Source organism: Salvia splendens, chromosome 14, assembly GCF_004379255.2.
Source record: "Salvia splendens isolate huo1 chromosome 14, SspV2, whole genome shotgun sequence".
In the NCBI taxonomy this organism is placed as follows: Eukaryota; Viridiplantae; Streptophyta; class Magnoliopsida; order Lamiales; family Lamiaceae; genus Salvia; species Salvia splendens.
In genome coordinates this window covers 23884938-23942117 of record NC_056045.1, presented here as the reverse complement: position 1 = coordinate 23942117, position 57180 = coordinate 23884938, and the positions used below count along the sequence as shown (strand labels likewise).

The 57180-nt window shown below is 39.3% G+C and overlaps 4 protein-coding genes, 1 long non-coding RNA gene and 1 pseudogene across 6 annotated transcripts; 2 read left to right on the top strand and 4 right to left on the bottom strand.

Annotated features, from left to right (window-relative positions):
* The first annotated feature begins 13950 nt into the window (after positions 1-13950).
* On the top strand, positions 13951-17657 carry LOC121764380 (annotated as a pseudogene).
* Positions 17658-20133: 2476 nt separating this feature from the next.
* On the bottom strand, positions 20134-21792 carry LOC121765802 (UPF0481 protein At3g47200). The gene has a single exon (XM_042162043.1). It carries the CDS (start codon positions 21602-21604, stop codon positions 20264-20266), a length of 1341 nt encoding a protein of 446 aa, XP_042017977.1. The 5' UTR covers positions 21605-21792; the 3' UTR covers positions 20134-20263.
* Positions 21793-30496: 8704 nt separating this feature from the next.
* LOC121764863 lies at positions 30497-31753 on the bottom strand. The gene is made up of 2 exons (XR_006042644.1): positions 31524-31753; positions 30497-30773 (listed from the first exon to the last, which is right to left on the bottom strand). It is a non-coding gene; the product is annotated as an uncharacterized LOC121764863 (long non-coding RNA).
* A 1871-nt stretch (positions 31754-33624) lies between these two features.
* LOC121765391 lies at positions 33625-35019 on the top strand. Its single transcript, XM_042161529.1, has 5 exons — positions 33625-33954; positions 34035-34116; positions 34226-34298; positions 34369-34539; positions 34628-35019. Exons 1-5 carry the CDS (start codon positions 33702-33704, stop codon positions 34880-34882), a joined length of 834 nt encoding a protein of 277 aa, XP_042017463.1. The 5' UTR covers positions 33625-33701; the 3' UTR covers positions 34883-35019.
* Positions 35020-35075: 56 nt separating this feature from the next.
* Positions 35076-37288, bottom strand: LOC121765390 (AT-hook motif nuclear-localized protein 7-like). Its single transcript, XM_042161528.1, has 5 exons — positions 36650-37288; positions 36234-36301; positions 36025-36156; positions 35663-35824; positions 35076-35577 (listed from the first exon to the last, which is right to left on the bottom strand). The coding sequence occupies exons 1-5, from the start codon at positions 37080-37082 to the stop codon at positions 35257-35259; spliced, it is 1116 nt and encodes a 371-aa protein (XP_042017462.1). The 5' UTR covers positions 37083-37288; the 3' UTR covers positions 35076-35256.
* A 1377-nt stretch (positions 37289-38665) lies between these two features.
* On the bottom strand, positions 38666-41664 carry LOC121765388 (iridoid oxidase-like). 2 transcript variants are annotated; one of them, XM_042161526.1, is made up of 3 exons: positions 41541-41664; positions 40161-41078; positions 38666-39533 (listed from the first exon to the last, which is right to left on the bottom strand). In XM_042161526.1, the coding sequence occupies exons 2-3, from the start codon at positions 41070-41072 to the stop codon at positions 38916-38918; spliced, it is 1530 nt and encodes a 509-aa protein (XP_042017460.1). In that variant the 5' UTR covers positions 41073-41078; positions 41541-41664; the 3' UTR covers positions 38666-38915. The 2 variants fall into 2 exon arrangements, with proteins under 2 accessions (XP_042017460.1, XP_042017461.1); XM_042161527.1 differs by having other exon boundaries at positions 41405-41544.
* Positions 41665-57180: the final 15516 nt, after the last annotated feature.

Sequence of the window (57180 nt, the reverse complement as noted above, 5' to 3'; positions counted from 1 at the left end):
TCATAATTGGGCCAAAGTGGACACCATATTCTTGGTGGCCAAAGTCGTAATTCTCTATTATGATGCACAGACACGTTTCGAATTTCGAGAGGTGGATTATTTATCTCTAATTGTTTTCCTAATATTTTAATATAACGTGAATATGTGGTTTAGTATCATAGGGTGGTCCTACGCAATATTATTACAGTATTAGTTATTTGTTATTAGACCAAAGGTGAGATAATTGGACTAAAAATTTAAGGTTGTTGCATATCCATAATGATGTTGGAGAGAATAATTGTGATTAAGCTGCTGGCAATTACAGCAACGTGATGCCATGCCAAGTACATTGATGCACATGACTAATGGCATCGCCAACAAAAGACAACAATAGAAGCAGTTGGGCATATTTTGCGTTCCAAGATTTGTTGGTAAGTCCACAAGTGAATGCTTTTGGGCGTCTCCCGGAGAGATGCGTTGGTATGTTAGGCGGTGATTTCACCGGTGGGTTAACTTACCGACAATTTTTCAGCTGCTAATATTGTTAGACTTAATTTGCTCAATAAAATGCGCATTTTTTAATTCATTTTTATATAATGCATCTTCAATATTTATATCAAACTCAAATCCATTTTCAAGTATATGTCACATCAAAACAGTAATTCTACTTCATCTATTTATACCAAACTCAAATAAAAAAAATATTTCATATTCACTAATTTTTTATGAGTAAAGGTCAAAAGTGGTCATGAACGTATGACGGTTTTATGATTTTAGTCCAGAACATTATCTTTTGAATTATTTGGCCCTACACAATTGAAAATGGGCTGATTTAGTCCTTTTTGAACAACACCGTTAAAAATTAACAGTCAACTCCTATTTAAATTATTTTGACTAGGTTAGGATTTAGATTAGGATATTTAGTTATTTAGTTTTTTTCTTATTTTTTAAATGTCTAATTCTCTCTCTGGCAGCGCCTCTTTTTTTCATAGTTCAAAGTCTCAATAGGATTTTTTTAAAAAATTTAACTCCTATATGTTTTTCCAATTTTTTTCTGGAAGGCTTGAACATCTAAATCAGAAAGGCAAAAAAAGAAAAAGAAAAAAATATCAGAAAGGCAATGATGATGTGGCGAATTTTTGATGGGAATAAATGCAAGTAATAAATGATCACAACACGGGAAATTACGTGGTTCGATTTACTGAGGTAAATCTACGTCCACGGGAAGAAGAGAGGGCAAATTTGTATTGCTTGGTCTCGCTTACAGATTACAATACTGATTTGCTATAAGATTCAGGATCTAGAGAGCTTAACCCTGGTCTATCTGATCTAAGTTCTATTTATACATTCGAACTAAGATCGTGGTTTGCAGCCCTGGTAGTGGGGTTGATAACTGCTTAATACCACTAAATAGATCGTGGGTGTAATGGAGGTCGTGGAGATCCTGCATGGGCCCACTATCTCCTTGTTCGGTCGAATACTGAGACCGAACTGCTGAACTTTGCCGATCAGCTTTTGCCGATCTGAGAGTTGAGCTCGATTGGTCGGCTTTTACCGAGCTATAGGCTGTGACCGGACTCTTTGGTTGTGCCGAACTGATATCAGCTTTTGCCGATCTGAGAGTTGAGCTCGATTGGTCGACTTTTACCGAGCTATAGGCTATGACCGAACTCTTTGGTTGTGCCGAACTGATACTCTTTCTTGGGTTTTGGGCTGATGGGCCGTCACTGCTATTGGGCTCGCAATTATTGTTTAGTTGTTTAGTCCGTATCCCATCACCACTCCCCCCGAAAAGCGAAGTGAATCACTTCGGCATTTTGGATAAGTGTAAGGGGGAGGCTGACGTCAGGGGACGTGCTCCGCACGTGTCTGCATTAAATGTGACAGCAAATCCGGCCAGAGAATCCGGAAAAAGTGGGATTTGAAACGGTGCGACGAATTTGAAATGCCTTTGCGAATCCGATAAATATTTCCTTTCTTCATCATTGGAAACACTTTTGCGATTATTTCTTCTGTATTCTCTCCCTTTTTCGAAAAATTTTCTTCCGCTTCTTCAAGACTTTTTTCATACTTTCGACCATCAGAGAGTAAGAATCATGTCTTCTTCTTCTGAATCTGTTTCTGAATCAGGTAGCGGTAGGAAGGGGGGTAAGGGGTCTTCTGGCCGGAAGAAGTCCGGGGAGAAGACGGTAGGATATTTTCCGAGCATTTTGAGTAAGGATACTGTGATATCCTTACACGGAAAATATTTTCTACCTGGGGGTTTAGTGGTAATTCCCTACGACCTTCATAGGGCTGATTCGCCGCCGGAGGGTTACGCCACCGTTTACGAAGCCTGCTTGGAATGCGGGCTTCGTTTCCCTCTTCCCCCTGCCTTTGTAGAGCTTCTTGATTTTTTTCAACTCCCTTTAGGTCAAGTGACTCCGAATTCTTGGAGGCACTTATCGGCCTTTGCTGCCGAACTGCGTAGATTAGGAAAGGATCTGTCTCTAAGGGCAATCCTTAATTTCTTTCAGTTTAAGAGGAAGGGATCCTGGTTTTACTTGATCCCTTTACAGCCCTTTAGAGCCTTTTGTAAAACCAAATGGCCGAAATGGCAAAATCGTTTCTTTTTTTACAATAGGACAGCGGCTCCGGGCTTTCCCTGGAGAGGGCCGAAGTCCGTAATTCCTCATCCTCGGTTAGAACCGTTGAACGAGCTCGAGGGCGAGCTCAATAAGATTCCTATGATTAGGAAACAGTACTCGGAATCTGAGCTCGTCAAGGGTGACTTCGTGTTCGATATCTCGTCTTCGGACGAAGAGACTGAGGGTGAGGATTTCTTTTTTATGCTTTACTGCTTTAACGATGAAGACTAACCTTGTTTTCTTGCTTTTTGGCAGTGAACATGCTAAACAAGCTCGGTCGCAAATCCTCCGAATCTAATGAGCCGGAGAGACAGAAAGCCACCGGCTCGGCGTCTGATGCCGAGAAGAATCCGAAAAGGCAGAAGACCTCTTCTTCGGATCCAAAAAAGCCGGAGTCGACTTCGGCAAAGGGGAAGGGGAAGATTCAGAAACCCCCAAGAGCGCCGGAGAAAGACATTGTCTTGGCGGCCCCTTCGGAACATGTCTGTGAGCCTTTTGCATGGCCAACGGACTTTGTAGAGGTGAATTCTCTTCTTGATTTTCTGGCCTTGCTTTTTTCCTATATTTTTTGTGGCCCCTATGTTGACTTTTTCCTTTTTCCATTTTCAGAGGAACAATATGCTCTCCAAGCTCGTCGCCGTTGAACTCTCCAAAGCGTCCAACGATTATGCTGAGATGCAGAGGAAGTTGAATGCTGCTCGTCACCAGGCCGAACAGGCTCGGGCAGACTTTGAGAAGGCAAGGGCCGCTAGGATCTCGGCTCAGGATGAAGCTCAGCGTGCCAAAAACCAGCTCATCATCCAGAGAGAGCAATCTAAACAGAGGGAGGCTGCCGCCGTGGTTGCTCAGGGGGAGGCTCTCCGTGTTTTCGCGGAGAAACTCTTTTTGAGCAATCAATTTTCGGCCTTTATCGGTGATCTGCTGAAATTGATGACCGATAACGCTGAGCAGGGACCCGAAGTCGTCCTGCCGCTGTATGGCCGAGAGATTTCAGCTCGTCTCCAGAGTCTGCCGCTCCTTGAGGAGCTTGCTTCTTCCTCGGTCCTGCTCTCTGCTGAAAGAGTCCGTAACTGCCGCGCTGACCGGGACGAGAACATGGAGGCCATCTTTGCCTCCTTGGGACCTGTTTCACCCGCTTCAATCTTTAACGAAGAGGGTGGGCAGGAAAACGAGGCCGGCAAGGAGACCGAGCAGACGGATCAGCAGGCCGGCGACGGGCATGCCGAGCAGGAGGTGCAGCAGATCGGCGATGGGGGCACCGAGCAGGCTGGAGGGAGTAGGGAGGCCGAGGCTGAAGCCGAAGTAGACAAGGAGAAGGAGGCTGAAACCCACAGAGGAGCCGGAGACGAAACTGGCGGAGTATGATTTCGTCTCCCTTCTCTTAGTTTAGTTTCTTTCTCTCCTTGTAAAATGGCCTTGAAGCCCTCCTTGTGTAAAAAATTTTTCTTGTGAATGAAAAAATTCTTCTTTCTACACTCGTGTCTTCTTTATAGCTTTTCGTAATCTCTTTTACTCCTGTTGTGGTTTACTGCCTGCTCGGTAAACTGAAATGCCGAACTGACATAGCTGCTTTGTATTCTTAACTCTAAGGAGCTGGAGGTACTTCACTGGAAGCGGCTATACTCTTCGGCTTTAAACGAAGCTGAGAAAAAAGCCATAGATGACCAGGTGAAGTATGACGAACTCTTGGCTCGGTTAGTGGAGCTGGAGTCCAACAATAAGGACTTAAAGTCCATAAAGAAAGATCTGGAGGCCGAGCTGAACACTGTCATCGCTGAGAGGACTGCATATGAGGATTTCATCTGCGGGCGCGGGGGAATGACCATATCTGAAGTTCAGAATCAAGTTGATGAACTGTGGGAGGAGCTTCATGTACTCCGGAAGAACAATGCGCTGGAGAGCTCGGCTTGCCAACAAGTTGTGAAGTCATTGCGGCGCTTGGCTTCTCGGTACGACATCATTCTTTCCCGGCGTCCCTCAATCGAGAGATTCCTTAGGCGTTTCCCGCCAACAGATGCTCACACTCCAACTCAAACCTCTAATCCACTTGCTCAAGATTCTACTCCAAACCAACAACGGACTCAGGATGAACCGGAAACGTCAAGACGAGAACGTACTCCAAGTCAGCAACGGACTCCGGAGCAACCGGAAATGTCAAGACGAGAACGCCCTGAAGTTCGTAGAGGAGTTGTGATTATGAGTGAGCAAGATCAGCGGATGCTTCGTGAAGAGACTCTTCGCCGCCGAGGTGCTAGAACTTCCCGGACTCAGGGAAGGGGCGGTAGGTCGATCAGAGCATCTCGTCGACCTACTTATTCTTCAACTGTTCGGAACACCCGAACTCAGCATCATGAGGATTTTTTGGATAGGTGGCTCAACTTTAGCAACCGTGGACAGTAGAATAGTCCTTTGTAATGGTGTAACGCCTTCTCGTAGGGCAGCGAAATTGTATGCCGAACAAGACTTAATAAATGAAATTTTTTCATTTCGCTTCTATCACTGCGTATTTACAGTTCAGCGATTTTTTATTTCATTTATTGTACTCGTCCGCGGTCTTATGAAGAAAACTCTTCTTTGGCCGGACTCGTCCTCAGTCTTATGAAGAAAACTCTTCTTTGACCGGACTCGTCTTCGGTCTTATGAAGAAAACTCTTCTTTGACCGGACTTAGTTTGTGTCCTTATTTGGCGAGTTTTATCGCTTGGATTGGACTTTCCCTTTGTGTCCTAATTTGGCGAGTTTTATCGCTTGGATTGGACTTTCCTTTTGTGTCCTAATTTGGCGAGTTTTATCGCTTGGATTGGACTTTCCCTTTGTGTCCTAATTTGGCGAGTTTTATCGCTTGGATTGGACTTTCCCTGGTTGACCGAAGTGGTTTTCGGCTTATTGCAGTCCGTTTCAGACGAACTGCTTGTTTCTTAAGCTGAATTGTGGTCTTGTATCTTCCTTAGAAGCTTGGACTCACAATTGTCTTTAATACATGATCTAAAAAGGGGATCAGCCTTTAAAGATCAATATACCTCAGTAATATTTATAAGAGACAAAACGCACATAGAGACTAAACGCACATAAAGACAAATAAAAAAGACGAAAAAGATTTTAAACTTTTATAAAACGACCAGCATAAAGGACAAATAGAAACATGAAAGCACATATCCCTAGGACCGAACTAGATACAAGACTGACCGGACCTTGTCTCTTACAAATGGAACTTCTTGAGGTTGGAAATATGCCATGTTCGGGGTACTTGTTCTCCTGACATGTGAGTCAATTTATAAGACCCTTTTCCCAGGACTTCTGACACCCGATACGGACCTTCCCATGTGGGTTCAAGTTTGCCCAGCTTTTCTGCTCGGCTTACTTCATTGTTTCTCAATACGAGATCTCCCACTTGAAACTGCAGCTTTTTCACCCTTTGGTTATAATACCGGGTTACTTGCTCCTTGTACTTGGCTGCTTTTATGCAGGCCAGTTCTCTTCTTTCTTCGGCAAGATCTAGTTCGGCTCTCAGTCCGTCATCATTCAGTTCTGTTGAGAAATTGAGTGTTCGGGGGCTGGGTATGCCGATCTCAACCGGAATTACGGCTTCAGTGCCGTACACTAGACTGTACGGAGTTTCACCGTTGGAGGTTTTTGGTGTAGTTCGGTAAGACCATAGGACTTGAGGAAGATTTTCTACCCATTGTCCTTTGGCTTGTTCTAACCGAGCTTTTAATCCTTTCACCAAAATACGGTTTGTTACTTCCGTTTGTCCGTTTGCTTGTGGGTGAGAGACCGAAGTGAACCGCTGTTGAATATTCAACTCTTGGCACCAATTCTTGAATGTCTTGTCGGTGAACTGAGTCCCATTATCCGAAATGAGGATATGGGGTATGCCAAATCGGCAAACTATGTTCTTCCAAACAAAATCCAATGCCTTCGAGCTCGTTATCGTAGCTAATGGTTCAGCCTCCACCCACTTTGTGAAGTAGTCCACGGCAACGATCAAGAATTTCATTTGCCGAGGAGCTTGTGGTAGTGGTCCTACTATGTCTATGCCCCATTGCATAAAAGGCCAAGGGCTTTGCATAGCACATAGATCGGTCTGCGGCATCCTTGGGATATTTGCATGGATTTGGCACTTCGTACATTTCTTAACGAGCTGTACTGCTTCTTGTACCAAAGTTGGCCAATAATATCCCCATCTCAGAACTTTTTTAGCTAAAGCTCTAGCTCCGATGTGGCTGCCGCACGATCCTTCATGAACTTCTCTAAGGATGTAGTCCGTCTCTTCTGGTCCTACACATCGCAATAACGGTTGAAGGTAGGACTTTCTATATAGGACTCCTTCATGAAGTTCATACCGAAGTGCTCGGCATGTGATTTTCCGAGCTTCTCTCTTATCCTCGGGCAGTTGTCCTTGATCTAGATACTTTGATATTGGCGTCATCCAGTTCGGCGAGCTGGTTACTGAAAGTACCTCAGCATCATCAATGCTTCTGTGCGGTAATTCCTCCACTTTTGAGCTCGGATATGAGGCTAACTTGCTTAAAGTATCTGCTCGGCCATTTTCCGCTCTGGGAATGCGGATTATCCGAAAATAAGAGAAACTTCGGCTAATGCTTTGCGCTTTGTCCAAGTATTTTTTCATCCTTTCATCTCGGGCTTCACTTGTACCCAACATGTGATTCGCTATGACTTGTGAATCACAATGGATTTTGAGAGATTTGATAAATAGACTTTGCGCTAACCGAAGTCCGGCAAGAAGGGCTTCGTATTCGGCTTCGTTATTAGTGGTTGGGAATAAGAACCGAAGTGAATAAGTTACCTCGTGTCCGTCGGGAGCGATAAGTAGAATACCAGCTCCACTTCCCGTCTTATTCGAAGCTCCATCTACGAATCCAATCCAACAGTCCGGCGGCTCTACTTCGGGTTCCTGGGGCTGTGTTGGTTCATCATTGGTAGGGCTTTTCTGTTCGGCAATAATAGGGATTGCTTGATCGAACTTTGCCTCTACCAGAAAATCTGCCAAGGCTTGTCCCTTGATGGCTTTCCGAGGTAGATATTCTATTGAATGTTCTCCCAACTCTATGGCCCACTTGGCAATTCTGCCTGATGCTTCAGGCTTAGTCAAAACTTGCCGAAGTGGAAGATCGGTTAAGACGCATACCTTGTGAGCATAGAAATATGGCCGCAGTCTCCTTGCTGCATTTACTAATGCTAGAGCAATTTTTTCCAGAGGTTGATACCTTGTTTCGGGACCTCTTAATGCTCGGCTTGTAAAGTAGATAGGACGCTGCTTTAGGCCTTCTTCTCGTACAAGTACCGCGCTAATGGTTTGATCTGATGCCGCTAAATATAAGAATATCACTTCGGCATCTGTTGGAGCAGAGAGAATAGGGAGTTCGGCTAAATAACTTTTGAGTTCGTCAAAAGCCTTTTTCTGTTCGGCTCCCCACTCAAACTTTGGTGCCTTCTTCAAAACATTGAAGAACGGCAGTTGCTTTTCGGCTGCTTGGGAAAGGAATCTATTCAGTGCGGCTAGACATCCAGTTAGCCTTTGCACATCATGTATGGACTTCGGCATTGCCATGTTCTGAACAACTTGAACCTTTAGGGGATTTGCCTTGAGTCCGTCCTTTGAAACCCAACAACCCAGAAACTTTCCCGAATCTACCAAAAAGGTACATTTTTGGGGATTGAGTTTGAGGTTGGCTTTTTTGAGCACGTCGAGAGTTGATTTGAGATTGTCTTCGTAATCCGAAGTGCTTCTACTTTTAACAACTATGTCGTCAACATAGACTTCAACCTTTTTTCCGATCAGGTGCCGAAATAGCTTGTCTACCATCCTTTGATATGTGGCTCCGGCATTCTTTAAACCGAATGGCATCTTTTTATAAGCAAAAATGCCGAAGTCAGTAATGAAAGCCGTTTTTGAAGCATCATTCTCATCCATTAAAACTTGGTGGTATCCTTTATACAAATCAAGAAAACAGAAAATTTCGAAGCCTATCAAAGCTTCTACTTTTTTATCTATGTTCGGAAGGGGGTAGCAATCTTTAGGACAGTGCTTATTTAGATCGGTAAAATCTATGCACATCCGCCATCCTTCTTTTTTCTTGATCATCACAGGATTGGCCACCCAAGAAGGATATTTTACTTCGAATAATACATCCGCTTTCAGTAATTGGCGGACTTCGTCATGGATGACTTGATTTCTTTCTGCCGCAAAGAGTCTTTGCTTCTGTTTTATAGGCCGGACTGAGGGATCAATATTTAACCGATGTGTAATTACCTCGGAAGACACTCCGGTCATGTCCAACGGAGACCACGCAAAGACATCTTTGTACTCTTTGAGGAGCTGGATGGTCTTTTCCCGGAGCAGAGGTGTTCCCGCGAAACCGATCTTGACCGTTCTGGATGGATCATCTTCGTATAACTGAACTGTCATCGAGTTCGGCTCCGGTGTGATCCCGGTCATTTCTCCTGCCTCTGACTCCAGCTGCTGTGATTGCTATGCTTGATGGTGCCGATCTGATTGCTCGGCACTTTTAAGCGCAATCTGCAAACATTCTTTTGCTCTCTTTTGATCACCTCGGATGACTGTAATCCCTCCTTTAGTGGGGATCTTGATTGTGAGGTGATAAGTAGAGCAAATGGCCCGAACTGTGTTGAGCCAGTCTCTTCCCAGGATGATGTTATACGGGGACCGAGCTTTTACCACAAAAAACTCGATCATCGTACTGGAGCTAGTAGGCGCTCTTCCCACCGTAATCGGAAGGCTGATAGTACCTTCAGGGCGGGTGTCTTCCTGGGCGAAACTTTTCAGAGGAAGTGGGGCCGGACTGAGCCGAGCTGGATCCACTTCCAGTTTATCAAAACATTCTTTAAAAAGAATGCTAACCGACGCTCCTGTATCCACAAACACTCTGTGGATCAGTTTGTTTGCCACTCCGGCCTGAATGACAATCGCGTCTTGATGAGGAGAAATGGCCGGGACGGGATCTGCATCTGAAAACGTGATTACTTCCTCCTTCTTCAGCCTTTTATGCATAGGCTCCTCTCGATTGACGCCTCTGCGTTCTGCTTTTAGAGACGACTTAGTCTTCCCGGCTGGGAGAGCGTCAATAGTCTGGATTACTCCGTCATATTGCGGCTCGTCATCGTCTTCGGGATCCTGTTGCCTTTTAGGATCCTGAGGAGCGCAGTTCGCACCTCTCTGTTTCTTATTCTTCTTCGGCAGCTTGCTTTGGTATTTTTTTAACGTCCCTGCTTTCACAAGAACATCAATACCTGCTGCCAAATTTCGGCACTCCTCGGTATCGTGACCGTGGTCTTGATGGTAGGAGCAGTACGTATCCTGACTTCGGCGCGTGGCTGATTTCGTCATCCGCTTTGGTTTTTCGAACATATCAGAATGCAGTTCGAAAATTTCCGCTCTCGACTTGTTCAATGGTACGAACTGAGCGGGCGGTTTCTCAAGATCGAGACGTGGTCCCAATCTGCCTTGTACCGGTGCCCTTTGAATTCTTTCAAAAGGAGTTCGGCGAGGAAGCCCCTGATCGCTATGATCGGGCTTCTTTTTGTCTCCTCTGGATGAGCTGTCTAAAGACCGTTTTCGACGGTCTGCCTCATCGGCACGAGAAAACTGGTCCGCAATGTCCCACATCTCTTGAGCTGTTTGCGGACTGCACTCAACGAGCTTTCTGTAGAGAGCTCCGGGCAGAATTCCATTTTGGAATGCCGAAATGACAAGTAGATCATTGAGATCATCTACTTGTAGGCATTCCTTGTGGAATCTCGTCATGAAGTCGCTAATTTTTTCATCGCGACCTTGACGTATAGAAAGCAGCTGAGCCGAAGTGATTCGGGCTTCCGCTTTCTGGAAGAATCTCCTGTGAAAAGCATCCATTAGATCTCTGTAAGATCTAATGCTCCCTTGAGGGAGGCTGTCAAACCACCTTCTTGCGTTCCCGATAAGCAGCTCGGGAAACAGCTTACACATGTGAACCTCATTGAGACCTTGGTTCGCCATATTATACTGATAGCGTCCCAGGAAATCATGAGGATCCACTAACCCGTCATAAGTCATTGACGGAGTTCGGTAATTCTGTGGCAATGGAGTTCTGGTGATATCATCCGAGAATGGAGTCTTCAGCGCTCCATACATAGCGAATCCGACATCTCTCCGGCATGGTGGAGATGGAGTTCTCCTGTGATTTCGGTAACAAGGAGGAGAAGGAACATGTCGGTGGTGAGGATTCTTTCTCCTGGAAGGTGCGACACTATTGCGGTAGTGACTTTCATGTCTGGAGGGGGAGGGAGAATCCGCTGTTTTCTTCTCCGGCTTCTGGCTCTTTTGCAGGAATGTTAGGAACTCATCCTGCTTCTCAGCCAAGAACAACTTGACAGCCTCATTCAAAGCGAGCTGCTGGGGAGGCTCGGTGCGATGACTTTTTGAGTGGTTTGTTCCTTCACCGTGAGAACTGGAGGCAGATTTCTCCCGAGGCTGTTTCCAGACCTATGGACTGGACTAGCTTCCTCACCTTCATCACGGACGGAAGTATGGGTATTATGTGATCTGGTACGCATTTTTTTTTTGGTAGAAAAGGATCAAAAACTCGCTTTTATCACAGTTTTGGTTCTCTGTTTCCCACAGACGGCGCCAGTGATGATGTGGCGAATTTTTGATGGGAATAAATGCAAGTAATAAATGATCACAACACGGGAAATTACGTGGTTCGATTTACTGAGGTAAATCTACGTCCACGGGAAGAAGAGAGGGCAAATTTGTATTGCTTGGTCTCGCTTACAGATTACAATACTGATTTGCTATAAGATTCAGGATCTAGAGAGCTTAACCCTGGTCTATCTGATCTAAGTTCTATTTATACATTCGAACTAAGATCGTGGTTTGCAGCCCTGGTAGTGGGGTTGATAACTGCTTAATACCACTAAATAGATCGTGGGTGTAATGGAGGTCGTGGAGATCCTGCATGGGCCCACTATCTCCTTGTTCGGTCGAATACTGAGACCGAACTGCTGAACTTTGCCGATCAGCTTTTGCCGATCTGAGAGTTGAGCTCGATTGGTCGGCTTTTACCGAGCTATAGGCTGTGACCGGACTCTTTGGTTGTGCCGAACTGATATCAGCTTTTGCCGATCTGAGAGTTGAGCTCGATTGGTCGACTTTTACCGAGCTATAGGCTATGACCGAACTCTTTGGTTGTGCCGAACTGATACTCTTTCTTGGGTTTTGGGCTGATGGGCCGTCACTGCTATTGGGCTCGCAATTATTGTTTAGTTGTTTAGTCCGTATCCCATCAGGCAAGAACTACAAATAAAAAACAAAATAGATTATCTTAGAAACTTCATCGAGACGGAGAAATTGAAGATAGAAGGAGAAATTGGGCTCTATGTCTGGGGGAGATTTAAATTGGGGAGACCAATTCTCCTTTAATTTGGAAATAAGCAACAAAGGAGAGATAGAGATGGAAGGCGGCGACAGCCCCCGCGAGGCCGTACTTTGACCAACCGAAAATCGGAGCTGGCGACGGCGAGAACTGAGATCAGAGTGAGAGGCATGGACGTAAAGGGGGAGTCTAGCGCCTTCCTCTTCTTGGATGAAGTGCGTTGTGTTGTCAGAAATTTGAGTTCACGTCGCGAGGGGCTGGTCGGTGTGGGAGTTGAAGAGGGCGAAATTGCATGGACTCCGGGCAAGTTTTGGGTGTTGTTGTTGGGGTTGTGAGTGACAGGCTTGGTGCCGATGCAAGGGAGGAGGAGCGAGGTGGACCAGGAGGGCATGACAAAGAAGGAAGAATTGGGGGTGATTTGGTGGGTGTGGCAGAGGAGGGACTCGTTGGCGGTCGAGAGTGGCAGGAGGTGGATTTAAGGTGCACCGCCTTTGCTTCCATTAGAGATCAATGAGCGGCGGCGGGAGGGTGGATTTAAGGTGCAAGTAACGACGAGAGTGTTTAGAGAGAGTGAAATTTAATTTATCTTTAAAAGATAAGGAAATAATTAAATATTCTAATTTAAGCTATAATCCAGTCAAAATTCCTAATTTAGTCGTTGACCGTCAATTTTTAATGGTGCTGTTCAAAAAGGACTAAATCAGGCCCATTTTCAATTGTGAAGGACCAAATAATTCAAAAGATAATGTTCTGGACCAAAATCATAAAATCGTCATATGTCCAGGGCCACTTTTGACCTTTACTCATTTTTTATACGTTTTCAATCTTATCTACATATTTATTTAAAGAGTAAAAGCCAAAACTGGTCCTGCACATATGTCCATTTTACGATTTTGATCATAAACTTTATCTTTTGAATTTTTGCATCCTGAACATTTCAAATCGGATCACAATTGGTCTTAGACTAACTGTTACGTTAGTTTTTAACGATCAACGGGTCTAATCCCGATTTTGACCGAATTAGACTATTAATAATAATTTTTTTACTTTCATTAATTATTTTAATAAATATTCATTTATTAAAATGCCGGCTACACAATCAATTAAAATACATTAGTAAAATACATTAGCTTAAGTGGTTGAGGGGTAAGGATACCGCGTCATCCTGGAGGTCACGTGTTCGACCCCTGATGGCGCATCTTGGGGATTAATTTCCCCTGGGGGGTTCTTGAGTCACTGGCCTGGACCCAGGCGCTGGGGGAGGTAGCATGTTCATGGCGTCGCTTGGACCCATGCATCGTCCGCACCCATTGCGGGTGCGTGCCATAAGGCGCGGACGATAGTCGCGCCCTATACTTCGGTCGCGGAGGATAGCGCGGACGATGGCCATCGTCCGCGCCATCGTCCGCCCCATTGCGGCTGTCGCGGACGATGGTCATCGTCCGCGCCATCGTCCGCCCCATTGTGGAGGTCGCGGACGATCGACTCGGACGATGACACGTGGTTTTGATTTTCTATTTAAATCTCGTTTCTCATTCAGTTGTGCATACGAACATATCGACTATCTCTTTACATATTCTCTCTCTACATCCAACCAAAATGAATCTCGGCGACGACACCAATAGTTCTAGTTCGTCTGAATCCGGTGGTTCGCTTGACGAAGCATTAGATGCATCCGTTGAAGAGGCCATGGCGGCATGCTATGCGCAAATGCAGCGCGAGAAGGAGGCGGCGACCGCGGCGGCGGCAGCGGCGGCTGAGCAAGTCCATTGGCCTATTCGACATAGGTCATATGTCCGACGCGACCACCAGGAAGGTCACAGACGTCTGGTTGAAGACTATTTTGCCGATCAACCGCGATGGGGCCCGACTGTTTTCCACCGCCGGTTTAGAATGTCGACGTACCTTTTTCTCAGCATTGTTCGTACATTGTCTTCACGTGATGAATACTTCACGTTTCGGGAGGACGGCATCGGGAAACCTGGCCTTACACCATTGCAAAAGTGCACGACTGCTATTCGTCAGTTGGCATACGGCACCACGGCGAACCTTTTTGACGAGTACCTCCACTGTGGGGAGACTACATGCCGCGAGTGTCTGAAGAGCTTTTGTCGGGGGATAGTAGAGGCCTATGGCGACACATATTTGCGCAAGCCGACAACCACTGATTGCCAGGGTCTGATGCAGATGCACGAGAGGGCGCACGGGTTTCCCGGGATGCTCGGGAGCATCGACTGTATGCACTGGGAGTGGAAGAATTGTCCGACGGCGTGGAGAGGCCAATTCACAAGTGGATACAAGGGCAGCCACCCGACGATGATCCTCGAAGTCGTCGCTGACCATCGGCTCTGGATCTGGCATGCTTACTTCGGCGTAGCCGGGTCGAACAACGACATCAACGTCCTCAACTCGTCCACCCTCTTCACCGACCAATGTAACGGCAACGGCCCGGCCATCGAGTTCACTGCCAACAGACGCCAATACCATATGGGGTACTACTTGGCCGATGGCATCTACCCACGGTGGCCAGTTTTCCTAAAGACGGTCAGCTGCCCAATTGGTGAGAAAAGGGTTTTATTTGCGCAAAAGCAGGAGGCGGCGCGGAAGGATGTCTAGCGGGCATTTGGGGTGCTCCAATCACGGTGGGCAATTGTGAAAGGGCTGGCTCGTTTCTGGTACAAGGAAGTCACGCCAATGTCATATATGCGTGCATAATCATGCACAACATGATAGTCGAGAGTGAAGGCGGAAGCATCACCGACTGGAATGAAGAAGACCGTGCATCTAGCTCTTCCGGCACATTGACCGACACACCCGATAGAGGGTTACAGTTAGGCTTCGAAGAGATTCTATCTAAACAGGCCTCAATGCGCAACCAACAGGAGCATGCACAGCTCATGAGTGACATGATTGAAGAAGTGTGGGCTCGTAACCGCCGTCGCTGAGTTTGCATTTTTTTTAATTCGCATTGTAATGTATTAATTTTTATTAAATGAAATGAAGTTTATGAAATTCGTATTTTAATGTATTATTTTTTTTAAATTCGTATGGATTTTGTAAATATTAAAAAAATGATGACGTGACGCGCCATAGGGCGCGCCTTAGGGCGCCCCACTGCAGGTGGGGAGATAGAAGGATAAAACTGCTGACGTGGCGTGCCATAGGGCGTGCCTTAGGGCGTCCCATTGCTAATGCCCTTAGGCCAGGGGTCCGAGTCACTTCGGGGTAGATGGAGAACCATCATTGATCCTCTTTTAAAAAAAAAAAAATACACGATCAAATTGTTTTCTCTGCAATATGCACATAAGTTACACGCTCTCCAATTCCTCAAGCAAACTAGAAAACGAGACGTGAAAGTTTGGGAGACTTTTTGTCAAATCTTGCAACAAGCCACAGGTATAACTCATTCCCAACACCAAGTTCTCATCTCTCCCATTCTAGCACACCAATTTGCATAATCTGTAGATCACGAATCGAATTCAAAAGTGGCCCAAACTCAACTAATAACTGGATTCAATCAAATAGATCGAAGCAACCCGAATCAAGAATCAAACATAAATAAATGAAGATCGTATCTTTGATGGAGTGTAACGGGGCTGTTCTTCACGGTGGAAGTCAGCGGCGAATTGGGATCTTGTTTTCGTTTTTGTTGGAGAGAGATCGACGAGAGTTATTTTTTTGGGGGGGGGGGGGAGGGAGCTCTAATTTCTGTTCAATTCTGTGTTTTGATTTTGAGAGGGCCGACGGATTTCCTTGTTGAGTTCAAATTGGGCGTCTTCTGTTTTAAGAAGAAAGAAGAGAGAATTTGGGGGAGAAAGGTAGCCGGTTTTTTTTGAATGGGGTATTTCTTTCCTCATCTTCCTTCCTCTCATGTTTTAATAAATGAATATTTATTAAAATAATTAAGGAAATAATCAGGGAGTAAAAAAATCATAGTACTAATTAACAGTCTAATTTGGTCAAAATCAGGATTAGATCTGTTGACCGTTAAAAACTAATGAAACAGTTAATCCATGATCAATTGTATTCCGATTTGAAATGTTCAAGATGCAAAAATTCAAAAGATAAAGTTTAGAATCAAAATTATAATATAAGCATATGTTTAGGATCAATTTTGTCCTTTACTCTTATTTAAATTATACATTAACCTCACAACACTTTAATAATATATTAATAAATTTAATGATTTATATATTCAATAAAATATTACACTGACTTTCAAATTAAAATAAATTAAACGTACTACGATAATATTTGAACATAAATTAAAAGAGATGTTTAAAGATATAAAGATTACATAAAAATATACTCTACCAATTATCTAAAACTTAGTAGTATAAAATAAATTTTAATTAAATAATAAAAAAAGAATTAAATAACAAAATATCGAAACTTAAAAATTCACGATTATCGTTATTAATTGAAGTAAGGATTTCAAATTTCACATGGGCATATTTATGGAAATTTGTAACTAATTATAGTACTTAATTATAAAATTATTTCATTTGACATACTTGAACATTTACAAAAATATTATGGACATATTTGTTTGTGCATTAATTAAAATTATTAGCCCAGTAGTTTATTTACTTATGAAGCCCATCTACATACCCAATTAAAAAAAACATAATTTAACAGCGACTTCTCCCACTTTTATCTTCTTCTTCTTCTTCAAATATTCTGCAATTTTGGGCTTTCTTCCTCCCAAGCTATGTTTGTCGCCAAAATTGAACAGGGTATACATTTATTTTGCTCAATTCGAAAATTCATATTATAAATGGACCACTCACCCCCTAAAAGGCTTTATAAGAGGAGGGTTATCCACACTTATATAAAGGAGCTAGGACCATCATCAAGTCGATGTGAGACAAAAATTAAGAGTTTTAACACGCCCCCTCACGTGTGGGCCGGAATGACACATCGGACTTCCATCATGGTAGGTAAGAGAAGAGGTAAAGAAATAAAATCCATCATCGACTTGGGTCCGCTCTGAATCTCTGATACCATATTAGAAATGGGCCACTCACGTGATGGAAGTCCGATGTGTCATTCCGGCCCACACGTGAGGGGGCGTGTTAAAAATTCTTAATATCTTGTCCTACATCGACTTGGTGATGATCCTAGCTCATCTATAAAAGTATGGATAACCCCCCTCTTATAAAGTATTTTAAGGGGTGAGTGACTCATTTCTAATAATTCACAAACAGAGAGGGATATAAATACAATTTTTAAAAGGGATATTGGTCTCTAAAACATGAACTTTGCCTAAAATTTGGTATTTCCCATAAACTTTGAAATTGGTCTATAATATCACAAACTTTGCATTTTGTTTGGTATTTCCCAAACCCACTCAAATAATATATTTCCATCAAAATCTTATTTTACGTAGGCAACCGTGATACGTTTTATGATATTTTAAACCACTTTTAAGTTCAAATATGTAGGATAAAAAGTCACGTTGAAAACCACGTTGATATAATTGAGTGAAGTATGATAAAAAAAAGCCTCGTAAGCTAGTCAAATATAGGAATAGACATGCCGTGAGAAATACCAAATAAAGTGCACAGTTTTTGATATTATATATTAATTTTAAAGTTTATGGTACCAAATTTTAGGCAAAGTTCATGGTTTTAGAGACCAATTTCCCTTATACAAACTGAAAAAAAAAGTAATTTTGCTATTGCTACAATGCAACACCGTATAAGGGTCATCACTGTACATAAACGTAAAAAAAACAAAATGAGATGGGTATTGCAATATGGTTGGGAGGTATATTTAACTAAAATAAATGTAATTTGACAAAGGTTAAATAAAAAAAGAAGAATTCTAGAGTATTGATTATAGTATAATCATCAGGAGTGAAAGAAATCAATACTAAAATTCAGACTATATAATGAAAATAAAACATTTTTATTTTGTGGTATATACAAGTGTTAGGATATACATTGGTACAGAAATTGATGGGAATGATGATTTGGCTTTGGATGGATTTAGGTCTTATATTAAATTTTCCATGAATTTGGAAAAAAATTGAATTTGTGAAAATTCACTACTATAATACATAAGTTCATATTTAATTTTTGCAACTAAAATTCACTTGCAGTATAAAATCAACATATCTCGCCACATCAATTACAAAAGTAATATACTAAGCAAGAGATCAGAAATCAAATAAAAGAATCAATCAATTAACGTACACCTATTTCTTTTCTAGAAAATATTTTGCCCATTCATTTCCCTCTTTTATTTATTTGTAATTGGCTTGCCTTCCTCGACAACTCCTGAGCCGGTAACATTCATAGTCTTCACTTTGAATCTCTCATTCTTCAACTCCTCCCCCTCCAAATCCAAACCTCTCTCTTTCATCACTAAATCCCCTTCTCTCTCTCTACCTAATTTTCTCGCAATATTTTCCAACTTATGTGAAGCAGGTTTCCCGCGGAAATGGTGCCACGCTTCTCTAAACATTTGTTCAAATGGGACATTTTCTTCGACCTTGGAAACAAATTCCCTGACCATTTCATGCCCTTCCACGTCCATTTCCTTCAAGAAATCTTCCCAAGCCGACCATTTCTCTTCTTCTGATTCGTACCAGTTTTCTTGCGGTCTGTCAAGAAATTGGTAGCAGTAACTGTTTTCATCTGCGATTGATGGTTGCTGATCGAACGGTTGTGGGCTCATGTAGCCAACTCTCTCCATGTCTGCTGTTTTCAACAAAAAGTAATGTTTTTTTTATTTGATGGAGAATATTATTGGTTGTGTTTGTGTGTATGTTTTGATGTCTGAATATGGATTTGGATTGGGATCTTCAGATATATATATATATGTGGATATTGGTTGACTAATCAAAGTTGGTGACTCATTTACTAATTCAAATTAAGGTTAGTCTGACTTATCTTAATTGACTCCTATATACCAGAGTTCTGATTAGTCAAACTACTTATCCTCGATCCAAGTTTTACTAATTTAGAAGACATTTGCCTTTTGACACCCCAATATGCGACTGATTCATATTCGATTCAATACATATTGGTGGCGTTAGGTTTATTAGACAAGTCATAGTAGTAAGATATAATATAACATACGCTAAAATATAAAAGCTAAAATATAAAAGTTGTTAAGAATGAAATTAAACATAAGAGTAAAGGTGAGATGAATAATCATGAGATATAATGTAATCTTCGAGATGAACCAAGATACATTATTATGTACCAAAATTTTAGAAAAAAATTAATCAGATAAGAGATAATATTAGACGCGACCTTGAGTCAGTTACAAGTAAATATCACAACCAAATGGCCCTTGTCTATAATACACGTACAGACTTAACAACAAATTATTGTATGTTGAAAAATCCAACGTTGATGATGTTGTAGTTCAATGATGCTTTTTATGAGATTAGTAGTATATTGTAAATGGTCTGAATTAAATCTTAAAGAGAAAATTTCAATTTGATCTGTGCGCACTAGAAATCTTGAATACATATCTGGTTAAGTTAAATTGAAATGAGAGTATAATTTGTACTCCCTCCGTCCGCCATAGGAGTCGACGGCACAGATTTTAAGAATTGTTAAGAAAAATGAGTGGAAAAAAGTTTGTGGAATAGGGGTCCCACTTGTATATATTAGTTTTAAATGAAATGTGAGTGAAATGAGTTAGTTGAAAGTGAGACCCTATTACCATTTATGGTAAAAGTGAACCGGGACTCCTATTCGCGGACGGACTAAAATAGAAAAACGAGACTCCTATTTGCGGACGGAGGGAGTAGTACTTTGAAATTCCTTTTTGCATTAAAAGTATATAATTAAGTTAGGCAGGGGTGACTGCAGCAGACACGGATATTAATTATACAAATGCATTTATCATTATCTAACGCAGTCAAATTTCATGCGCGATAACTTGTTGATCTTTCTAAGGGCTAATTAATTAGTTTAATCCTTGTCCACTTTCTACGTGGCACAAATTGATAGTTTTGTATCAAGTTGTGTTGTGTGGGTAATGTGTTACCTTCTGTTTATTTTTTTAGTAAATCCCTACTTTATGCAGTGTTGAAGGTTCTGATTCATATGAATGTTGGATCCACTCGATCGGATTCTGATCCTCTGTCTTCAATCGTTTCTTTTACACTCGGATCACTGGAGCATGAATTCAAATTTTGATAAACTGTATAATTCTTTAATAAATACATGTTTGTCCAATAAAAGAATCAGTAAGGAGATGAAAAATCTACAAAAATAGAAAGCAGTATAACAAACGAAGTAGTTAACTAGTTGGCCGGGCGAACATAGGATACGACGGTGAAATAGGTCTGGGCGACGGTGAGAATGAGCAAGACGAAAGCAGCAAGGGCTGAGATGAAGGACCACGGCGTGTTGAAATAGGTATACTTGAAGCTCGCCCACTGCACGTGCCAGTGATTATCGTAGTAATCATTCACCTCGTTGAACAGCTCCGAGAGGTAGCAGCTGTCGATGTCAAACGAGACGTCCTTGCCAAGGTTGTTGACGAATCGCGCCAATTCAGCATCGGTGCCGAAGTAATTCTCCACGATGTTCTTATCGATGAGATACTCCACGTCCTTGGCCGTGTTGATCAGGCAATCCAGCAGCGTCGCGTACGTCGTCATGTGCTTTGAACAACACCGGTAGCACTGCTCGTACGCCACGCAATTTAATAGGAACGAGTACATGAAGTCATCCACCGCGATCTTCGGCATCTCGATCGCGCCGCGCCGGAACCGGACCACCAGGAAGCTATCCTCCTCCGACGCCTTCAGCCGGATCCCCGCGCGCCGGAGCTTCGAGATGCAGTGGATCACGTGCGTGCCCATGAACTTCCTCTCCCGCGGCTCCTCGTAATCGGCTGGGATGAAGCTCGATCGGAGCAGATCCAGGATGTGTTTTCCGGCGAGGTTACCGAATTTCTCGACGGTTTCGTCCGATCTCTGTAGGATATTGTTGAAAAACCGAAGCGCTAGAGTTTGGAGAGATGGACCGGGTTCTTCCCCGGGCGGTTCGGTCAGATCGAATAAACACTGTAGCACGAAAAAGGGGATCTGATTCTCGAGGCGAATCAAATCCCTAAGAAGAAAGGAGTAAATCCACGACACCGACAGCAACGGATCATCGGCTTGAAACGCGACGATTCCGCCGAATTTCCTGAACAATTCAATCACGAAGCAGCCGTCGACGGTCAAAATCTCGACGAATTCGTCGACGGAGAAGTGGATATCGGCGGAGTAGCACTCTCTGGCTCTCGCTTCGAGCGGCTGCACGGCTCGGAGTAAATCCTCGAGATTGATGCGGCGGCGCTTGAGCAGAGCGCCGAGGAAGCGCCACTTGTGCTCCTCGATCATGAGGAGGCGGGAATCGCCGTGGTGGTAGGGGCCGACGGATACGATGTAAGGGAAGTAGCAGCGGCCGTTGACGTCGATGAAGCTCTGCGGCACCTTGAATATGGAGCAGGAGCTTTTCCCGGCGGAGCCGCTCAGGATGCGCGGCATGTTGGCGATTCTTTGCTGCATCGAAGCTAATCGGTCCTTGTTGACTTGCCAGATTCCGACGGTGTGCGAGTTGCCGGTGTTCGATTCTGCTGAATCATTTACCATGGCGGCGAGATTGGTCAATATGGATTTTGAAATGTTTCAGCTGAGTATTAATTTGATGGAAATGGAAAGTGGATTAGTTGGGAGATCATGATGGAGTGGAAAAATAAAACTCTACTAAGATTATTTTATTATAATTATTAGCAGCCATATTTAATTTTCTTCTCATTTTTTCTTCTGCATTAATATTAGCTTGGACAGAAAAAGAAGATGATAGATTGAGTTTATGAATTTTTGAGGACATAAAGTATTTGGGTCATTATCATGTATAATGACAGTTCACATTAAATAATTAATAAGTTCGTGAGATGGCACGCCACCTGCAAAAATTGCGGGATGAATAATGTAGAGGCACTTTCGTGCTTACACAATCTTCATCAGTAGTAGTAGTAGTATAATTCAATTAAATTTTCACTAATAGTCGAATGCTTAATTCTCTGTAATTTTTACTTTTCAGTAATCCCAAACCAACCTATTTAAATACTATTTTTTTTCACATACTCTTAATAAATTACTAGACATTCATATAATTGAAAGGAAATATAGTTTATGTGTGAATATGAATATATGATATTGAAAGGAAAAATTCCAATAAAAAAAGTTGAATAAAAAAATTACTTATTCAATAGTATTTAAATAGACAACCAGTTAGGTTTTTCCATATGTCCATGTCTCTAAGGTGACCGACAACCCCTCTATTATAACAGGGTAAAGTATTTTTCAGTTGTCATTATTAATTAGTTAGTGTTCAAGATTATCGCAGGGCATGGTCTTGCACACTATTATTTCCCCCTTCTTTTACCATTGAATACAACGATGATGTTACTCATAAGACAGTTTGATTTCTATTTAAAGTATATGAGATTAGAATATAAATAGAAAATCATAATTTTTTAATAACATTGGGATTTAGTTGACATAGTATAAAAGTAATAATTTCAAATTTTGTTTATCATTTTAAACCAACGATAGAGGGCATTGATCGTTTGAATATCTACAAAAGGTTGATCTTGTTATTAAATTATGATAATCATATAATTTAAATTATGATTCCTTTAAAATATAGTAGTAGTATTTTAATATTGTCAATATCTAAAATAACTAGTACTAGTAATTGGGAAAGATGAATTACTCCAAATTACTTCGGCCGTTTAGGGCATCTGCATAAATGGGCTCTAAAAACAACTTAGCCCAAATTGGATAGAGAATAAATTGTAGGAGTAATTAATTGTTATAACAACCCAAACTTCATTTATATGATGAGTCTCCCCTACAAAAATCTAAATTTACCCCAAAGGTGGTCCAAAATAATTCTGAGTTAATTAAAGGAGGGAGCTTTTCCATAACTTTTGTTAGTAAAACCTATGATGTGAAATCAGTTGGAGATTATCGCCAAAGTTGACTTCCTTATTACTTAGCTGAGCTATTCAAACTTACACAACATTTACGAGTTTATTTGAATTTAATGTTCACATTTTCCGTATCAGTATTTAATAGTAGTATTGTATATATAAATTGCATTATTTTTTTCTCAATAAATAAATATAGGTCAATGTCACTTTTTATATACACAAAAAAAATAATTACTACTCCCTCAGTCCTACCTCAAGTGATCAACTTTCCATTTTGAGTTGTTCCACCTCAAATGATTGATTTCCTTTTTTAACTAAAAATAAAACTTTAACCATCTCTTACTTTATTATCTCTCTATCTCTTACTTTATTATCTCTCTATCTCTTACTTTATTCTCTCTTTATCTCTCTTACTTTTTCCTCTCTCATACTTATTCTCTCCACCTTAACTCAATACATATAATTTTATTAATTTCCGTGCCGAAAAGAAATCCATCACATGAGAAGGAACGGAGGGAGTAAATTTTAATTGGATGACATTTGGAACTTTTTCAATGTCGTAGATGCATATATATAGTATAGGTCAACATACATTGATTGCATTTACAATCATTTGTGATTTTTGATTTTTGATTTTTGATTTTTGATTTTTGTTTAGTTATGCAGAGTCACTTTTGAGTGGCTAAAATAGTGATAGACTCATAATAAAGGGGGAAAAGAGAATTGCAATACATTATTGTAAGGGAGTGTATTTGTATATACGAGAAGGTATGATAAAGAAATAGTAAAAGCGGATATGAAATAAATAATAGAAAGGCATGAGGTGGTGTTAAGAGGATACAAAGGTGCCAACATAACACGACAAAGAAGGCCATTGCTTGAGCAAAGAGGTACACCACGAAATATTGGTTTTTCCCAAATACGACGCCGTAATATCCACACAAGCTCCAATAGGTGGAACCGAACCTGTTGACAAAAATTGCATAGTCTTGAATGTTTTGTTAGCAGATTTAAACTTGTGGGCATCCCCCAGTTTGTCACTAACAACCCATTCATTCACTCTCCCTACCTCCAACAACCCCAGTGAATTATGTTGTTATAAAGGGATGATTGATCACCATTGAAGCCAAATAAAGCATATATATGTAGATGAGCCAGCTTCTTGCTCCACGGTGAAGTGATAGTCCAGCGACATTTCTTGCATTCTTGTCATCAAGCATTTACTGAAATAAATAAATAACCAAGAAATTAAAATGCTACCAAAGATAACAAGTTTGTGAAGATTACATTTGTTAAGTAGAAAATGTAGAGGGTGTTAGGGAGTTTAAACAAAAACGTGAACTATTTGGATATCCTGAAAGGCGTGAAACACTTTCGGATCAAATCAATTTGGCGGTTCTACCAATATTTGATCGGATACAATTCAGGTTTCGAAGATATTCGTAAGTTGATTCTGTATGTCCTTTTTTGAACCGAAAATTGATCAATAAGAAGAGGTTAAAATGAAACTTTGTGTCTCTTCACGAAGAGTTGCGTCTCTTCGTTTTGGGTAACCGAATTTAACCGATTTTCAAAGGGTTTCTAAAATTGCAAATTAGTCCTTCGACTATCAGAAAATATTTTTTCGGATGAATTTTCTGTACAGCAACTTTAATGAATTTTCTGTACAGCTCCAGCCAAGGGCTCTGCCCCTTGGACCCCGCTACTCGGGGGCGCTGCCCCCGAACCCCGTCTAGTCATAACGAATTCAAATAAGTGCACACTCCGCACTTCCAACTTATTTGATGTCTCATTATGATCACGTTGATCAATCAAGTTAATTCAATTACACTAAAATATCCAACAATCATCCCTTATTTTAGTGCAATCCTTGATTAACTAAAACAAGTCATCTCAAAATTCAAACTTTTGCATAAATGAAATATCGTAACGATTGAATTTCACCTTAGTACATTATACATTCCATACATTCGAATACCCATGGTGTATCTAAGGATTGAACCATGGGAACTCACTTTGATACACGAAGATAATGTACACAAAAGTTTACATACAAATATGTTCTATCTCGACACTATATTTACTAGCCTATGTCCTTATCCTTCATAAACTTGTCGAAGCCAAGTCCTAGCTTCTTGAAGCGGCTAACCTTCATGCTTATATAGGTAGTTCCTATATTCTTGCACCTACTTATGCAATTTTTCAATAGAACTATTAAGAATATATACATTCAACCTCCTTAACTTGTAGGTTTGAACACATACCTTGGGATAATTATTCAATGTGTTCCAATCTCAAAATATTAAACCTTCCTCATTGAATTCAGCATCTAGTGTCATACTAAATGGGAATTGGGTATCTTAATATCAGAGATTTGTAGTGGACTTTAATCCCATCCCTATAGCCGACTTGTGCACAAGATCTCTACTTAACCCTTTGGTCAAATGATCCGCTAAATTGTTGAGTTCTCACAAACTCCACAGAAATCACACCATCCGTAATAAGTTCACGAACCATGCTATGTCTAACACATAAGTGATTTGACTTTCCATTATACACTTGACTATATGCCTTAGCCAAGGTAGCTGCGCTATCGCATCTGATAAATATAGGTGATATCGGTTTAGGCCACAATGGAATTTCTTAAATTAAATTCCTTAGCCATTCAGCCTCTTTAACGGCTGCTACTAATGCCACAAACTCTGATTCCATTGTTGAATTTGTGATACAAGTTTGTTTCTTTGATGCCCAACATATAACACCACCTCCAAGAAGGAATACCCAACCACTTGTGGAAGAATGATCTTCCATATTGGTAATTCAACTTGCATCCGAATAACCTTCAAGAACAGAAGGGAATCCAGAATAAGACAAACTATAATTCGTGGTTCCTTTTAAGTATTTAAATACTCGATTCATTGCTTGCCAATGGATTAAACTTGGATTGTGAGTATATCGACTCAATTTTCCAACTGCAAAGGCTATATCGGGTATAGTACTAATCATGGCATACATGAGTGATCCAATAGCCTTTGAATACTCAAGCTGATTCACAACAACTCCTTTATTAGGCACGAGTTTTGCACTAGGATCAAAAGGAGTCTTAACTAGAGAACAATCTTTGAAATTAAATTTATCCAACACCTTCTCAATATAGTGTGATTGAGAAATGGAAATTCCTTGTTCTCCATGTGTGATCTTTATTCCAAAAATCACATCTGCCTTCCCAATGTCTTTCATCTCAAACTTAGATGACAAAAATTCCTTTGTTTTATCCACTTGATCTTGGTCAGTACCAAAGATCAACATGTCATCTACATATGAGCAAATGATCACCCATTTACCAGTAGTGTCGAATTTGCTATATACACACTTGTCTGCTTGGTTTAATACAAAACCATTAGACAACACCACGCCATCAAACTTTTGATGCCATTGCTTGGGGGCTTGCTTTAGTCCATAAAGAGATTTTACCAATTTACATACCTTATGTTCATTACCAGGCATGACAAAGCTATCTGGTTGTTTCATGTAAATCACTTCATCCAATTCACCATTCAAAAAGGCAGTCTTAACATCCATTTGGTGAATTTTTAGATTATGTATAGCAACAAGTACTAACAATAATCTAATTGTGAAAATCCTTGCAACAGGAGCATAGGTGTCAAAGAAATCAATTCCTTCCTTTTGTCTAAAGCCTTGGATAACCAATCTAGCTTTATATTTGTCTATGCTTCTATCCACCTTCAACTCGTTTTGAAGATCCATTTACTATACAAAGGTTCACACCCAGGTGGTAAATCAGTCAGTTTCCATGTATTATTTTGGATTATAGAATCCATCTCATCTTGGATTACCTCTTTCCAAAATGCAGCATCCCTTAAAGCCATAGCTTCTTTGTAGGTCCTTAGATCATCACCAATATTAAAACAATATTGATATTGAAAATTAATTTCATTCCTTGATCCCTCATTTAATTTCTGAATTTCGCCAAATATCACGTAAAATGATAAAATGATAGGTTTATTGCATAGAATGATAGTTTTGCCGGATAGAATGATACTCTGACTTGATAAAATGATACTTTTAACTGACTGATAAAATGATAGGTTTATTGCATAGAATGATAGTTTTGCCTGATAGAATGATACTCTGAGTTGATAAAATGATACTTTTGACTGACTGATAAAATGATAAAATGATAGGTTTATTGCATATAATGATAGTTTTGCCGGATAGAATGATACTCTGAGTTGATAAAATGATACTTTTGACCGACTGATAAAATGATAAAATGATAGGTTTATTGCATAGAATGATAGTTTTGCCGGATAGAATGATACTCTGAGATGATAAAATGATACTTTTAGCTTATAAATGTTAGGTTTACTGCATAAAATGATAGTTTTGTCGGATAGAATGATACTTTCTGCCGATAGAATGATAGTTTTGTCGGGTAGAATGATACTTTCAGCCGATAGAATGATAGGTATTTTTGGTGTATACAATGACATTTTTGTTTAATAAAATGATACTTTTACCTGATAAAATGATAATCTAAACGGATAAAATTACAGAAACCTTATAAAAATGATAGTTTTTCCGGATAGAATGATACTCTGAGTTGATAAAATGATACTTTTAACTTATAAATGTTAGGTTTACTGCATAAAATGATAGTTTTGCCGAATAGAATGATACTTTCAGCCGATAGAATGATAGTTTTGCCGGGTAGAATGATACTTTCAGCCGATAGAATGATAGGTATTTTTGGTGTATAAAATGACATTTTTGTTTAATAAAATGATACTTTTACCTGATAAAATTATAATCTAAGCGGATAAAATGACAGTAACCTTATAAAAATGATAGTTTAGCTGAAGAAATTACATATAAGCTGATAAAATGATACTTTAACGTGACAAAATGACATAAAACTGATAAAATGATAGTTTTTCCGGATAGAATGATACTTTCAGCCGATGGAATGATAGGTATTTTTGGTGTATAAAATAACATTTTTGTTTAATAAAATGATACTTTTACCTGATAAAATGATAATCTAAGCGGATAAAATGACAGTAACCTTATAAAAATGATAGTTTAGCCGAAGAAATTGCATATAAGCTGATAAAATGATACTTTAACGTGACAAAATGACATAAAACTAATAAAATGATAGTTTTGCCGGATAGAATGATACTCTGAGTTGATAAAATGATACTTTTGACTGACTGATAAAATGATAAAATGATATATGTTAGGTTTATTGCATAGAATGATAGTTTTCCCGGACAGAATGATACTCTGAGTTGATAAAATGATACTTTTGACTGACTGATAAAATGATAAAATGAGCGAAATTTGGATACGTAAATTTTATCATGAGCGAAATGACATATTTACCCCCGCGCTTTTTTTATGAAGTAAATCTAAGTTTGAATATCAACCGCGTGATTTTAAAAATGTGTGGTCCAGATTTGGTTATAGGGTTATTACGGAAATTAGGGTTATCATTATAATGCACCTCTATAGGGATTTTCATATCCTTAATGCTAAATAATGCCAAAACCCAAAACTAATTCCATGCATTGATTTTTGTCATCTGATGGTTGATTTTGATGCCATTTATCATTAGTTTAATTATTAAAAAAAACTGAAAAGGACAATAATGGAATAGCAAATTCACGCCAGTTATTAATTGCCCATAATTCACGCTATTTTTTTATTCCCTGCATACACGCCTATTATTTTCATTCCCCAAATATACTTAGTATATCAAATTAATCTACAAACTCCTTAATTCACGTTTCATAAATTTGAGATGTCCATTCTCAGATTTTTAATAATTACTTTATTAGTATAATTTACCTCCTTCCATACCATGATATTTCATGTTAATTTACAAAGGTGCAGCGAGAAGTGTGAAACTAATAACGGAATATAATGTTATGAAGTACATGATTGACAGTTTTTAGGCCATGTTTGGTAGCCAGGATTCTGTCTGGGAAAGTAATCTGATTTCTTAAATTTTAAATTCCTGTGTTTGTTTCCGTTTTTAATCAAACTGGGAAAGTAATCAAAATCCTAAAACAAGGAAAGTTAGTACAACTTTCCAGGATTCTGAATCTTAACTTTTCTTAGATATTCTTTTTCCCAGTTTTAGGATTCTTATATATTTAATGCAATATAATACAGTTTATTATTATTATTATTATTATTATCATTATTATTATTGTTATTATTTATTACAATGTTTTAAAAATAATTTAAAAGTATAAACCATACTTAATTTCAAGATAATAAATAACTATAATTCAAATTATCATAATTATAACTATATTATTAATATTTATTTTTATTATAATAATAATAATAATAATAATTTATTAAATAATTAAATTTAATTATAATTATATAATAATATAATAATTATTAATTTATAAATTAGTAATTAACAATAAAATTGTAGTGAAATTTTAAATTATAAAATTTATTCAATTAAAAATTAAGTAAATATAATGATAATAATAATAATAATAATAATAATAATAATAATAATAATAATAATAATAATCTTATTTATTATTATATTATTATATATTATGATGTATAATCCATATTTAAACTATCCATTGTAATAATAAATAAAATAATATAATTATTATCATTTGTAATTAATAATTTATTAAATACTATGTATTATTATTTATATATAAAAAATGATAAGTATATTTTTAGTTTAGTGTTTAAGTCAAATATATACTTTCAAATCTTGATATTTTCCAAACACGGGAAAATAAAGTTATTAGAAATCATATTCCCGGGATTCATTTTCCCAGGAATTATTTTCCTTGCCAACTTTACTTTCCCGCCAATCAAACATGGTCTTAATGTACAAGAAATAATGTACGCGTAATGTCTAGGAATGTACAGTCCAAATTTAAATTATGTACGTGTTTTAGGGAATAATGTTTAGGCTAAGTAGAACTAAATAATGTGTGCCAAGTGGCCTTTAATGTACATGCGTCATACTAAATGATATACCTGTGTAAGTATTTAATGTTTGGCGAGAGTTGAATCCATACCATTTGGGTTTAGCAATCCATTGGGCTAGGTTGTAGTACAAACTCACAAAAGAAACCATCACCAAGGGCACGGAGTTTGAATCATTCCCCTTGGTTTTATCAACCCATGGTGCTGGGGTATAGTACCATCACATTAATTAAATTTTATTTTTTAATGTGTGTTTTAGATTTGGTATAGTAAGTAATGTACCATTAGTATCTAATAATGTACATTCGTAACACTGAATAATGTACAGATTGAAGAGAATAATATTGAAAAGAACTTGAATTCATGCCCTTTAGGTTTAGTAATCCATGAGGCTAGGTTGTAGTACCCATTCACAAATGAAAATTATCACCAAGAGCGGGAAGTTTGATTCATTCCCTAGGGTTTATCATTCCATGGGCTAGGGTATAGTACCACAACATGAATTAAATTTTATTTTTTATGTGTGTTTTAGATTTGGTACAATAAATAATGTACAAATAGTATCTAATAATGTATAATCATAACAGTGAATAATGTACAGATTGCAGAGAATAGTGTACAATGCATTAGCAAAACAATATTCCCAAGTATTAGACATTCTTCAAAACGTAAGTTACAAACCATTCATTGTTTTCTGTCACCCTCTTACTTTAAAATAAAAAACATTCTAATCTAATATAGACGGACGCATCATTGTTTTCACACATCAATTGGCATGTCATCGTCGAAGTCGTTATCGAATTCAACACCGGCCATCTTTGTACCTATTCAGAAACAGATTCATTCGTTATTACTAGTCATAACGGAATTACATTATTAGCAAATAAATATTTACATTAATAAATAATGTAAATAACATGTAAACTAATGTAAATCACATAGTGAGTATAATGTAAATACTTTTCTAATGTGAGTGCACATAATGTAATGTGCACTGCTGTAAAAATAGAACATGTCATAATGTAAAACATGCACATCAATAATGTAGCACAGTCATGAACACTAAAGAGCACAATGTGATAATATAATAGAGAATAATGTAACAAACTAGTTGAGGATAATGTAGCACTCTTATTCAGTAATGAACTAAATGTACAGAACATCCCGCAAAACATGTATAGCAATCGATTACCTTTATGTAAAAACGAATACTACAAGCACACACAATCAAATTAGGGATCAACAACTGAATATTTTGACAATTGCATATTACATGCTGCTAATTTGACAATTTTTCTTGCGAAAAAAAGAATGAACAAAGATCCAAATTTGACATCAATCAATATACCAGAAACAGTTGTTAGAATAAGTAGTAATCATAGAAGAATACAAAACACATACAAAATATTCAATAAACTAGAAATTGTACAACCCTAACCCGTATAATGAACGAATTACTGAATCGCAATGTACATTCTTGGAAGGAAAATTCTAGTTTTGTAAAGAAAAAAACGACATCAAATTTCTAAAACAAATTTCTTGCTCCCTCATTGCTTTTTGGTCCAAATATTTACCTGATTTTGGGCTTTAGAAAAATCGGCGACTCCTGGTTGCACCTAAAAACAAAATAAGACCTTCGAATGATGAGAATAAGAAGGGGAAATCATGTTTGCACGGTCAATCGACGGTGAAATCTGTTCTTTGGATTAAAAAATACGGCAGTTAGGGTTTTGGATGTGGGAGAAGGTTAGAGAGATGTGAGAGATGAAAGAGAGTGGAATGACGGAGAGAGAGTGGTTTGTGAATCGTCTCTCATAATTATCCCGTGGAATTATAGGACCTGCAGTTTTAAAACAGATTTAATAAGCACCGTGTTTACAATTCTGCCCCCATAATGTGCATTATGCGTGAAATAATGTAGCCTGTGCAATTTAAATCACATCCACCCAATCCAATCCATCTATCTAATGGCTATGATTTGTTTTATGTTTAAGACTAAAAGGGTATTGGGACCTTAATGCACCCCAATAAATATATACGAAAAAAATCCAACCTAACGTAATTAAATCAAAATTGATCCGATAATGTCGAATATTTTTAGTAATTGCGAAGAAGAATCGTGGAAGCTGCCTTCGCCTTTGCGTCCCACTTCATCGTACGAAAAAGATCTCGCAGTTCCAATTTCCAGCAGCCATCACATTAGCTAAAGCAAAACTGAAAAAGAAAAAGCAAACCGTAGGCCCCAAAATTTCATTAAATCAATCTTTTCTTGGTGGACTTGCGCAAGGTACACGTATACCTCCAAAATTATGTTATTATTAGTACTACTATTATATAATTAATTAACTAATTTCCTCCTAAACTAATATAAAATCTAGTTTTTATAGCTATTCTATTTTAAAATTTTACAATAATATTATTTCGGCTTTAATATCTTAAGTTAAGCCCAATTATCTACCATCCATACAAAAATTTGTAAAAAAAATTAAGTATAATATTTGAAATAAGAGAAAGAAAGCATATTCTCCCTTCGTCCCTAAGAAGTATAAACAGTTGGTGCGGCACGTGTTTTAATCTATAATTGATATAGTAAGAGAGAGATGGAAAGAAAAAAATAAATAAATTATTGTTAGTAGAGAATGAGTCTCATCTCATTAGAGAAAAAGAAGTTTTTAAAATTAGAAAGTGTATACGTTTTAAAGACGACGGACTAAAAATGAAATAGTTCATACTTTTCAGCGACTTGAGAATAATTAATAGACTTTACTCCCAACCTCTTTCATGTAGTAACTATTGGAATTCGAGGTTTCAGGTTGTTGCAGCTTGTAATTTAATTGTTTGTCACACACGAAAATCTTTAATATGCAACTAGTTATTAGTCATCGCCACATAAACACCCAACTTCTTGTAGGTTGCCATACACAGTACGTACCCATAATATGCAACATAATTATATACAAAGACTTTGAAAGTAAACCAAATATATTATGCTTTTACATGTCTTCTGTAGGATAATTTGGAAAGGACAAAAATTATAGGAGTAATACACTTTAATTATTTGGAAACAACTTTAGACTAATAAAGCATAGTCTCCTTAACAAATTAATTGCTTGTCGCAATCTTGCAAAACGGTTGATAGAGAAATAGATGGATTAATTAATTTAACCATCCAACAAATTAAAGGCATAATTCTTTATATTTGCTTCTAAGTTCTAAATTTTAGTTGAAAGAGCGAGTTTGATCTTACTATAGTTGTAAGGATATGAATGGATTTAGCCTTTGCAGCTTTGGGTAAAATTAATCATAAACAGTAAAAGAAAAAAAAACAGCAGTAACTAATAAGTAGTGGTACTAGTACAAAGTAATAAACCAAAAAATGTAAAAAGTGCTTTAACTGAATCGAATAATTTTTTGGCATGATTTACAATTTTAATGGGAGAATAATTTTTGACTGATCAAATCCCATGGCTTTCTTAATTCTTAAATGATATTCTCCGAAAACAAGAACCGTTATCATAGTCAGAAACGCTCAACAAATTTTGAACGACATGATTCCATCTTCTATATTTATACGAATATATGATAACAAAATCGAATAAAAAATCAAAACTGAAAATGAATAAGTATAAGAATTCCAAGAGTCATGTATAAGTAAAAAGCAAAACTGAAAAAGAAAGCGTAGACCCTCTGAATTCTCCAATCCATCTAGTATATAACTTCCACTAAACTTGCCAAATTCCAAAAGAGAAAAAATGTCTGCTAAATCATCTGATCCAAAGAAGAAAATTCTGGTAGCCTCCGACGATGAGAGCAGTGACTACGAAGATGACTCTGAGCCCGAAACTGATCTCGGGCTCGGTCTGTCTCTGGACAAACTCAATCTCGGCCCGAAAAAGAAGCTCCTCATTCTCTGCCTAGGCGGCCTCCTTGTTAGCAGAGTTCACCTCAAGGATAAGGCCACTGTTCGAGGCCTTCGCCCCGATGTTGTTTATGGCAAATTTCTCGGTATTATTCCTCACTTTTTTTTGTATTTTCTACTATAATATTATCTTCTTTTTTCTTGATTTTGTGTTTTCATGTCACAGTTTTTAAGAGGCCGTTTTGCACTGATTTTCTCAACTTCTGCTTTCAACGGTTTGAGGTTGCTCTGTGGTCTTCTGCAAGAGAGTAATTCTAATCTTCATTTATTTCTTTCTTTCTCTTTCTTTCTTTTCCATTCATATTTAGTTATGTATGAATAATGTTTTACTATGATTTTGAATGCATGATTGCTCAGGCATAACATAGAAGGTGTTTTAACCAATATCACTGGTGGGAGTGCTAACAGAAACAAGTTGCTATTCGTTTGGGTAAGTAATACATAATGAAAAAAATGGTACTAACAGTATTGATTTTCTTGGGTTGTACTGATTTTTTTAGGCACAAGAAGAGTGCAAAGAGTCTGGATTTTACTGCTTGAACAAAGGGGAGAAGCCACTGTTTCTGAAAGAATTGAAAGATGTGTGGGGGAGCAGAACCTGCAAAGGGAAATACTCTGCTTCAAACACTCTGTTGATTGATGATGAACCTCACGTATCCCTTCTCAATCCGGTAACTAACTACTCTTTTTTTTTAATCGAGATTTCAAATTATATCGAAAAAATAGCAAGACCGAGCTTTGATCTAACTGTATTCGCAGCCCAACACAGCTATATTCCCGCAGCCGTACAAGAAGCACGACAGGGCTGATACATATTTAGGTCCGAATGGCGAGCTGCGGAAATATCTTGACGCCGTCGCAGATGCAGACGACGTTACTGCATACGTCAAGGATCATCCGTTGGGACAGCGTGCGATAACGCCGTCCCACCCCAACTGGGACTTCTACAGCAAGGTTGTTCGCCGCCACGGCAAGGTTGTTGAAGATTCTGTTGCGGAATCTTCTGCTAAGTGAAATGTTTTAATGTGATGGATGCCTATGTTTATAATAAACTTGTTTTTCAACAAAAAAATGTACGGCAGTATGAAGTATCTTTTTCATGTTGATGAGTATTTTGCTTGATATATCTATGGAGTTATGTTTCTGAGCTACTTTTTAAAGCTTATGTTGTTTGTGACTGATTTTCTATGTATATATCCACTTTAGATTCCAAAGATTAGACTTATAAGCTGAGATAATCAAGTAAACATAATTTCAAAGAGAAACAGAGTCATGAACAAAAAAGTAAAGAGAAAAAAACATCTGGTGATTTCTAGCAATGACTAAGAATATATGATGCTAGAGCTAACCGGATCCGAAACACCAACTAAAACAGTGACTACCTTTGATCAATGCTCCTCGACAGATACGGAAATGTTAATGTCAGGGTACAAAACTCTGTGATCAGAGCCATTCCAATCAGCAGTGTTGTTATCAGTGGATGCGGAATTTGGATGCTCTTTATTGCAAAAGCTGTTGTCGGGCTCTCCCAGGTACTGTGGTGCCGGGTTGGGAAAGACGTTCGTCTGTGGTGGAGCCTGTGATATTGGAGTCGCTGCAGTCACTGTGGTGGACAGAGGGAACTGGACTGAAGGAGCAACTCTTGGCTCGCACTGCTGCTTTTGTTTCTGCATCTTGAAACCATTTGGCACAAAGCTCCCAACTACAATCTGATGTGTATGTATTTTGATGTCATTTAATGAACTGAGAAGAAACTTATATGGATGTATTCAGATCAAGGGGGAAAGTGAGGACCTGGATTGGACTAGCTGCCATGAGCAGACCGGCAATGCCACCACCTATTACGCGACCATCAGGGCTGGCTAGTGAAACGGTTAATCCACCAGATCGGCTTTTCATTCCACCATTATCAGAAACCGTGTATGATCCCCTTAGAGTTAAAATCTCAAAACGCCCCTGCATCAGTTCAAAGTTTCAAGGTTATACTTTACACGCCATGTTTTCTACAAAAATGAAAGAATCGGTTTGCTATTGAATCTATCATACGAAACATGCCCATTCGAGGGCAAATGGAACCTTAATCAGATATCAAATCAACCACAAAAACATCATCAGCAACTTCTGTGAGTTTTGTGGTGGACAAGGAGCATTAATACCTCGTATGTGAGTAGCCCGCCCGACATACCAGGCTGACGAAGCGTAACATTGGAGACAGATCCATTAGCAGAAAGAACACAGACCCCTCTGTCACCCTTCTGAGCAAAGGTGAGTATCTTCCCAGCAACATCCTGCAAAATATACTTAATTCTTAGTTAAACTTTTGTAACAAAGATTCTGTCTGAGAATCAACATCGATTGTCATTACCTCTCCTGTATGTGCAGTCACAACATGCGGCGTAAAATCCCCTCCTGCTGTGTTTGCAAACAATTCACCTGAAAAATGTAAAGGTTATACTAGAATATAAAGAACCCTAGTTCTGAAATTGCATTTTCCCTAATTTTGGGGGAGAGCAATAGAGTAGTACTATAAAACAACAAGGAAGACAATGAAATCCCCAAACATTGACTTTTCTGAGTTAAGATTTAGAGAAAAAGTTAATCTGAAATCACACTAGCAATTAGTTTTCCCCTTTTCAAACCACAAAAGATTATAGCAGAAATGTGAAAAAAAAAACAGGAAAATAAAGTCAACATTGAATCAAAAATGAAATCTTTGAGAAAATCGTCAATATGTAAAAGTAAAAAAAATATTGCAACAGTGCATAAATTAAACAAACTCACCTAAAGAAGCATAAATTTGCCAGTTTCCGGTAGCTGAATGTTTACCGCGGCCTTTTTTGGAGGCGGAGGAGTTGTCATACGACCTTGGCGTTGATATAGTAAAGCCGGCGGCGGCCTGCATCACCGTCGGGGATTTAATATACGCCGGATTCAAGTTGCCATCGGCATCATACTTTCTAGGCCTCCCTCTCTTCTTCTTCACCGTCGCTAAATCGCTATTTCCACCACCATCAATCACCACTACGCCCATCTCCACCGCCGCCGCGCTCTTCTCCATACTTACCACCACCTCAGAAACCATTCCACCGCCGCCGGCGCCGGGACCACCAACTCCGCCGTGAGCGGCATAATCGCCACCACTCAGCGGTGGCGAATCAAAGCCAGGATTTCCGCTTAGCGAGCCGGAATCCGCGCTCTCTCTGTCTACCTCCATAAATCTTCCTTTTTAACAAGCTTTGTGGAGTAGTAGAAATTTAGCGAGAGGAGGAAAAGATTTGATTTTTTTGAAAGATTAGTAGGTGGAAACAAATGGCGCCACAAAGTTTCAACCAAAAATTTATTTGTTGTTGATTTCAATTTCTACAGCTTTATTTTCTGATTTGAGCTCTTAAATAAGAGAGAATTAAATCAATTTTGTCTGCAAGTTTTTGGTGTGTAAAAGTGAGAGGGTATAATATTTTTCTTTGTTTTACATAATTATGAATTCTTAAATAATTGGTGAGATTTGTTTGCTATTGTGGAGATTACGATATAGTAAAGTACATTTAGTAATAATTCGGAATTATTTATATTCTTTTAATTTTGTTTTGCTAACTTACGGTTGGTATTATTTCGTATTAAAATAAGGATAAGGAATTAAATTAATTCGGAGATCCATTTTTTGGGAACATATTCTTGGGATTATTTGTCGAATTAATTTCGAAATCAAAATCCCTGGTGATGTGCTGGCATATTACTTTAGTCATTTTTGTTTCATTATAAAGGATTTATTATTTTTTGGTAAGGGATTATATATGCAAATTCATTAATGTTTTATGGGTGTATATAATTTTGGGATCTTTTGTTTTATTTAATTTTGTTCGCGAAATATTGAAGTAGTAGTACCTAAATAAATGTTTCTTGAAAATATTATCTCAAGCATCCCGGAATTCAACTTCGGATAAAAGTCACCGGTGGATACTGTTTGAGTTTGAAATCTCAAATCATTTGACTATTTGAGTATTGTCTGAGGTTCGATTCATAATGTTTTTTGCTGACAATTTATTTTGCAAATTTATCAACGTTTAATAAATTTATAATTTCCAAATCTACTAATTGTATTATAGTTTGACAAGTGTATTCAACTGTCCAAAATAGTAAGATTTGAATTCGTTGGGTAACGGATAGTTTGAAGCGAGTAAAGAAAAAAATGGATAGTTTGAAGCGAGTAAATAAATAAAAACGGATAATTTGAAGCGATAAAAAAACGGATAGTTTGAAGCAAGTAAACAAAAAAGTTTAAAATTTTAAAATTTTAATTAAAAAAAAATTAAAAATCAAATAAAATGCAACTCATCACTCGCATAATCTGTAAGTTGGTTGCACGACAATACGTAATTGGATGAGGAACGGGGGCACGTGGCAGGTTTGCACCACAACATGTTACACACTAGACCCGTTCCCGGCAGGTGGCTGTGACCAGCGAGAACTCAGAGTGGTAGTTTGACAAAGAACAAGTCATGACCAACGAGGCCAATGAACTTAATGTCCCACGTTGATTGTAAAAGCAATTGATATGGAGTTTATAGATTAAATGGATTGTTTCTCCTAACATATTATTAGTTTTTAGGATAAGTTCTCTTATTTAATTTGATCAATAACAGAAAAACAATTAATCAGGAATAAAATGATTGTAACCTTGAGGAAACGTACTAATAGGGAATACTACTACAAAACCATCAGTTGATTACACTATTCAATGTTCGCTTCCAACATTCCTAGTCCTTCGACCCATGTTTAACAAAATGCACTAACAAATTTCTTGTTAACTCTCTTTTTTATTTAAGAAACATAAACATCTACGTGAACAATTGTTACAATTCCAAACATATGGAGTATATATTTATATACAAGGAATCCAATACAAGATCTTATTTCCCCACCAATCCTAACAAGCAACAACCAATTTTATATCAACCTCGATCGGTCTAAATCAACATTCAAATTAACACAACATGATCGATCTTCATTTTCGTTATGTCTCTTTTAGGAATGAGCATGCTGATTTTTATTTGGAATATGGAATGGGTATAGCCCTCAACGGCACAGCTTTCCTCAGCGTGATTCCCATCCTCTCGCTCATATCCATCTCCGCCGCCTTAACTCCGCCGCCCAACACCCAATCAAAGGAGTGCAGCACTGACCCCAAGGCCAACGGCAGCACCCGCGCGGCGAGTGGCAACGCCGGGCACATCCGCCGTCCTGAGCCGAAGGGTATGAACTCGTAGTGGTGGCCCTTGTAGTCCGGCGCCGTGTTGGGATCCATGAACCTCTCCGGCTTGAACTCATGCGGATCCTTCCACTTTTTGGGGTCTCTTCCGATGGCCCAAGCGTTGACAAGGATTTGGGTTTCTTTGGGAATGTGAAACCCTAGCAATTTGCATGACTCCATGGCTTTGTGGGGGACTAGGAAGGGGAGTGGTGGATGCAATCTTAGGGTTTCTTTGATTACAGCTTTTAGGTATGGGAGCTCTTCCAGCTTTTCTTCTTGTACCTCTTCTCCAGTCCCGATTACAGTTCGGAGCTCTGTCTGGACTTTTTGGAGGGCGTTCGGGTTGTGGAGGAGCTCTGCCATCGCCCACTCTAGCGTGCTAGTGGTGGTGTCGGTCCCCGCAGTGAACATCTCCTACAGACACAAATTTCGAAAATATGCAAGCATGGACAGAAATGGTATCTACAATTATAATTGGTTGACACACTATGTAGCAATATATCCAACCACTAAAATGTTATTCCAAAAGACTTTTCACCTCATATTTATTATTGGATAAATTGCCAAATAAATCATGAAAATAGTCCAATTCTAGTTTGTCAAGTACTTTTCCAATCTGGAATGAAAAATCACCAAGTTTTAGAATTTCAAAATTGACTCGTACGTCGTTTTTTCCAATGAAACCCGTGATCAATGATGAGTGATGACAACCAGATTTTACAGTTATCCCACAATCATTTATATTATCGTCGTTTTGTCCACGCAGATAAATCTGGTTGTCACATCATTAATGGTTTCATAGATGCACGATGTATGAGATAATTGCAAAATCCCCAAACTTGATAATTAATCATTCCAATTTTTAAAAATTTAGGACAAATCCAAATTTGATTATTTTTCGTGATTTATTTAGCTATTTGTCCTGTAATTTTGTTTTAAGTTTAGCACCTACTATGTGAGAAGAAATTATTTTCAGAATTCGAAGTTTTCACGTTTATAAACTTAAATTCACCAAATATAAGAGCAATCGGAAGAACTTACAAAGACGATGACGTTGATGATGGTTGAAGAGAAGACGGCAGGCCCTTCAACGCCGTCACCTCTGTATTCCAAAAGCACATCCAAGTAATCTTTCTTCTTCTCCTCCTCATCAAGTTCCTCTCTCTCGCTCATCCTCTCTCTCAAGAACTCTCCCGCCACATCGAACGCCCGTTTCACGTGAAACTGCGTCCGCCTCCTTATCCTCTGCGGGTCCGCCCACCTCAGCACCGGAAAGTAATCCGCCATATTCGGCTTCGCAGCGAACTCCATCGTCTTCCCTGTGTGGTAGAAGAACTTTGCCCCTCTCTCCGACCCCGAATTCAACACATCCTTCGAGAACATCAGGTTTCCGATCAGGTTGAACGCCATCACGAAGAAGAACCTCCCCACGTCCGCCTCTGCCCCGGCGGAGTCCCTGACACACTGCAGCATCTGGCGGATGCACCTGGCCCTGACGCCGCGCATTGCGTCGAGGGGGGCGGCGGCGAAGAACTCGGCCGTGCAGAGGCGGCGGAGGGTGCGCCACTGGGGGCCGTACTGGGCGGTGATGAGGGAGCCCTCGTTGGCTACGTCGCCCTTCATGGACTCGTAGATCTTGCGGCCAGCCAGCACGGCATCGTGCTGCTTGAACATGGCGCGCGCGGCCTCGTCCGAGGAGACCACCACCGTCGTCATGGAGCCTAGCCGGAGGGTCATGACGGCGCCGTGCTTGCCGGCCAATTCCGCGAAGGAGCGGTGGGGGGCGGACGTGCTCCCCGCCAGCTGGAACATGTTTCCCACCACGGGCCACGGGCGTGGCCCGGGTGGGAGGCGCCCTAGCTCTTCCAGCTGGCGGTGGCGCCGCTCCGTCGATACGGCCCATGCTGCCCACAGGAGAAGGGCTACAACAATTCCAGCTATCTCGTAGTCCATTTTTCACTGTATGTTAAATTTGCAATAGAAATATTTTACATCCGAATAATCAAAATACTAAGTAACATAGTACTAATAAAAATAATAACAGTGCAATAGAAAAGTATTTTGATCGAGAAGTTTATCAATAATGTAATGTAGAAAGTTACTCCACACGCGACATCCAAGCAATAAAATTTTATTTTATTGTGTAAAAGTATGTAGGAGATTTGAAGAGATGATTTTAACAGAGATAGTAGCTATATCTATATGAATAGCACTAATTACACATGCATAGCATAGTTTTATACTATGATCTATTGTAATGAAATGTAAGTATGTCATAAAGATACCTGTTAAATTCAAATAGTATTTGAATTTTTTCTTTCTTTCACAAAGCTAGATGAGCGCACAGAAGTAGTAGTTGAATCTATAATTCTATAATTAGTTTTGAATCTCTCTATATGGCTTCATTAATGAATTGCTTACCTCCACAATTTCTCTCTGCACAATGTAGTGTGTGTATGTGTGAGTGCGATAAGTAATAATTTGGTCTGGCATATATAAATCTGAGTACGCATTTAGTACTTCTCAAAATATTACTCCCTCTTTTCCATTATAATGAATGCGTTTCTTTTCGGCACGGAGATTAAGAAAATTGTGTTAGGTGAGTTAAAGTAAAAGGGAGAATAATATGGAAAATGAAAAAGGTAGGGAGATGAAGAAAGAATAAAATAAGAGAGAGTAAAGTAGGTGTGGAGAAATATGTTGACTTTTACTAAAAATGGAAATGACTTTATCAGAGCATCCACAATAAGAATAGCCCAGCCATAGCCTAGCCACAAACTCCTTCTACCACATCATCAGCACTAAAAATCATATTGCCACATCATCAAAACAAGCAAATAGCCCATCAATAGCCTAGCCACATCACTCAAAATTATATAAAACAAATAATTAACAATCACACAAAATACGGAATTAAATTTACGACACAGATACGGAAAAATTCAATTATATTATTAAAATTAAAAAGTACATTAATTAAAAAAAATTACATTAATTAAAAAAAACCCGCCTCCGTCTCACTCCTCGTCGTCGGGCATCGGACCCCATCCACCTCCCACGGGTACCGAGGGAGTTTAAGACCCGCTCGTCACTGGAGTACCTTCGTTGTTGTTATCCATTTCGCGTTGTTGCTCTTGTATAGAAATTAAGATAGAGAGAATACTCGTTAAAACAAGCGGTGCAAATGAAAATGAAGTGCAAATCGCGTATATATAGTGTTTTGAAAATTAAATAAAAAAAATCCGCTCGCCGATCCGGAGCCTGCAATGGCGGCCAGCGCATCGGCGAGCGCTCGGAAATCGGCGTGCGCTCGCCGATTTTTTCGCCAAAATTCGGCTAGCCGGTTACAATGGTTCGGCGAGCGGACCGGCTAGCGCCGGAGATCGGCTAGCCGGTCCGCTCGCCACCATTGTAGATGCTCTTATTATGGAACGTACTAAAATGACAAAATAAATTTATTATTATGGAACATCAGGAGAGTAGTAATCAAGAATCTCATTTTCATCAGACCCCAATTATTGCTCTATTGGTTTCTTCCCTGATTAATAATGTCGACATCAAAATAATATATCTCGTGAATATTTGATTTATTAAAATACTAATATAATTGGGCTGCATATGATACAAAAATCCAGTGAGGAATCTCTATCGGATCATTTCAAACTTGGTTTTATGTACTCCTATTGTTTAAACAATTCGTACAAAAATTTCATAGGTTACGATTGCATAGAGCCCACAAGATAAGATATCACTAAGAACTAGCTAGCGCCCACTTTGTTCTTTTCTAACAGTAGAACATCGGTTAATAAAAATTTTAGTGTATAGTAATTTTTAAGGGTTATAGTTATAGGAGTATTTTACAAAAATGACTTTGGGGTAAAAAAAATTTAAATAAACTCGATCGCCTTTATGTGAAATATACAATAAATTAATACCAGTTACTTTCATTGGAATCATTAAAATGTAGTAAGATGAAATTATAAGGAATTAATATTCCAGCTCATTTTTTTGTATCCGCACAAGAATCCAACAAGAAGTTATTGATTCAATTTTCAGACACCGGATTGAAGCTTTTATAAAATGTGAGATTTTTAAATAAATTAACGAAACTTCATCATTTCTGAAAATAGTTAGTATAATAGCTAGAAACTATAGTACTAGCTAGTGATATCACCAGTTGATATCAGTAATTTATCGAAAATGAAAAAAAAGGTAACTAAATTCAAGTTGATTTTGTATACCATTACCAGCTGGTTTGAAATATGAAAACGGAACATCAAAATCCTTTATTTTATAATCTGTTACTATCAAATTTTTAGATATGAACAAAATGTAGAATATAAATAAAATAACACGTGAATCATGGAAGCTGAGACGAACTTATAACAGAATCAAATTCCAAACTTCGTGTACAAGTCCATTCAACATATATTAGTATTATATATGCTGCTACATCAGTATCCGCCACAACCCTTAGTCATACTCCACAAACATTAGCCTTTTTCGATATTTGGTAGTATGTTATTTCTCTCTAAGGCGGATCACACTTTTTTCAGTGACTAAAAAAATATCATATAAGATTTAATTGCCCATTATCTATTCACACAAGTATGAATAAATTATCTAATTATCTATTCGTAATAAATGAAGGCGGCACAAAAACACAACTAATAAGAGGTCCCATGCCTGCATTATTGGATAAACATATAAACATTTCTATATCGTATATAAGGTACTCCATAGTATAGATGATAAGATGACCAAATTTAATAATGTGTACCTGTATTTTTGTGTTTGTTTACAAATCATGAAACTATATTTTAAGTTTAGCAATTTTTTAGTGATGCAGATGAGTCAATTTTTTAAAACTTTGCATTAAAAAAAAAGTTGCATATAGAACTTGCAAAATCAATATGAAAGAATGCAAGTAGACCTCTTCAGCTTATACTTTCTGGATTGGATGTTGAGATTAGGTTTATGTTATTTCACTGGTATATATCTTCCTTAGGGTTTTTCTTTCTCTCGTAGTATGTTGGGTGTTCCGTTGTTTTGGTTTATTTGTGCTTATTTATGTAGCTTAGTACTTGTCATTTTTCATATTGGAGTTTTAGAGTATATCCCAATGTTTTGCTTGAGCATTTGCTATTATGAAAAATGCAAAAATGACACTATCTTCTAAAGAAACGAAAAATGAATAAAGAAATGTAGATTTCCTTTCATGTTGTCCTTTTGATTTTAATGTTACCGTGATCTGATTTGTGGAATTATCGGATGCAATTAACGATGATATATATGTATGTGTAAATTGCGATATTTGATGGTCCAACATTGAGAATTTCGCTTTCTTGGATGTGATCTATATATTTAGGTGATAATTGAAAGATGCTTTCAAACCAGACAAGGGAAAAAATAATCCTCAATACGATTTCAATAAAATTAAAGTTAAATGTTGCATTAATTTAGTTTTTGGGGGAAATTGCATTTCTGATACCTTATGTTTGGATTTTATTAATTTAATTTTGTACCCCTACATATAGTTCGTATTGCTCACTTTCAATTTTATTTTTCAATTTTTATTATTTCTATAGTATAAATAAAAAAAATCAAACTTAAACAACACACTTCACAATATATTTATTTTGATCCGTCTTGGACTTGATCTTGAAGGCCTCATGCCACTAAAGAAGTCACGTGCCAGAGCTTGGAACGGAGATTAAAAACTACTCCTTCTATCCATAAATAGGAGTCCCATTTTTTTTATTTCCTCCGCAAGTAGAAGTTTCAGTTCATTTATACTATAAATGGTAATAGACCCCACATTCCACTCACATTTCATTTAAATTAATAAATATAAGTGAGTTCCATATACCACTAACTTTTATCCACTCATTTTTCTTAACATTTTTTAAAATCTTTGCCGGATAGAAATGAAACTCTTATTCGCGGACGGATGAAGTAGCAAGTATGGTGCTTGGTGAAACTTGTGGATATACTTTTCTCTCTATTCTTCTTTCTTTGGCGGTGTCCTTGGGTGTTATTGCTTGATTGTTGTGGTGCGTGTTTTTTTTTTGGTTTTGTAGACCTTTTGTTAGTTGTTGTTTTGTTGATTTTACTATCATGTTGAATCTCTTTTGTACGTTGAAGATTTGTCCATCATTTCTGATTTGAGTCTTTCTAAATGCATAAAAAAAAGTCACATGCCATGGGCAACACATTCTTTCTAATAAGGTGACCATTAATTTAAAAAGCTTTTTTTTCTAATGAAATACTCGCTCCGTTTCACTTTAAGTGAAATATTTCTTTTTCGGCACGAGATTTTATGTAGTGAAATATTGTTTTGTGAATTAAGTGAAAGTAATAAAGTAAGAGAGAGAAAAAGTAAAGAGAGTGATGTTTCTATTTTTAGAAATATGTCATTTAAAGTAAGATTCATTATCCACTAACAATACTAATCACTTTTCTTTATACCTATTTTCTTATTTAACCAATTATGTATTGAAACCTTAAAAATAAGGATACTTTCCTTTTTCATCCATTGCATAAAAATATCTTATTTTTATTTATGGAAAGTTCTTCCAAACTCATTATACGTATATATCAATTTATTTACAATTTATACCATTAGAGTCCAGTATTAAATACTAATAATAACGTGATTCTCACTATTCTATATTCTATAACACTTGGCATTTGATCATAGTCTATTTTGAAATATCCATCGTTATTCATGACATAAGAACGCGCTACTTCAATCAATAAATCATGTTTAATCTATTATTGATTAGTATCTAATTAACATTTTAATTACATATACACACTATCTAATTGGCCGAGACGCTTGACACAATGAATTATAAATTGAGATGGATAGACCACAATCTTTGGTGGTAGTATACGATTGTTGTCATAATTAAAGAATTCGCACGAATCAGGGTTATATTTGAATTAGCATTCAGTGATTAATTAAGATCAGAAGACAGATGACAGAAAAAAGAAGGAATTGAATAAGCGAATGGGTATACCGTATATCATTTTCGGAGTTGTCCTTTTGTTTTAAAGTATATCGACATCATAGTCACCCTTTTGGGATTATTTCATTAGAGCAATTACATCATTTGATGGGCCAGAATTTAGAGTATCCACTATAAGGCGGACACGCCCAATAGCCCCGCCCCAGTTTTTGTCCATAGCCCCAATTTTGTTGTCCATAGCCCCAAAATTCTATTTCCGCCACTATAGTGGACACCTCCAATAGCCCCCAAATTTTATAATCAACTTTCATTTTATAATATTTCAAGTAATTATGAACAAATTTATTGGGCTCTTAGTGGATTAGAAGAAGCCGACTATACGAATTAAAAATAAAAATAAAAATAAAAATAAAATACAAATTAAAATTAAAATTAGAATTACACACTAAATTAAAATTAAAATCAGACACTACATTGAATCTAGTACAAATCACTACCAAGTTTACACAACGCCACTACCTCCCCTACGTGCCCACACTTCTTCAATCAAATCGGCCTGCAGTGTATTATGTGATGTGGTCCTGCGCATATCAGCGAAGCGTTGGATCAAATATTCATTGCTCCGTGGTACGCCCATCTGGATCGGCGTGGACGCGACACCGTGACTTGTACTTGCACCCTCTTCCGGTGCCCATCGCTCTGCCGCAAATCCTTCATCTTCTATTATCATATTATGCAATATGATACAGGCTAACATAATATTCGCGACATCATCTTCGTGCCAAACTCGTGCCGGACGCCGTATAATAGCCCACCGCGATTGGAGGACACCAAAAGCCCGCTCAACGTCCTTCCTAGCACTCTCTTGTTTGCGCTCAAAATATTGTTTCTTCGGTCCTACCGGTTGGCGGACAGTCTTCACGAATACGGGCCACCGCAGATATATTTCATCTGCCAAATAGTATCCCCTACTGTACTGCGTACCGTTGGCTACGAAGCTGATTTCTGGCCCCTCCCCCCGGCACTCCTCGTTGAAGAGAGGCGACGACTGAAGAACATTGATGTCGTTGTTCGAACCTGCCACGCCGAAATACGCATGCCAGATCTTCAGACGGTAGTCCGCAACGGCTTCCAGTATCATCGTTGGATGTTTGCTTTTGAATCCAGTAGTGAACTGACCTTTCCATGCCACGGGGCAGTTCCTCCACTCCCAATGCATGCAATCGATGCTTCCTAACATTCCTGGGAAGCCGTGCACCGACCCGTGCATATCAAGTAGGCGCTTACACTCATCCGGGTTGGGCTTCCGTAGAAACTCCCCACCGAAAATTTCCCGGATCCCCTTACAAAACTGCCTAAGCACCGTGAGGCTAGTCGTCTCACCCATCTGTAGGTATTCATCGAACATGTCCGCTGGTCCAGCGTAGGCAAGCTGTCGGATTGCAGCGGTGCACTTCTGTTGTGTGGACAGCCCGATCCGGCCAGCCGCATCACGCCGGAGGGTGAAGCACCGGTAACGCTCCGCCAAATTCGTCGCTATATAGTTGAACAGCCGCTGCGACATCCTGAATCTCCGGCGGAATATCTCGGGTGGATAACGAGGGTTATCCTCGAAGTAATCATCCATTAAACGTTGGTGAGCACCGACGTGATCTCGTGGGATTGTCCGCCGATGAGTAATGGTGCGAGGGATTGGATCCTCCGCATCCTCCGCCTCCTCCGCCAAACGGGCCGCTACCTCCTGGGCGGCCTGGTGTTGCACCTGTTGAATCAGAGCATTCCAGTTGTCTCTCCACAAATTGTTCATTTCCGACCCCAAATTGTAGTGAGAGAAATGTGTATAGATGTTGTGTTTGAATGGTGTGAAAATAATGAATGGAGTGGGGTGTATTTATAGGTGAATTGAAGTGTAAAAAAAAAATTAAATTCGCATGCAACCGCTGCGGCTTTATCTTCGTGCCACTATAGGCGCCGCGCCTATAGGCGCGGCTATAGCCCCCCCGCCGCGTCCTCGCCCCGCACCCGGCGTTTCCGCGTCCGCCGCCCCTCCCCCCACCCGCCGCGTCCACCCCCGCGGCGGACACCCTTCCCACTATAAGCCGCCCCGCTTCTGCCCCGCTTCTGCCCCGTTTCCGCCCCGGTCGCGGCTATAGCCGCGTCCACATTATAGTGGACGCTCTTAGATGTGGTCTCTACTTCGTTGATTGCCGCTTGCAAAACCCGACAAAAGAAAAAATAATTTTTGGATATATGTTGATCATGATATATATAATATTCCATAATATACATACACGTCATATTTTATGTTTACTTACCACAATAAATTTTGTGATTGGCCAAACTTTTAACACTCTTACTTCTTATCTCACATCGACTTGATAATGATTCTAGCTCCTCTATATAAGTGTAGATAACCCTCCCTTTATTGGGGATAATGCTGGAATTACAAGAGATAAACAATACCGGGCGTAATACAACCCAAGAAGGATGGAAGAACTAAAACTGAAAATTACAATGAAATCGAAACTGTAAAACCGTAAAAGCGTTTAGCCGAGTCAAGGAGTCCTCTTTTCGCAAGACGAGATACGCCCCGGTAGTGCTCTCGGTTTGGCGTGTCTTCCCCAAAGATAAAACGGCTATGTCTCTGGTGAAGCAGCACCGCAATCAAAAGAGCTCCGACGAACTGGGTGGAGGAGAGAGCAGAGTTTCGGAAAGAAAGGCTATGCAGAGAGTATGATGCTTGTGAGTATGTTGTTCTGATTGTGCTCTATACCTAATGCAAGGAATGACTAGCCTGTTTATGGGCTTGGTCCACTGCAGGGGTCAACTCAGCCTTGATGGCTGTCATCATGGCTCATTATGGCGGGGCTGTAACCGCCGGCCGTTAAGAGTTTGAAAGCTGGAGTGGTCGACTTTGAATCTAGACGTTGTACACGCCCTAGTTCAACCGTCACATGTGGACTTCGACTTGATCAAGACGCTGATCAAGCCATCGCTTAAGGCTCAGTAGGTCGAGTTGATCAGGCTATTGAAGCCATCGCTCAAGGCGGAGCAGGCCGAGTTGATCAAACTGCTGATCAAGGCGCAGCATGTCAAGTTGATCAGGCTGCTGCCCAAAACTTAGGTGGTCCAAAACATTAAGTCTGGATCCAGGGACAAGCCTAAAGACCACTCAAAGACCAATTGCCAAGATCCAAGGGCAAGGGCACGGGTGCGGGCCCTTTCACCCATCGTAGTCCACGATAATTACTAAGTGTAATAAGTCACTTAATAAGTACACATTTAAAGATGTGTCTCATCTCCCATGTGGGATAATTAACACTAGTTAATTACTCCCTACACTTTCAACTCCTAACTTTATCAAAAACTACAATGTGACCAACTTTAATCCACCATTTCTTACTCACCGGGAATCGGTTTTTAGAAAGTGAATATACTACGGTCATCTACGCGGAACGTAGATCGACGCTATATCATTTAATTCTCCAAAATTAAATGTCTCGTCATATTTATTATTGGTCAAACTTCATTGACCGGACATCTTAAAACAAGATTCCAACAATCCCCCACATGAGTGGAAATAGCCAATTGCATATGCATGCAAACACAAGCTCAACCCTCACGAGGTATATAAGCATAAGGATAGGTAGTTGTTGGTTTGAACCCTCCATAGTCGACACCATTGGATACACAGGCGGCTTAGTAGCGCGATGCTTTGAACAAATCCCCCACGGCGTGCACCGAGACAATGGTGTTAGCGCTTAAACACCTCAACCTCATCCGTTCTCACGTTTTGCGTCCTTTGCGGCCATAAACACCACTTTGGATTCATAAGTGTGTTATTTGAAGCGGCCTCACTTCACACTTATATAGGTGATTCCTAATCGAGTATCTTGCCTTACTCGGTCTCCTTGAGAACTCAATTTCCTCGAGATCCTTAGGAGTCATTAAAAGTCATAGACTTAGCCTCACCACTAGGCAAGTTTTCCAACACTCTATTGCTCTTTGGGGAATAGATATAGTTGAGTGTCTCTCATGAACTCTCATAGCTTAGTTGTCCATTTGAACCAAGTTCTTGGGATCTCCAGTCATCATGGTTAGGTTACCACTATGATAATTCTTTAGTTTGTGGATTTCAAACCCATTCCCTCTAGCAACTTATTCATTTGATCACGGTTTAACCCTTTGGTTAGCGGATCCACTAGATTATCTATTGACTTCACATAGTCAATTGTAATCACGCCAGTTGTGATCAAGTGCCTCACGGTATTGTGTCGTCGACGTATATGTCGAGACTTACCGTTATAGAAGCCATTGTTTGCCCTTCTAATAGCCGCTTGGCTATCGCAGTGGATCAACACTGGTGGCACTGGCTTAGACCAACATGGAATATCTTCAAGGAAGTTCTTAAGCCACTCGGCTTCCTCACCAGCCTTATCTAAGGCAACGAACTCTGATTCCATTGTTGATCAGGCTATACATGTCTGTTTTGTGGATTTCCACGATACAGCACCACCCCCAATAGTAAAGACGTATCCACTTGTTGAAAGTGAGTCTCTATTGTCAGATATCCAATTTGCATCACAGTACCCTTCAAGTACCGGGGGGTATCTCGAGAAGTGTAGCCCATGATTTTGAGTATGTTTTAAATATCTCAAAACCCTCACAAGAGCTCTCCAATGCTCCTTGCTTGGATTGCTCGTGTAACGACTCAACTTGTTCACGGCACAAGCAATGTCAGGTCGAGTGCAATTAGTCAAGTACATAATGCACCCGATGACCCGTGCATACTCTTCTTGTGCAATGGGATTGCCTTTGTTCTTGCTCAAGTGAACGTCGAGTTCAATTGGAGTCTTAACCGGCGCGCCATCATAGGCTTTGAATTTATTCAATATCTTCTCAACATAATGAGATTGTGTTAAGATGATTCCATCAGACGTTCTTAGAATCTTCATTCCAAGAATTACATCGGCTAGACCCATGTTTTTCATGTCAAAGTTTCTCTTTAACATGGCCTTTGTATCATTAATTACTTGAGTGTTGCTACCCAAGATTAACATATTATCAACGTATAGACACACTATAACATGGCCGTTATTAGTGCTCTTGATGTAGACACATTTGTCGCACTCGTTGATTTTAAACCCATTTGATAACATCACATTATCAAACTTCAAGTGCCATTGCAATGACGCTTGTTTCAATCCATAGAGGGATTTAACCAGTTTGTATACCTTTTTCTCTTGTCCATGTACTACAAACCCTTCGGATTGTTCCATATAAATTTCATCTTCTAGTTCACCATTTAGAAACGCGGTCTTTACATCCATTTGATGAATCTCAAGATTGTGCAATGCAGCAATAGCTAGAAGCACTCGGATAGATGTAATCCTTGTTACAGGTGAATAGGTATCGAAGAAGTCATGTCCTTCCTTTTGTTTAAAACCCTTTACTACTAGTCGGACTTTATACTTATACACAGTTCCATCGGCCTTAAATTTCCTTTTAAGTACCCATTTGCAACCTAGAGGTTTCGCACCTTCAGGTAGATCTACCAACACCCAAGTGTGGTTTAGCAAAATTGAATCAATTTCGCTTTAAACAGCTTCTCTCCAATGTAACCCGTCTGGGCCATCGAAGGCTACTTTTATATATGTCGGTTCTTCATCTAACATAAAAGCAATGTAGTCAGGACCAAATGTTTTTAGTGTTCTAACCCTACTACCACGTCTTAGTACTGTATCCTTTGGATCGGGCCTTGCACGCTTGCGCGATTCAGGTTCCTCGTCCTCTGATTTAGAATTAGTGGTTTCATCCTCAATTCTTGTCTCAGAATTGGATGCTATGTTTTCCTTCCTTTTACAAGGAAATGTATTTTCAAGAAATACAGCATTCCTTGACTCAATTGTTGTTCCTACTGTAATAGTCGATATTTCAGACTTGTGAACAACAAATCGATATGCACTACTATTAAGTGCATATCCAATGAAGTTGCAATCAACCGTTTTAGGTCCGATTGTAACTTCTTTGGGCGGAGGAACCATCACCTTTGCCAAACACCCCCACACTTTGAGGTATTTGTAGGATGGCTTCCTTCCCTTCTACAACTCATAAGGAGTAACATCTTTTTCTTTGAGAGGGATTTTATTCAAGATATAGTTGACTGTCAAAACAGCTTCCCCCCACATGTTATGTGGTAATCCTGAAGTCAGAAGCAGTGCATTCATCATCTCTTTTAGAGTTCGATTCGTGTGTTCTGCAACACCATTAGATTGTGGTGAATATGGTGCAGTCGTTTGATGGATTATACCACTTGCGTTGCATAATTTCTCAAACGTGGCCTTCTATCGCTTCGAATCGTTTTGATTTTACAACCAAGTTGATTCTCAACTTTGTTCTTATAATTTTTGAATGCTTCTATTGCTTCATCTTTACTTCTTAAAAGATAAATGTAGCAATACCTTGTGCAATCATCTATGAAAGTGATAAAGTACTTTTTACCACATCTAGTTTGCACCATCTTTAAATCACATACGTCCGTGTGAATTAATTCAAGGGGTTTTGTGCTTCGTTCTACCGAGTGAAACGACAACTTAGTCATTTTTGCTTCAAGACAAATTTCACATTTATCTTGGGCATCCACTTCATTAGCCTTTAGTAAATCTAAATTCACTAATCTTTTAATGGCTTTTGAATTTACATGTCCAAATCTACAATGCCACAAATTTGAACACTCAGTCAAGTAAGAGGAAGTAGATGCTTTATTATTAGCCAATGGCTTTGCAACACTGCGAGTTGCCACACTAAGTTTGAAAAGCCCGTCGGTTACATAATCCGAGGGATTTTCCAAACTTATACAATACAAACCTATCAGAGTCATATACAAGTTTAAACCCCTTATTAACTAGTATTGATCCTGACACTAGGTTCTTGCGGATATCCGAGACATGCAACACATCCTTCAGCGTTATTGTGACGCCAGACGTCATCATAAGGACCACATTTCCGATGCCAAGGACTTCGGAGGATGCTTGATTCCCCATGTTGATCTTCCTCCCATCAACAGGACTGTAAGTTGAAAACTTCCTCCTATCGGCACAAACATGAGCAGTTGCTCCAGTGTCGATGTACCAGCCTCCCTTGTTTTCAATCAAGTTGGTTTCTTCAGTGACCACAGCAATGAGGTCGCTTTCATCCCAGTCTTTGAACTCCTTCTCAACGACGTGGGCTGTCTGCTTCTTCTTCTTGCTGCGGCAGTCTTTGGCAAAGTGGCCAGTTTTGCCACATTTGAAGCATTCTCCTTCAAATTTCTTTGCAGGCTGCTTCCCTTTCCCTTTATCATTTTGACTTGGGCGAGGGCGTTTGTTGGAGGGACCGTCCCGCTCCAACAGATTGGCCTTGGCTTCAAGTGGGCTAAAGCCCTTAGCCTTTTGGTCGCTTTTGCGCACATCGGCCTCAATGCGCAATTTCACGATCAAGTCTTCAAGAGTCATCTGCTTTTGCTTGTGCTTGAGATAGCTCTTGAAGTTCTTCCAACTAGGAGGAAGCTTGTCAATGATCGTGCACCTTAAGAATTTGTCGGGCAAGGTCATCCCTTCAGCCACTAGTGCGTGGATGATCATTTGGAGCTCTTGGACTTTCTCCATGATGGGTCGAGAGTCGACCATCTTGTAGTCCATAAATTTGGATGCAATAACTTGTTCAGTGCCTGCAGCATTATCTATGATGTACTTTCTTTCTAGGCTTTCCCACATCTCTTTTGATGTGGTTACAACAGAGTATACACTGTACAAACTATCATCTAAAGCACTTAGAATGAAATTTTTACAAAGGTAATCTCATTTTCTCCAAGCTTCATAGTCTGCCATGATCTCAAGCCTAGTCTCTTGATCGCTTGACGCGGGCGGCTCATTTTCCGTGAGGAAGTTAGCGACGCCCAATGTTGTCAAGTAGAACAACATCTTTTGGTACCACCTTTTGAAGTCGGATCCTCCAAACTTTGGTGGCTTCTCGGCAGGAGGCATCACTCTTGGTGCCAAAGGTGTCGTACTTGGTCCATGGAAGGAACCAATTCCGTTGCCCCTGAAGGAGCCAACAACGTGGTTGGGCATAGAGCCCCCACCATTCATGTTGGGCATGGAGCCCGCCATGGTCGTACCAGCCCTGAAGGAACTAACACCCGCGTGAGACCCGAAGGTCCCAGCATTCGTGTGAGACCCGAAGGCCTCAGCACTAGTGTGAGACCCGAAGGCCCCAACACTTGATCCATTAAAGAATCCGAAGGAACCACTAAAAGTGGAATCAATCGATCCACTCGAGGTGGATCCACCGATGGGCCCAAGGGGGTTAACAAACTCCCAAGGGGTTGTTGATGAAGATGGATAGCGCCCGGGAGTAGGCATCACCGTCGGAATAGACGATGTGTTGACCGGTGCAGTGGTCGACATGGTGGATGGAGATGCGGCGGCGGTGGTGGCAGCGACGGTGTTGGATTCAGTCGACATCTCCAGCAAAGGTATTAAAAGTTTTGAAAGTTTTAGTTCAATTTAGGTCCGAAACCTTCAACGGCAAGTATATCTCATCTTGCGATTGTTGGGGATAATGCTGGAATTACAATAGATAAACAATAGGGCGTAATACAACCCAAGAAGGAAGGAAGAACTAAAACTGAAAATTACAATGAAATCGAAACTGTAAAATCGTAAAAGCGTTTAGCCGAGTCGAGGAGTCCTCTTTCCGCAAGACGAGATACGCCCTGGTAGTGCTCTCGATTTGGCGTGTCGTCCCCAAAGATAAAATGGCTATGTCTCTAGTGAAGCAGCACCGCAATCAACAGAGCTCCGGCGAACTGGATAGAGGACAGGGCAGAGCTTCGGAAAGAAAGACTATGCAGAGAGTATGATGCTTGTGAGTATGTTGTTCTAATTGTGCTATATACCTAATGCAAGGAATGACTAGCCTATTTATGGGCTTGGTCCACTGCAGGGGTCAACTCAGCCTTGATGGCTGTCATCATGGCTCATTATGGCGGGGCTGTAACCGCCGGCCGTTACTAGTTTGAAAGCTGGAGTGGTCGACTTTGAATCTAGACGTTGTACACGCCCTAGTTCAACCGTCACATGTGGACTTCGACTTGATCAAGACGCTGATCAAGCCATCGCTCAAGGCGTAGTAGTTCGAGTTGATCAGGCTACTGAAGCCATCGCTCAAGGCGCAGCAGGCCGAGTTGATCAAACTGCTGATGAAGGCGCAGCATGCCAAGTTGATCAGGCTGCTGCCCAAAACTTAGGTGGTCCAAAACATTAAGTCTGGATCCAGGGCCAAGCCCAAAGACCACCCAAAGACCAATTGCCAAGATCCAAGAGCAAGGGCGCGGGCGCGGGCACGGGCTCGGCTCGGCTCGGCGTGCATGTGCACGCGTTTCGGCTCTTTCATCCATCTTAGTCCATGATAATTACTAAGTGTAATAAGTCACTTAATAAGTACACATTTAAAGATGTGTCTCATCTCTCATGTGGGATAATTAACACTAGTTAATTACGCCCTACACTTTCAACTCCTAGCTTTATCAAAAGCTACAATGTAATCAACTTTAATCCACTATTTCTTACTCACCGGGAATCGGATTTAAGAAAGTGAATATACTACGATTATCTACGCGGAACGTAGATCGACGCTATATCATTTAATTCTCCAAAATTAAATGTCTCGTCACATTTATTATTGGTCAAACTTCATTGACCGGACATCTTAAAACAAGATTCCAACACCCTTATAAGACCTTTTAAGGGGTGAGTGGTTCATTTCTAATATGGTATCAAAGCGTACCCAAGTCGATGATGGATTATATCTCTTTATCTCTTCTCTTGCCTACCCACGTGATGGAAGTCCGATATGTCATTCTGGCCCACACGTGAGGGGCGTGTTAAAACTCTTAAATCTTGTCCCACATCGACTTGGTGATGATCCTAGCTCCTCTAAGTGTAGATAACTCTCCCCCTTATAAGGTCTTTTAAGGGGTGAGTGACTCATTTCCAATACAAAGTTATATGGGAACGTTCTTATTTTCTATACGGATGCTTCTCGTATTAATTTTCCTCAAATTTTGACGAACAGGAATAGGACAATTGCAAATCTTTTAGGATGTTTTTGGGAACACTTGAAATTGGAGCTATGGAATTGGAATTGGAGACTCCAATTTCAATTCCATTGTTTGGTATCACAAAAATATATAGAATTAGAATTGAATTATAATTATAAGTTTTTCAATTCCATGATTTGAATTCCATATCAAAAGTAGAAAATTGAAATTCCAAATAGTCATAAAATTAGATAACTTCACTATATACTCAGTACACACATTTCACACACTACATGCACTTCACACACTACACACATTTCACACACTACACATATTTCACACATTTCCCGCACTACAAACACTACACACACTACACACAATGCACACATTTCACACACTACACAAATTTCACTCATTTCCCGCACTACACACATTTCACACACTACACACGTTTCATACACTACAAACACTTCACACATTTCAAGCATCCGATTTTTTAATTTTTTTCCAGTTTTAGATTTTTTTCCGATCTGAATAAAAAACTGAATTTTTCCAAAAGTTTAAACTGAACCAAATTTGAAATTTTAGTTTGTGAATAGTGTGTGTATTTTGGCTATAGTGTGTGTATTTATGTGTAATGTGTGCAGTATGTGTATTTTGTGTATAGTGTATGTAGTGTATTTTGTGTATAGCGTGTATATATAGTGTGCAATGTGTGGAGTGTGTGTATATTGTGTGCATTGAATGTATTTTGTGTATAATGTGTGTAGTGTGTGTATATTGTATGCAATGTGTATTTTGTGTATCATGTGTGCAGTGTGTGTACAGTGTGTGTGCACAAATTATTCAAATTCAATTTCATATCAACTACTTCACTTTATCAATCATAGGATTTGGAATTGAATTATAATTTCAATTCCAATTCAATTTCAATTCGGTGTACCAAATGGAACCGTAAGATTTAGTATTCAAAATTTACAAATTGAAAGGTGGACTAGAATTAATTTTT

Coding starts and splice junctions, on each gene's coding strand:
- LOC121765802 (XM_042162043.1), bottom strand. CDS start 21,604: ATGGTAAATGATTCAGCAGAATCGAACACCGGCAACTCGCACACCGTC.
- LOC121765391 (XM_042161529.1), top strand. CDS start 33,702: ATGTCTGCTAAATCATCTGATCCAAAGAAGAAAATTCTGGTAGCCTCC. Junction 33,955..34,034: donor TGTTTATGGCAAATTTCTCG/GTATTATTCCTC, acceptor TTCATGTCACAG/TTTTTAAGAGGCCGTTTTGC. Junction 34,299..34,368: donor ACAAGTTGCTATTCGTTTGG/GTAAGTAATACA, acceptor TGATTTTTTTAG/GCACAAGAAGAGTGCAAAGA.
- LOC121765390 (XM_042161528.1), bottom strand. CDS start 37,082: ATGGAGGTAGACAGAGAGAGCGCGGATTCCGGCTCGCTAAGCGGAAAT. Junction 36,302..36,649: donor GCAAATTTATGCTTCTTTAG/GTGAGTTTGTTT, acceptor TACATTTTTCAG/GTGAATTGTTTGCAAACACA. Junction 35,825..36,024: donor GCGGGCTACTCACATACGAG/GTATTAATGCTC, acceptor GAACTGATGCAG/GGGCGTTTTGAGATTTTAAC.
- LOC121765388 (XM_042161526.1), bottom strand. CDS start 41,072: ATGGACTACGAGATAGCTGGAATTGTTGTAGCCCTTCTCCTGTGGGCA. Junction 39,534..40,160: donor TCATCAACGTCATCGTCTTT/GTAAGTTCTTCC, acceptor TTGTGTCTGTAG/GAGATGTTCACTGCGGGGAC.